Here is a 72,089-nt window from a genome sequence, read left to right as displayed (position 1 = left end):
AGAGAAAACTTCACCTTCCTCCCTGCTCTGCACCCACAGGCCTGCAATAATAATAATAATGATGATGGCATTTGTTAAGCACTTACTATGTGCCAAGCACTAATCTAAGCGCCGGGGGAATACAAGATATTCAGGTTGTCCCACATGGGACTCACAGTCTTAATCCCCATTTTACTGATGAGGTGACTGAGGCACAGAGAAGTTAAAAGACTAACCCAAAGTCACACAGCCGACAAGTGGCAGAGCCGGGATTAACCCATGACCTCTGGCTCCCAAGTCCGTGCTCTTTCCACTGAGCCATGCTGTGCAATCACCTGCCTCAAATAGAGCACTTCAGGGCCTTTGCAGAAGTCTCTTGGTGTTGCTTGCGGGATCACAGACAGTCACTGAAAAGGCAACTTGTTGTGGGCTCACTACGATTGTGCAGTAGGTTGACTCTCTAAAATTAGAATGTCTCTAAGTAATTCTAGTACTAGAGGGTGAAATTTGTCTCTACATTTTAAAAGACATCCACTGTGAAGCAGAAGATACATGTTTTAGAAGCCGGTTGGACCAAATAACCTTTGAGATTTGCTTCCAAGGATGTATGAAGCTCCATGCAACCATACAAGCAGAGAGATACATATTCAGTAATTTTCTCAATTCCTAACGTGGATTAATTCACAGTGAGTTTTTAAAATGATGATGATAACAATGAGTAGGACTAACAGTGACACAAAAAGACATCATGATTAGACGAATATAATTAATGAAAACAGGAAGAAAAAAAGTATTAAGGCAAACTTTTTCATCAATAATCAATAAAATAAGGCTACATAGAAAACAATGGAACAAGTTCTCATGATCCTCCCTAATCATTTGTCCTACTAGGTGCAACCTCTCTTCCCCACTGCATTGCTTTGCACATTCAAAAGCAATGAGGCATAGAGGGATGGAGATTAATTAACTCTCCTTCCATACTACACAAATATATAGTTAACAATGTCAATCAGTCTATTTTATTTGTTGAGCACTTATTTTGTGCAGAGCACTGTACTAAGTCCTTGGGAGAGTTAAATATAACAGTATAAGGACACACACTGTTAAGGCCTTACAGTATAAGGCCCACAACTTATTCATTCATTCAATCGTACTTATTGAGCGCATACTGTGTGAAGAACACTGTATTAAGCACTTGGAAAGTACAGTTTGGCAACAGATTGAGAAAATCCCTACCCAACAATGGGCTCAAAGTCTAGAAGGGGGAAGACAGACATTAATATAAATAAACTACAGATATGTACATAAGTGCTGTGGGGCTGGCAGGGGGATGAATAAAGGGAGTAAGTCAGGAAGTAAATCATTAAAAATTTCCTAATTCATGCCTTGGTTCACCTTGGAGCTTTAATTATCATACTAGAAAGTAACCTCTGCAATTCCCCACCTGGGAGATGCATGAGGATAAGGGAGAAAATACAGTAATACTCTCTATAGGTTTCCATTTTCTTTTGAAGGCCCAAAGGTCAGTATCATTCCATCTGGGCCTCCTAGCACTCTCTAAAAGACAACCCCAGAATAACTATACCTGTAATTAGTACCTGTTACACCCCCAGGAATGCTTAAAAATTACCTTTACCATTAGTGCCATGATCTTCTGAAAAGGAAAAGAGTTGCCTCGGAGAGTTGATTATCTGTGGTCTCTTAGGGTCAGAGAGAAAATAACTTCCAAGACTCCTATCTCTCCCTACAAGTCCACATTTCCCTCTGCTGCCCAGATCATTATTCTACAAAAATGTTCAGGACAGGTCACCCCAGTCCTCAAAAAACTCTGGTGTTACCCATCCACCTCCATATCAACCAAAAGCTCCTTACCACTGGCTTTAAAGCAGTCCATCACCTTGCCCCCTCCTACCTCACCTTGCTACTCTCCTACTAAAACGCAATCCACACGCTTCTTTCGTTGAATGCTAACCTTCTCATTGAGCTCCATCTCACCTATCTCAGTGCCGACCCCTCACCAACATCCTGCCTCTATCCTGGAACATCCTCCCTCCTCAAATCCGACGGATAATTACTCTCCCCCACTTCAAAGCCTTATTGAAGGCACAGCTCCTCCAGGAGGCCTTCCCTGACTAAGCCACCACTTTTGGCTTCTCCCACTCTCTTCTGCATTGCCCTGACTTGCTCCCTTTGTTCTTCTCCAGTCCCAACCCCACAGCACTTATGTACATATCTGTAATTTATTTATTTATATTCATGTCTGTCTCCCCGACTCTAGACTGTAAACCCTTTATGGATAGGGATTATGTCTGTTTATTGTTGTACTCTTCCAAGAATGGTGCTCTGCACTCAGTAAATGCTCAATAAAAATATGATTGAATGAATGAATCAAAGACTCTTCCTGTCCCTTTCCAAACACTTGTGGGGTCTCTTGGATTTTCCATTCTGTCCCAAAATTTAAGGGTGCAGTTTATTGCCCCAACAACTGCATTTTCTTTGCTGACAGCATCTGGCTTTGCTTAATCAGATGTCAGTTCACCTGTGGGAAAGATTATTTCACTGTTACTTAAGACCGGGCAGAAGTAGCGTGGCCGAGTGGAAAGACCATGAACACGAGCCTGAGAGTCACGGGACCTGGGTTCCAATCACAGCTCTGTCACTTACCTAATGTGTGACTCGAGAAAAGTAATTTCATTTTCTCTGTGCCTCACTTCCTCATCTGTAAAATGGAGAGTTCAGTACCTTTTGTCTCTTCCTCTTAGAATGCGAGGCCTGCGTGGGGCAGGGATTGTGTCTGATTAAATTACCATATATCTAACCCAGTACTTAGTATAGTGTTTGGCATATAATAAGCTCTTAGATAATATTACCATTTATTACTATTGCTATTTCTCCTCCTCCTGCTCCTCTTCCACCTCCTCAACCTCTTCCTTCTCCTCATTCTTCATCATCTTCTCTTTATTTTGCAATCTTCCAAAGGCCAAGCTGATTTTTTTAAAAAAAAAACCCTCTTATTTCTCTTTCTTTTGCTAGCCATGCATAGTTAGATATTGTGTTGCCTAGGTAGAGTAACTTGGTGGGTGCCTTATCTTCTGGGTAATTAGTTGGTTGAATGGGGGTTTCCTTGGTGAAACTGGTATATAACTTCTGTTTATTCAGATGTACTGGCATACTGGGCTGAATCTGCGAAGTGATTTATAATGATTTGCAGATTTTGCGTGTATGCTTCTACAGTGCAGTCATTTGCATAAGGCAGTTCCTGAACCACAATCTCAAAGACTTTTGAAGATACTAATGGCCTTTTGAGTTGACAGTGAACCTTGAAGCCAAGCTCTTAGTAGAACTGGGTTAGTTCTGTCACGTCTAAGAAGGTGTAAATCCTGAAACCTGGACCTGTGGGATCCAAAGCCTCCAGGCAACTGGTGTCCTAGATTGCACTGGGAGCCAACCCACAGCTAGGGCAAACTCCTTCAGCCAGCCTGTCCCCCAACAGGAGCATAAGACAGGTAGCCACTATCTTCACAAAGTTAAATTGTTGAGTAGTGGAAACTGGTGTTCTGTTGTTGTTGTTTTTTATGGAATTCAAGTACTTACTATGCTTCAAGAACTATTCTAAGCTTCGGGTTATTTACAAATTAAGCAGGATGTACAGAATCCCTGTCCCATCTGTGGAAGGAAGAAGAACAGGCTTTGAATTTCCGTTTTGCAGTTGAAGACACTGAAGCACAGAGAGGTGAAGTGACTTGCCCAAGGTCACACAGCAGGTTTGTGGCAGAGCCGGGATTAGAACACATGTCCTCTGATTCCCAGACCCACCCCGTGCTCTTTCAGATGTTATGGGTTCTAATTCTGGCTCTGCCACTTGTCAACTTTGGGAAAGTCACTTAACATTTCGGTGCCTCAGCTACATCATCTGGAAAATAGGGATTAAGACTGTGAGCCCCACATGGGACAACCTGATAACCTCGTATCTATCATAGTGCTTAGAACAGTGTTTGGTACATAGTAAGTGCTTAACAAATATCATTATTATTATTATTAGAGAAGCAGCGTGGCTTAGTGGAAAGAGCACAGACTTGGGAGTTTGAGGTTGTGGGTTCTAATTGGACTCTTCCACTTGTCAGATGTATGACTTTGGGCAAGTCACTTAACTTCTCTGTGCCTCAGTTAGCTCATCTGGAAAATGGAAATTAAGACTGTGAAACCCACCTGGGACAACCTGATAAACTTTTATCTCTCAGTGCTTAAAACAGTGCTTGGCACATAGTAAATGCTTAACAAATGCATCATTATTATTCCAGCGCTTAGAACAGTGTTCCAGCATTTAGAACAGTGCTCCAGGGCTTAACCAATGCTCAGAACAGTGCTCGTTATATCCTGGCTAGACTACTGTGTCAGCCTTCTCTCTGACCTCCCTTCCTCCTCTCTCGCCCCGCTCCGGTCTATTCTTCACTCCGCTGCCCGGCTCATCTTCCTGCAGAAACGATCTGGGCATGTCACTCCCCTTCTTAAACAACTCCAGTGGTTGCCTATCGACCTCCGCTCCAAAAAAAAACTCCTCACTCTAGGCTTCAAGGCTCTCCATCACCTTGCCCCTTCCTACCTCTCCTCCCTTCTCTCTTTCTACCGCCCACCCCGCACGCTCCGCTCCTCTGCTGCCCACCTCCTCACCATCCCTCGGTCTCGCCTATCCTGCCGTCGACCCCTGGGTCACGTCCTCCCGCGGTCCTGGAACGCCCTCCCTCCTCACCTCCGCCAAACTGATTCTCTTTCCCTCTTCAAAACCCTACTTAAAAATCACCTCCTCCAAGAGGCGTTCCCAGACTGAGCTCCTCTTCCCCCTCTACTCCCTCTGCCATCCCCCCTTTACCTCTCCGCAGCTAAAGCCTCATTTTCCCCTTTTCCCTCTGCTCCTCCACCTCTCCCTTCCCATCCCCACAACACTGTACTCGTCCGCTCAACTGTATATATTTTCGTTACCCTATTTATTTTGTTAATGAATTGTACATCGCCTTGATTCTATTTAGTTGCCATTATTTTTACGAGATGTTCTTCCCCTTGACGCTGTTTATTGCCATTGTTCTTGTCTGTCCGTCTCCCCCGATTAGACTCTAAGCCCGTCAAACGGCAGGGACTGTCTCTATCTGTTGCCGACTTGTTCATCCCAAGCGCTTAGTACAGTGCTCTGCACATAGTAAGCGCTCAAAAAATACTATTGAATGAATGAATGAATGAATGCTTAACAAATACCATCATTATTATTATTTCCACTAGGACATGCTGCTTCCCTAGGCCATACTGTTTTTCTGTACACTTCTTGTTTTTATTTGTTTTTAATGGTATTAGCACTTTTTATGTGTCAGGCACTGTATTAAGTGCTCGAGTAGATACAATTTAATCAGGTTGTACACAGTCCCTGTCCCACATGGGGCTCACAGTTTTAATCTCCATTTTACACATGAGGTAACAGCCTTAAAGAAGTAAAGTGACTTCCCCAAGGTCACACAGCAGAGAAGTGGGGGAGCTGGGATTAGAACCCAGGACCTTCTATTTCCCAGCCCTTTGCTCTATCCACTAGGCTATACTACCCTGTCTCCCTACAAGGACTGTTCTGGAGTAATGAGATACCAGAGACTTGACCTTTCAGTGAGCATTTAGTTTACTGATCAGAGTTTAACATTCATATTTTATTGGTGCTATTATTATTACTGAATGTTTGCTCCTTTTAATTATTGATTGGATTAGTCTTTATGGCTCTGTGTGACTGTCCGCCCCCTACTTAAAGTGTGAGTTCTTTGCAAGACAGGAATTGATCATCAGTTGATTCTCATGTAATTATCCCAGTGGTTTGTGCATCGTGAGTGCTGAATCAGTCTTAACAATAATACTAAAAACAAGTTTAGCTTTCAAATTTGGTAATGACATCCACTATTCAAAAATTCCCATTTAACCTCATCAGAATATATGAAGCTTAAAATCTTCATTCATCCTAAATGAAACCATTTTATATGTCAATGTCCATTAGAGAAGCAGAGTGGCTCAGTGGAAAGAGCACGGGCTTTGGAATCAGAGGTCATGGGTTCAAATTCTGGATTGGCCATTTGTCAGCTGTGTGACTTTGGGCAAGTCACTTAACTTCTCGGTGCCTCAGTTACCTCATCTGTAAAATGGGGATGAAGACTGTGATCCCCACGTGGGACAACCTGATTCCCCTGTGTCTACCCCAGCGCTTAGAACAGTGCTCGGCACATAGTAAGCGCTTAACAAATACCAACATTATTATTATTATTATCATCTCACATTTGACTTCAACAGGGGTACCTATTTACATAAATTTAACTTTAGATATCCAATTTGTATGATTTTTTGATACTCATGTAAAGGTGTTTTTAACTTTCTTTAATTCTGTAGAAAATGTCTTTTTATTGAAAAATGTGCTTCCATTTTACTTCCTAAATTGCACTGGCCCATTGTTCATTTCCAACTTAGATGAAGTTGGTAAAAGTTCTTTAGACTATTCAAAACACAGTCACAATTACAGACTTAATTTTCTCACAGAACATTTTTTAATAGTGTTAAAGTTTCATTAAATGTTAGATATTCGACAGACTGCACTAAAAGAGGAATATTTTATTTTTAAATTAGTAGTAGGGTAGCTCCCACAATATTTAATCTTTTAAACTCTATGTAATTCAGAAGTGACAAAATTTAAAATATGTGTTTTCAGCTAAGCTAAAAAACCCTAGACTGTTAATTCCTTGCTAACATCTGTGGTGAAGTTTGTGACAAACTCCCCTCTCATCTGAGACAATTTGCTGGATAGGCAGTGTTCAATAAATTGTAATATCATTCCCCTGGTAATAGGAATGTGTTGCTCAGCAACAGACTCTACTGGTATTCTTCACAATCCTGGGCTAATTCATCTACTTGTTCCCCTTAAAGTGAATGATTAAAATATTTCAGTATGAACAATGCTGCGAAACAGGATCTATTTTAGTATCCAAATAAACCTCAACTGAGGATGTTGGAGAACGTCATTTGATGTTTAATTGAAAACCAGGACAAATATCAATCATGTCTGACCATCACCAGAGGAGAAGAAATGGAATTATTGGGAAGGTCATGACAGAGTAGTTGGATGTTTCTCTAATCAACCAATCAATCCATGATGTTTATTGAACCCTTATTGTGGGCAGAGCACTCTACTCAGCATTTGGGAAAGTAAAGTGCTATAGAGATGATAGACATGACCCTACCTAGAATGTATTTACAGTCTACAGCGGGAAGCAGACATTTAAATAAATTACAGACAGGGAAATAGTTCAGAATAAAGAAATACATAAGTGTTGGGGGGCTGGGATTAGTATCAAAGAATTTAAAAGGTACATAGCCAAAGAGCACAAGCAACACAGAGAGAAGGGCAGGAGGGGAAAATGAGAGCTTAGTCAGGGCCTATTAGAGGCAATGTGATTTTAGCAGGGCTTTGAAAATGGAGAGAGGTGGTAGAATGTCAGATATGAAATGGGGAGGGAGTTCCAGGCCTGAGAGAGAATGTGGGCATAGGAATGTTGGCTTCCTCCTCTCTCCCCAATGCTGCTTTTGCACCATTTCACCTCCCCCTTCTCTCTATCAATCAGTCAATCAATCAATGGCATTTATTGAGCAATCACTCTGTACAGAGCACTGTTCTAAGCACTCAGGAGTACAATACAAGATAGTTTTACATAATAATGGACTTATAGTCTAGGGGGGACACAGAAATTATTACCAAAGTAATTTGTAATAAATAATTTAAAGATATGGATACAAGTGCTATGGGGTAAGGGATAGGACAAATATTAAATGTCCAAAGGTCATAGATCCAATTGCTTAGGTAACACAGAAAGGAGAGTGAGCCAGGGAAAAGAGGGCTTAATCAGGGAAGGCTTCAGAGAAGATGTGTCCTGAATTGTGCTTTGAAGGTGGAGAGAGTGGTGACTGGAGTATATTGACAGGTAGGGAGTTCCAGACCATGGGGAGGATGTGGGCAAGGGGTCGAGGGTAAGATAGAGGAGACTGGGACACAGTGAGTAAACTGGCTCCCAAGGAGCGGAGTGTGGGGGCTGGGCTGTAGTAGGAGATTAATGAGGTGAAGTAGGATGGGATGAGCTGGTTGAGTGATTTAAAGTCAATTGTAATAAGTTTCTGTTTGATGTGGAGATGGATGGGTAGCCATTGGAGGTTCTTGACAGAAACTCTCTCCCCTCTTGAGGAGTGGGGAGTCATGGACTGAATGTTTTTATTGATAGATGATCCTTGCAGCAGAGTGAAGTATGAATTGGAATGGGGAAAGACAGGAGGCAGGGAGCTCAGTGAGGAGGCTGATGCAGTAGTCAAATCGGCTTAGGATAAGTGCTTTGATCAGCAGCGTGGCTCAGTGGAAAGAGCACGGGCTTTGGAGTCAGAGGTCATGGGTTTGAATCCCAGCTCAGCCACTTGTCAGCTGTGTGACTTTGGGCAAGTCACTTAACTTCTCGGTGCCTCAGTTACCTCATCTGTAAAATGGGGATTAAGACTGTGAGCCCCATGTGGGACAACCTGAATGCCCTGTGTCTACCCAAGCGCTTAGAACAGTGCTCGGCACATAGTAAGCGCTTAACAAATACCAACATTATTATTATTATTATTATCAGCATGATATCACCCTATCCCAGCACATTTGTACAATAACTTTTATCCATTTAGCTGGGGTTTTGCACTTCTTGTACTTATTTTTTAAACTTGAGTATCAGTTCACAGTATGACCTCTTTGCTTTTTCAAAAAATGCTTCACCTCTTGCAGGGTTTTTGTAAAGCAACCTGCCAGTACAGCTAGAGAAGCGGGACATTCCTGGAATTTTCTCACAGCTCTGTTACCCCTAGACCAGCTATCATAATCTCCAAGCTCCTGGTCCCCTTGTCACTGACTATCTCTTTTGTGTGTTTATCGTATTTAAGTACTTACTATGTTCCAGGCACTGTTCGAAGCTCTGGGGTAGATACAAAGTAATCAGGTTAGACGCAGTCCATATCCCACATTGAATTCACCATCTTCAACCCCATTTTATAAATTAGGTAACTGAGGCACAGAGAAGTGAAGTTCAAGCTGCGTGGCTCAATGGAAAGAGCATGGGCTTTGGAGTCAGAGGTCATGGGTTTGAATCCCAGCTCTGCCACTTGTCAGCTGTGTGACTGTGGGCAAGTCTGTGACTGTGGGCAAGTCACTTAACTTCTCTGGGCCTCAGTTCCCTCATCTGTAAAATGGGGATTAAGACTGTGAGCCCCACGTGGAACAACCTGATTCCCCTGTGTCTACCCCAGCACTTAGAACAGTGCTCTGCACATAGTAAGCGCTTAACGAATACCAACATCATTATCATTATTATTATTAATTATGTTTATTGAGCACTTACTGTGTGCTAAGCACTGTATTAAGCATTTGGGAGACTGTAAGCCTGTCAGTAGGCAGGGATTGTCTCTGTTGCTGAATTGTACATTCCAAGAGCTTAGTACAGTGCTCTGCACATAGTAAGTGCTCAATGAATACTATTGAATGAATGAATGAATTTGGGAGAGTTCACTAAAACAATAAACAGACACATTCCCTGCCCACAATGGGATTACTGTCTAGAGGAGTGGAAGACAGACATTAATGTGAATAAATAAATTATAGTCATGTAGAAAGACATTAATGTAAATGTGGGGCTTGGCTGGGGGGGTGGTGCATGGGGAAAACAAAGAGAAAAAGTCAGTGTAATGCCAAAGGGAGTGGGAGAAAAGGAAAGGGGGGAAGGGAAGGCCTCTCAGAGGAGAAGTGCCTTCAATAAGGCTTTGGATTGGTCGAGAGCAATTGTCTGTGCGATTTAAGGAGGGAGGAGTTCCAGACCAAAGGCAAAATGTGGGTGAGGGGTTAGGAGCAAGATAGATGAGATCAAGGAACAGTGAGGAGGTTAGCACTGACTTTCCTAAGGTCACACAACAGACAAGTGGCAGAGCTGGGACTAGACCCCAGGACCTTCTGATTCCCAGGCCCATACTCTATCCATTAGGCTAAGCAGCTTCTCATTTCTGGATAAACTCCCTAACCCTGGGTTTAGACCAACCACCTTGGTCCCTCACACCCTTCCCCAAGTCAGAGAGGTGAATGCAATCTGTCCCTGATCCTTGACACTGGGGCCCTGTCTGGGCAACTGGCTGTGGTTCTTCCCCCAAGCCCTGATGCTGGAGGGGAGAGAACTATAAGTAAGTCAAGGTCCTGTGTCTGCAAAGCCTTGTAGATGCATTTTAGTGGTTTAGATTTGGCCAGGTGTCTGTCTTTATATTCCTCTCCTACAGTAGGACAATAGTCACACACTACTAGGAGGAGGGATCATTCTGGGCTGCCTTCAGCTCCAGTGACAATTTCCCCTGCTTCTCTGTGGATGCCAAGGGATGGGCCCCAGAGTTTAATCACCCCTGTTGAACTAAGATCTTTCAGTGCCCTTGGATCTCTGCTTCCCTGCCCTTTTTAATTCACAATTGCACTAAATCTGCCCTTTCTTCTCCATTCAAACTGCTGCTATGCGGATGCAAGCATTCATCATTTCCCAAATGCACTTCTCTGAAAGCCTCTGCACCTCATCTCTGTGCCTCTTGTCTCTCCCCTCTCCAGTCCTTCTTCTTTTGCCCAGATCATTTTTCTAAAAAAAAGTTCAGTCCATATCTCCCCAATTCTTAAGGATTTCCAGTGGTAGTACATATACTCCTCATCAAACAGAAACTCTTTGCCATCAGCTTAAAAGCAATCAATTAGCTCACCCCCTTCTCCCTTTCCTCACTGAATTCTCCCTGGCACCCAATCTGCCAAATTACTCAGTGTACCTCAATTTTATCTATCTTGCCACTGACCTTTCACCCACATCTTCTCTCTTGCCTGGAACTCCCTCCCCTTTTATATCCGACACACCATCACTCTTCCTACCTTCAAAGCCTTATTAAAATCATATCATCTCCAAGAGACTTGACTAAGCCCTCTATTCCACTACTTCTCCCTTTTGCATTGCCTAAGTACTTAGATCTGTATCCTTCTAACACTTGATATTCACCTTATCCTTAGCTCACAGCACTTAGGTGTATATCTGTAATTTATTTTAATGTATGTCTTCCCTCTAGACTGCAAGCTCCTTGTGAGCAGTGAACATATCTACCAACTCTGTTGTACTCTCCCAAGCATTTAGTACAGGGCTCTCCACACAGTAAACACTAAATAAATATCACTGTTTCATTGATTGATATTAATTACCTCCTAAACCCTCTGAATCTCCTTGTACGCTAACTGCAGCATCATCAGTTCTACAGTCATCATGGACTAATTAGTGACTGCCTGCCAGATATCGTTAACATCCTGGAGAGCCCCACATCTTCCTTTAAGGCAGAGATTTCTCTGCACATCATCTCCCTTTCTTGCTATAAATCCTATATCCCTCCCAGTTATACCTGCAGTAAAATATTTCATCCTGGTTGGCCTCATGACCTTGCAAGCAAACCTCCTTTACCCAGTAGGTAATTTCCCCTAATCGGGCAACCGGGAGCCCTGCCAGCCCTTTCTCTTTTGAGAGCCCCAAACTTCCTTAATGAAACCCCTCAGGTCCTCAAGTGACATGTCATTCTACCACTGGGGCCTTGAAGAGCCCACCCCATTCTGTAATACATTTGGCAATAAACTCATTACTGAAGATCCAAGTCTGGATAGATTGGAAACAGTCGGCAGTCTGATCCATCTTCACCGGGTTATCAGTCCAAGGTCTGGGCCAAACTCATGTTCAGGATCCTGCTCACTGCACCGAGATATTATCCCGAAGCCCCCAAACAGAGTCTCCCCCAACACAGGAAGAGGAATCCATGGTTCAAGCAAGGAGGACTTTATTGACAAATGAAGGCCATCGTCAGATTGCTGTACCAGGATGCAGCCCGGCCTTACACCCCATCCCTTCTCCCATCTCCCTATCTCCAGGTTACTCCACCAAGCATGTAGCCTTATCTGGATTAGGATAATTGTGTCTCTTCTATCTGTCTCTCAACAAATCTAAGTCCTGGGCCATTTTCTCTTTTGACTGTTATATTGTCAGGCCTTTCTCTTATCTGTTCCTTTCAGGCTGTGGTGGGCTCCTCTCCATAGTGACTTGGTCTAGATGCAGATAAAAGCAGCTTGTTATTAAAAGCACATTAACCCTTTTGCTCCTAACAATTCATTCCCCTCATCTGAATTTAATATTTGTTCCCAGGACCCTCTGCACTTCTCTAAAAGTATCCCAATGCTCATGTTCTTTCTCTTCTTTTCTAGGGGTGTCCTTTAGAAGCAGGTTCTCTTAGCATCCCTTCTTCCCCTCAGAGGCAGGAGCCCACTTCTCCAAGTCCTAACTCTGGACCCCAAACCTCCAGGGTATCCTACCCCTCACTTGGACAATCTCCAAACCCTTCCCGTGTTCTGTCCTTTCAGAGTCTCAGCACTAATAATAATAATAATTATGACATTTGTTAAGCACTTACTATGTGCTAGGAACTTTACTAAGCACTAGGTGGATACAAACAAATCAAGGTGGACATATTCCCTGTCCCATATGGGGCTCACTGTCTCAATCCTCATTTTCCAGATGAGCTAACTGAGGCACAGAGAACTGAAGTGACTTGCCCAGAGTCACACAGCAGACAAGTGGCAGAGACAGTATTAGAACCCATGACCTTCTTACTCACAGGCCTGTGCTCTACCCACTATGCCATCCTGCTTCACTGCCTTCCTTGTGTCCACTTGGTCATATTCTCTCTCCTCCAAAGTGGCTGAAGGTCTTTTTCTCCCAACAAGGATCTTCTTCCCCCAGCCTGGCCTCTCTACTTCTTCCCTAATTCCCCTGCTCTGATTGGCTTTGCTAAACATGTACACTTCTCTCAGGGAAGGACATCACAAAGTGACTCTCCTGACTACCATCTCCCCCTCCTACGTATGGGAGCCAGTGGAATTGACCATCACAGGCAATGTCCATATGTCTACCAACTCTAGTGTCCTCTCCCCAAACACAAAATACAATGGTCAGCACACATTAAGAGCCGATAATTCTTGATTAATTTTTAAAATAGGGGTGACATTCTAAGTGATATTTTACTTAGAATCAATTAATCAATCAGTTAATTGGTAATATTTGGGGAACATACATTCTGTGTAGAGCACTGTCCTAAGTACTTGGGAGAGTTCAATAGAGTTAGTAAGCAGAGGAGCTTACAATCTACCAGTAGATGATGGGAAGCAGCATAGTGTAGGGGATAGAGCACGGGCCTTCCTGAGAGTCAGAAGGTGATAGGTTTTAATTCCATCTCTGCCACTTGTCTGCTGTGTGATCTTAGGCAAGTAACTTCACATAATTATTACTGTGATGATATTTATTAAGCACTTACTCTGTGTCAGGCACTGTACTAAGCACTGGGGTGGATTCAAGCAAATCAGGCTGGACCCAGGGATTAAGACTGAGCCTTTTGAGGGAGAGAGACTGTGTCCAAACCAATTTGTGTGTATACAGTCCAGCACTTCGTACAGTGCCTGGAACATTCATGTCTTCAGTAGTATTTATTGAGCGCTTACTATGTGCAGAGAACTGTACTAAGCGCTTGGAATGTACAATTTGGCAACAGGTAGAGACAATCCCTGCCCAATGACAGGCTCACAGTCTAATCGGGGGAGACAGACGGCAGAGGAAAACAGAATGAAACAAAAATAAGACAACATTATCACTATAAATATTATCAAGAGGATGTACACCTCATTAATGAAATAAGTAGGGTTATTAATATTTACAAATGAGCACAGTGCTGAGGGGAAGGGAAAGGGAAGGGGGAGGAGCAGAGGGTGGCAGAAGAGCAGAGGGAAAAGGGGGAGCTCAGTCTGGGAAGGCCTCTTGGAGAAGATGAGCTCTCAGTAGGGCTTGAAGAGGGGAAGAGAGTTAGTTTGGCAGACGTGAGAAGGGAGGGCATTCCAGGGCAGCGGTAAGACGTGGGCCAGAGGTTGATGGCAGGATAAGGGTGAACAGGGGACAGTGAGGAGTGGAGCAGCAGAGGAGTGGAGTGTATGGGGTGGGCAGTAGAAAGAGAGAAGGGAGGTGAGTTGGGGGCAAGGTGATGGAGAGCTTTGAAGCCAAGGAGATTAGGTGCTTAACAAATACCATAATTATCACTATTATTATTATTATTATCCAGGCAGAAGCACTGAAAATGGACAGAACTGGGGCAACCTAGAGGCAAGAAAACCTGTTTGGGCACACACTTCTTTCACTTTCCTGGTTTCCCTTTCCCTCCATGCACCTGGCTCTTCTGTTCTATTGATTGATTGATTGACTGATCTTAGATTTTCAGGAATGTTTCTAGGGCTGTAGATAGAGTTTCACTAGACTTCAGAGATAATCTCATGGCTGGGGAGTGTTAAAATCAGTACACATGTAGGAAACAGGAAGTATATATTGCAGTGAACACAACAATTTCAATAGACCTCAAGCAAGTAATCCATGATATTTATCTTCTCTAGTTCTTATAACTTCATTTTTTTCTCTACAGAGCTAGTGGAAGAGAATAAAAATACCAAATAGAGATAAAGACTTAAGAAAATCATTGTGTTTTAAATAAAAGCCAAGTGCACTGGGGCTTGAAAGGAAAAAAAATAATAAAATGTAACATCAATTTATTCAACTTGAACTTCGTTATTAAAAGAGCCATTAGAAAGTCAAATGAAGGTAATAACATGATAAAGGACAATGAAAAAAATGCATTTTTCAGGGTATAATACAAAAAACTCAACATTTAATAAAAAAGATCTTGCAATCATACTGGTAGCTATCATTTCCTTGTCCTCAGAGTGACAATTTGGTTATTTCATGTACCTTTATTTTGCAAAAATTGTCATGAAACAAGAAGCAGTTCTGATTTCTTGTGTATCATTTCCTTGCTACAGCATTCATTCAAGGTTTCGTTCAAGTTAATGAAAGCCCCAATTTCACAGAGAGTGATGTTGCAGAATCATTTAATGAATTTTTTTTTCAAATCTCTTGTGAAAATCAGAGTAATATGGGTAACAGAGATGTGGTTTCAATGTGTTGATATTACCAATTCTAGATCCACAAAATAAAGCAATATATCAGTTACACTATGAATATAAAATCAACATTTTCAGGGAGCTATGAAAAATCTATATATATATAATTCTAACCATATAATTGAAGCTCCCATGTTTTCAATTATAAATTATTTGGTGCCCTTTGCACATTTATGCGTTTTTTTCCCTCAAAGTAAATCCAAAGTAATAGTCCTTTGTTTTGTAGTTAAATGAGACAGAGAATAATATTAGGATCTTCTAAAATTTAATGTCTATATACTTATAATTCAGGCATTAGTACTTACTGAGTACTCATTGTAGGTAGGGAATGTGAGTATGGTTATAAAGTAATCTTTAAAGCACTCAGTACAGTAATCTGAACACAGTAAGTGCTCAATAAATATGATTGACTGACTACCTACTGTGTGCATAAAATTGTACTAAGTAAATGGAAGAGCACAATAAAAGTGAAAGATGTGGTGCTTGTAGTCAAGAAGTTTATATGTTATTATAAGATTTTCTTAGTATTCCTTTCAGTGCCACCTTATTTTACTTACTTTGATCATTTCAGTCCTACTTGCTTTCAAGGGAGTGCCCCTATATATAAAGTAAATTTCAAAGAGCTCTCTAAATTTCTAGAAGGGAAAATCTACTTTTTGTGCCTTTGTTCTTCTTCATTTTTTGGGGAATACCTTTAGAAAATTCAAAATGACATCGATAGGTAGAATTTCATTTCCTGCTTTGTTCTGTCTCTTAAACTGATTAGGCTGAAAAAGGATGTATCATTTTACAAATAATCCCAAAATGATGAGGAAGCACTTAATGTCAGTAAAGTTGGCAATTTTTGAATAACATGTTGAAAGCGGATGGAGATCTCTCCTATAACTTGTAATATAATGCTTCAGAATGATGCTTAGGTAGTTCATTACATAGCTAACACCAATTGTTTCCACTGAATGCAGTAAAACATCCACTTTCCTCTATCTTGTGATTGGAAAGAAATTCATGTGTAAAACCCCTATGCTACTTGTGGCCTCCATTTTCTTCTGCCAACAACATACCATGAAAAAGTGAGAACATTTTTTTCACCTGCCTAATTAATAGCTAGTGAAGAAATTTATCTTTTCATTCATTCATTCAGTAGTATTTATTGAGCGCTTACTATGTGCAGAGCACTGTACTAAGCGCTTGAGATGAACAAGTCGGCAACAGATAGAGACAGTCCCTGCCATTTGACGGGCTTACAGTCTAATTGGGGGAGATGGACAGACAAGGACAATGGCAATAAATAGAGTCGAGGGGAAGAACATCTCGTAAAAACAATGGCAACTAAATAGAATCAAGGCGATGCACAATTCATTAACAAAATAAATAGGGTAATGAAAATATATACAGTTGAGTGGACGAGTACAGTGCTGTGGGGATGGGAAGGGAGAGGTGGAGGAGCAGAGGGAAAAGGGGAAAATGAGGCTTTAGCTGCGGAGAGGTAAAGGGGGGGTGGCAGAGGGAATAGAGGGAGAAGAGGAGCTCAGTCTGGGAAGGCCTCTTGGAGGAGGTGAGTTTTAAGTAGGGTTTTGAAGAGGGGAAGAGAATCAGTTTGGCGGAGGTGAGGAGGGAGGGTGTTCCAGGACCACGGGAGGACGTGGCCCAGGGGTCGACGGCGGGATAGGCGAGACCGAGGGACGGTGAGGAGGTGGGCGGCAGAGGAGCGGAGCGTGCGGGGTGGGCGGTAGAAAGAGAGAAGGGAGGAGAGGTAGGAAGGGGCAAGGTGATGGAGAGCCTTGAAGCCTAGAGTGAGGAGTTTTTGTTTGGAGCAGAGGTTGATAGGCAACCACTGGAGTTGTTTAAGAAGGGGAGTGACATGCCAAGATCGTTTCTGCAGGAAGATGAGCCGGGCAGCAGAGTGAAGAATAGACTGGAGCGGGGCGAGAGAGGAGGAAGGGAGGTCAGAGAGAAGGCTGACACAGTAGTCTAGTCGGGATATAACGAGAGCCTGTAACAGTAAGGTAGCCGTTTGGGTGGAGAGGAAAGGGCGGATCTTGACGATATTGTAGAGGTGAAACCGGCAGGTCTCGGTAACGGATAGGATGTGTGGGGTGAACGAGAGAGACGAGTCAAGTATGACACCGAGATTGCGGGCCTGAGAGACGGGAAGGATGGTCGTGCCATCCACGGTGATAGAGAAGTCTGGGGGAGGACCGGGTTTGGGAGGGAAGATGAGGAGCTCAGTCTTGCTCATGTTGAGTTTTAGGTGGTGAGCAGACATCCAGGTGGAGACGTCCTGGAGGCAGGAGGAGATGCGAGACTGAAGGGAGGGGGAGAGGACGGGGCAGAGATGTAGATCTGCGTGTCATCTGCGTAGAGATGGTAGTCAAAGCCGTAAGAGCGAATGAGCTCACTGAGGGAGTAAGTGTAAATGGAGAACAGAAGAGGGCCTCTTGAAAGTATCAATCTCCAGTCCCTAATTTTTAATGCTCCATTGAGTCCAAACAGAAAGAAACACAATGATTGTCATGTAAAATATTTCCTGAATGGCATATGTAGTGAATCTAAGAGGCAGGAATGTGCTGACGTTCACAATGAATGACCGCAGGGCTAAGGAATGCCATCACCTGTCAGTAATGTCTGAATAAAGACACCCAAAGAAAGGAACCAACCTCCTGATGAAGTCACTATTCTGCCTTCCTGATATGTCTTGTTTGGCAGCCATTCTGGGAAACTGTTCAAGTCAGCTAATTAGTTAATTGTATTTATCGACCACTTACAGTGTGCAGAGCACTGTACTAAGTGCTTAAGAGAGTATAATATTTCAGTAAACAGGCACATTCCCTTTCCACAAGGGTCCAGCTATTTGATCTGGCTGAAAATTTAAATAGAGGATCATGGCTTCAAGCTCTTTCCTTGGGTTCATTTTCTCTGACTGTTGACAACTGATGAGGAAATTAAAATGATGGAATTGCTTTCTAATCAATATTCACACCTAATATTATTCATTCCAAGAGTGTGCTTCTTGGGTTGGTGCTCCTCAATCTAGAAACCTGATTTAAAGATTCATATATCATTGTATTGTGATATCTGGACTTTATTTCATTTTTTTTTCCCTAAACACAGCAGCTGTAATCAATGAATGGGCCCCTGCCTCTCAGAAGGAAATCTTCTCTATTTCAGTAATCTGTTATCAGTTAGTATGCCATAAGTACCATATAGAACTGAAACAAAAATAATTTATTCCAGAGGCATGGATAGATTGGAATTCAAATATAGATAAATTAAATATATTATAGATAATTGCATTTCTAAATCCTTTTAATGAGGTGTCAAGCTATGCATGCAAATCTAATATCAAATATTTTTCTTTGAATTCCCATGATAAACAGATGGTCTTCCTCATTGTGAGACCCAGAAAAGGAAAGAGAAAATCAAATATGAAGACTATTTTAAAATAACTTATCTCTACCTAGAAATAGGTCACTGGGGCCCAATAACAGAGCCATACCATGGAAGTTAATTCAGTGCCCTAGCGATTGCTTGCTCAATTTTGCTTTGCCATCTGCTGCACAGACCCCTTTACAGATTTTAAAAAATCTATTAAAATCCACCAAACTCGTACCTTTAGCTACTTTTCTGGGGTGATGCAATATTAGACAAGAGGAAAACGTTGTATTTGAATAATCCTCCAGCTCCTCTCACAAATGTGAAAACTTCAATGATCAATCAATCAATCAACCAATCAGAGATCTCTACAGATCCCTGCAGAGATCTGTACTAAGAATTTGGAAGAGTTCAGTATAACCGAGTTGGTGGATATGTTTGTTGCCCACAGTGAGCTTACCAGTCAGGAGGAAAAATTGATTACTGGATTGTCTAAACTCCTGGATAAAGGCCTCTTGGACATCTTGGTTCCCCTCAGAGTCTTAAAATCTTCCAGATCTTTTCCTGGAATAGGCATTTAAGTCCCTCTAAAATGAACTTCCAGATTTATCTCTCAATCTTCACTGCCACCATCACCTTGACTTTACAGTTTTAGGCCCTAAAGGAAAAGGAAGATCTTTTGGGTAAATAGGAAGCATAACCTTGCCCAAGGTAAACCAGAAGACAAGGTGCCAAGTTGGAATTAGAACCTGTCTTCAGACCTGTCCCATGCTCTTTCTACTAGGCTACAATGCTTCGGCTGAAACACTGTCCCAAAGTCCTTAAAAGATGCCCATAATTTGTGAGGTGAAATACTTTCCCAATAAAAGTCTCCAGCTTGTAGATCTCACATAGCTTTCAAGCAAAACATCATAGAATAGGTAAAACAGGATTGGCCTACCTCATCCCTGCCTCAATCCATCAGGAAAGGGTTGTCAAGCCATGTTCCAGTCTGGTGATGCTAATAACATCATCTTTAAACACTTGTGGCATTTCTGTGTTTCATAGGTCAAGAAAAGACTTTTGCAGATGTCTGAGGACTAATTCACTAGCCTATCTATTAGTGTCTGTAGGCATGCCATTAGAACTGGGTGTGTTCTGTTATTGTTGCTTATTGAGTCTTTGAATGCTGAGTTTACTGTCTTTAAAGATAGCATTAAGTCCATTTACATTTATTAAGACTTTTTTTTTTTTTAATCCAGAAGAGCCCCGATGTTGGAAGGCATGTTCAAAGTTCATAATAGTGTTCCTGCTATTCCTGTAGAATTTCCTCTTTGTCTCCGACGAAAGTGGTTCCCTCTTTACTCTGCACCAATATCATCATTTTGTATAATCAATAATGAAAGTTTAAATTTGGTAGTGGCCAGCATTCCCAGATCTCTTTGGCTTTTAGCTTCTCAATTAGTGGTCATACTTTGTTCCTAGCTTGAGCTGCATAGCTCATCAGAGGTTTTTGTAGTCCTTTTTTTTGGCACAATTCATTCATTCATTCCATAGTATTTATTGAGCGCTTACTATGTGCAGAGCACTGTACTAAGCATTTGGAAGGTATAATTTGGCAACAAATAGAGACAATCGCCTCCCAGTGACGGGCTCACAGTCTAAATGGGGGGAGACAGCAAAGCAAAATTATGAGGAACTGCAGTGATGTATTTCCTTGTTTGCTGTAGATATTCATTTGTTTCAAATCAGACTTGATGTGCCTTTTTGCTAATGGCAGTCTATTTACAGTGTCTCTGACAAGTACTCCTTTGCTGTTGATACTCCTATCAGAGCTGGGTTTATTCATCTATATTTATGATGGAATCCCCCATTGAAAACAATGAACAAGCCTCAATCCTGTCATTTTGCTGATTCTTCTGCTGTACTTTTCCAAGCACTAATGGAACAGAACTTTGCATCCATGCGTGCTTAAAAAATCCTGTGAATATTACTATCATTACTATTACTACTGGTAGTTACTAAATATTACCAATGGATCCTCCACCAGGAGCGGAGAAGCAGCGTGGCTTAGTGGAAAGGGCACGGGCTTGGTAGTCAGAGGACGTGGATTCTAATCCTGACTCTGCCACTTGTCTCCTATGTGACCGTGGACAAGCCACTTAACTTCTCGGTGGCTCAGTTACCTCATCTGAAAATGGGGATTAAGACTGTGAGCCCCATGTGGGACAACCTGATTATGTTTTATCTACCCCAGTGCTTAGAACAGTGTTTGGCACATAATAAGCACTTAACATATACCATAATTATTATTATTATTGTAATCCTCCAAGTGGAGATGTCCTGGAAGCGAGAGTATATTCATGATTTTATATATACATTTGTTTAATATACATTTATTTATATATATATATATATATGTATATACACATTTGTCCTACATACTTGAAGAACACTCTACTGACACTGAAGTTCCTTTATGAGCTCATGTGTGGCTGAAAAGTCAATTCATTCATTCAGTCATATTTGTTGAGCGCTTACTGTATGCAGAGCACTGTACTAAGTGCTTGGAAAGTACAATTCAACAATGAAGAGAGACAATCCCTGCCCACTCCGGGCTCACAGTCTGGAAGGGAAGAGACAGACATCAAAACAAGTAAATAGGCTTCAATATAAATAAATAGAATTACAGCTATATATACATCAAAACAAGAAAACAGGCAGTGATATAAATAAATTGAATTATTGATATGTACATATTTACACAAGTGCTATGGGGCAGGGAGGGGGTAGAGCAAAGAGAGTGAGTCAGGGAGACGCAGAGGAGAGGGAGAGCTGGAGGAGAGCTAACCTCTTGGAGGAGGTGAGCCTTAGTAGGGCTTTTAAGGGGGGAAGTGTGGTTGTTGGGCAGATTTGAGGAGGGAAGGCATTCTAGGCCAGCGGTAGGACATGGGCCAGGGGTTGATGGCAGGACAGGTGAGAACAAGGCACAGTGAGAGATTTAGCACCAGAAGAGCGGAGTGTATGGACTGGGATGTAGAAGGAGAGAAAGGAGGTGAGGTAAGAGGGGACAAAGTGATGAAGAACTTTGAAGCCAAAAGTGAGGAGTTTTTGCTTGACATAGAGGTTGATAGGTCACCAGTGGAGATTTCTGTGGGAGGGATGGTGACATGCCCAGAACGTTTCTGTAGAAAGATAATCTGAGCTGCAGAGTGAAGTATGGTCCTAAGTGGGGAGAGACAGGAGATTGGGAGGTCAGAAAGGAGGCTGATGCAGTAATCCAGTCAGGATAGGATATGTGATTATACTACCATTGTAGCAGTTAGAGTGAAGGGGAAAGGGTAGATCTTGCCAGTGTTGTGAAGGTGAGACCGGCAGGCATTGGTGACAGATTGGATATGTGGAGTGAATGAGAGAGGAGTGAAGGATGAAACCAAGGTTTTAGGTTTGTGAGACAGGAAGGATGATCATGCCTTCCACAGTGAAAGGAAAGTCAGTGAGAGGACATGGTTTGGGAGGGAAGATAAGGAGCTCTGTCTTGGATGTGTTGAGCTTTAGGTGGTGTGAGGACACCCAAGTAGAGATGTCCTGAGGGCAGGAGGATTTGAGAGCCTGGAGGGAGGGAGAGAGAACATGGGAGGAGATATAGATTTGGGTGTCATCTGCGTAGAGATGATAGTTGAAGCCGTGGGAGCAAATGAGTCCACCAAGGGAGTGAGTGTAGATGGAGAATAGAAGGGGACCAAGAAATGACCCTTGAGGAACCCCTACAGTTAGAGGGTGGAAGGGAGAAGAGGAGCCCACGAAGGAGACTGAGAATGATTGGCCAGAGAGATAAGAGGAGAACCAGGAGGGGATGGAGTCAGTGAAGTGAAGCCAAGGTCGGATAATGTGTTGAGGAGAAGGGGATGGTCCACAGTGTCAAAGGCAGTTGAGAGGTCAAGGAGGATTAGGATGGAGTAGGAGCCATTAGATTTGGCAAGAAGGAGGTCAGTGGTGATGATTGTAACCACCAATTGCAGGTGGAGGGGTAGAGGGTCCACAGTCCTGGCCACATAAAATGCTTGTACATTTTTGTGTTTTTGCACTTAAATTTTATTTTCTCATTTGATTTTGTCAATCCATTTGCAGTTTTGTTTTTTTTCAAAGAGAGCTAAGAGCTACTCCCTTCTAGATGGCAGTGTGACACACAGGTCTATTTCCAGCTAGTGACTCCAGGTTTTCAGCTGAGATACACCTTTGTATGAATCTTTGGTTTATTGTGTCCTTAATAAGCTTCCTCTGCCCATCCCTGCTTTCAATTTCACAATTTCACCTCTCTCTTCAGCAGCTGTTTGGGTATTCTGCAGTTGCTTCATTTCTTTACATCTCTCCCAGCTTAACTGCATTAAGGTGTCTTGTCTTGTTTTATGCTGTCAAGTCGTCTCTGACCCATAGCAACACCATGGACACATCTCTCCCAGAACACTTCACCTCCAACTGCAATCGTTCTGGTAGTGTATCCGTAGCATTTTCCTGGTCAAAATACAGAAGTGGTTTACCATTGCCTTCTTTTGCACAGTAAACTTGAGTTTCCACCCTCTACTTGCTGCTGGTGCCCAGCACAGCTGAGTTTGGACTTGTAGCAGATTGCCTTCCACTTGCTAGCCACTGGCCAAGATAGGAATGGAATGGGTATACCTCTGCTTGACTCTCCCTCTCGTAGTCCAGACTGGTAACTGGAAACTCTCCAGGTGCCAACCTGAGAGGGGAGCATTAAGGTAAGTATAGTTTTATTACTAGGAACCTGACGAAGTTCTAGAATTTCATTGCTTGTGATCTTGCATTGCCATTTGATATTGAGTCTGTCCCATAAGGGACCCTGATGGAACCTCTCAAGAAGCAGGATGTGGAACCTGTAGGTTGTCCAGGTTTCACAGGTATAAAGGAGGTTGAACAGTGATTACTACAGCTCTCTAGACCTTTAGTTTGGTCTGGTGCCTGATATTATGCTTCTGTCAAACTCTATTTGACAGTCTCCTGTAGGATGTGCAGTCCTTCCTGATTCTGTCTCCTATCAGCCTATCTATCATTAAAGAAGGGTGTCTAGTGGAAAGAGCATGGGCCTGCGAATCAGAAGGGCTGAGTTCTAATCCTTGCTCTGCCACATACCTGAGGTGTGACCTTGGATAAGACACTTAACTTCTCTGTGCATCTGCTACCTCATTTGTAAAACAGGGATTATGTGAGCTCCATATGGGTCAGGGTCTGTGTCCAAACTGATTAGCTTGTATCTACACCAGTGCTTAATAGTAATAATAATAGTAATGTTGGTATTTGTTAAGCACTTACTATGTGCAGAGCACTGTTCTAAGCACTGGGGTAGATACAAGATTATCAGGTTGTCCCACGTGAGACTCACAGTTAATCCCCATTTTACAGATAAGGTAACTGAGGCACAGAGAAGTTAAGTGACTTGCCCACAGTCATACAGCTGACAAGTGGCAGAGCAGGGATTCGAACCAATGACCTCTAACTCCTAAACCCGGGCTCTTTCCGCTGAGCCACGCTGCTTCATGCCCAGTACATAGTAAACACTTAACATGATGTAGTGGATAGAGCATGGGTCTGGGAGTCAGAAGGTCATGGGCTCTAATCCCCGCTTTACCACTTGTCTGCTGTACGACCTTAGGCAAGTCACTTAACTTCTCTTGCCTCTGTTACCTCACCTGTGAAATGGAGATTGAGACCATGAGACCCTCTTGGATCAAGGGACTGTGTCCAATCCAATTTTCTTGTGTCCATCCCAGTGCTTAGTACATTGCCTGGCACACAGTAAGTGCTTAACAAATGTCATTATTATTATTATTATTATTAAACATGGTTATTATTATTATTACATCATTGGTCACTGTGCATGATGCCTAAGTTGCATAATTCTGTAACAAAAGTTTAGCTCTTTATTGCCAATAAGTATTTTGGGTGGTATGTATGGCTCTCCTGAAACATCGCCCAAGCTTTCTTTGGGCCTCATATTCCTTATCAATAAAGTGGGAATTAAATGCCTGTATTCCCTCCCACTGAGACTTTATGCTCCATTTGCAAAAGGGACTGTGTCAGACTGTAACTCATCCTCTAGCCTACAAGATCACTGTGAGCAGGGAATGTGTCTGCTATACTGTTATACTATACTCTCCCAAGTGTTTAGTACAGTGTCTGCCCACAATAAGCACTCAATAAATACAAATGATTGATTCTTTAGAATTATTGTCAGCCCAGAGCTGTTGGCTGAGTCAGTGAAGCACTTTATAATAGGTTTCATATCTCCCTGGGTGTGGGCTCTAAGATCACAGTCACCCGCATACACTATTTAAATTGCTCTGCACATAGTAAGCGCTCAATAAATACTATTGAATGAATGAATGAAATGACTATTTACAGAACTCTGGACCATGCCCAAAGCCTTCTGAGATGGAAGGGAGGTATGATGATGTAGCCTTACAGCTATGCCTGGGTCTTTTGTTGCATAGAACAAGTTGAAAATGGCCAAGCTCATTACACATCTCTGTTTTGCTCTATGGACAGTGGACTCAGGACACCCTTGGCTCTCACCTGGTCACTCATGCCATCATGAAGCAGTCTCAGAATCCTGATGAACTTTTCAGGGCAGTCAAATTTGCTTAGAAGTTTCTAGAAATCAGATTTGCTGATTATATCAAAAGTTTTGGTAAAATCTATGAAAACTGTGTAGAGGTCCAGGTGATCTTCTCTGTATATCCCCTGTATCTTATATGCAGAAAAGACCATGTCCCCAGTAGCAGGCTGGTGTCTGAAGTCACCGTAGGATCCTTATAGCATCGGGTTGATGATTTTCTCTAATAACTAATTCTGGAAGATACTGGCTAGTATCTTGCCGGCAATGGAAAGCAATGAAAAATCTCAATAATTGCTGTATTCTGATCTTTTTCCTTTTAAAGATGGTGATGATGGAGGTATTTATGAGATTCTGAGGCATTTCCTCAGTGGTCAATATGTTGAGAAAATGTTTGTCGAAGTGTTTAAGTAGGGTGTCCTTCCCATGTTTGAAGATAGCAGGTAAACCATCCAGTACAGATGTAGTATTAGATGCAGATGGTAGGTAGGTCCGGAGAAGTATAATTCATGAGTCATCTACATAAAGATGGCATCTGAGGCCATGTGAGTTAGTGAGTTTCTCAAGAGAGTGAGTGTAGAGTGAGTATGCACCTCCGACCTAACCATAGCAGCCGAGACACCCTCTGTCTGTTCCCAAGATGCTTTGTGCACACCAGGCCAGAGATAAAGGCTGCCTCTGAACTTATCATCCTCTCTTCATCTCCAGAGATGAATGGAACAACTGGCATTTACAGCTTCACCTCCCTGGTTGCTCTTGGCCCCACTCACCATGGCAGAATGAACTGCCTTTCTTGCCCATCAACCAGGGAGGAACCAGCTCCCATCCACACCTTTGAAGAGACCCTGTCCCATTCTGCTTCCCAACACCCTGGATCAAATGAAAACAGCGCTTGCACATGAGGTCTCAAAAACCTCGGGAAATCTAGTGGCTTTGTAGCCATTGCTGTGGACCCTGAATCACAAGGAGAACAATAACAATAATGAAACAATAATAATAATAATGGCATTTGTTAAGCACCTAATGTGTCAACACTGTGCTAAGCTTGGAGGTAGATACAAGCTAATCAGGTTGGACACAGTCCTTGTCCCACATGGGGCTCACAGTCTTACTTCCCATTTTACAGAGGAGGTAACTGAGGAACAGAGTTTTACCCAAGGTCACACAGCAGACAAGTGGCAGAGTTAGAATTAGAACCCAGGTCCTTCTTACTCCCAGGCCCATGTTCTACCCATTAGGCCATGCTGCCAAATAAATATGGTTTGTATTTTGTGTATTGTGTGTTTGTCTTGACCCTTATCCTGTTTTAATATTTTAGTGTTTCATTGTTCTGGATGTTTGTTTCCAGTCCTCTTCCCGGACAATTACACACACACACACACACACACACACACACACACACACACACACTCATTGTGAGTCCCTCTAGGGACAGGGTCACAGGGTCCGTATCTAATTTCACCACTGTATTCTTTTATAGCACTTATTACAGAGTTTTGTACATAGTGTTTCATATATGCTATTACTACTATGACTAGATGGAGAAAAGCAGGGGTTTTGTTCAAGCTATTCTATAAAACCACGATTGAAGATGTAAAAAGGGACTTATAAAATGGTCCTCTGGTAAATTCTTCCAATTTAAGACTTTAAGAACATCATTTAAAATCCTTACATGAATACCCATGATACGTTGATATTGATCTTGTTTATGTGGATCTCTCTTGATCTAGTTCTTTTTTTCATTAAGCATGCATAAATGTGCTGTGCCCATGTGTGCATCATTCCAAGTCATTTTATGCTTTTTTAAGGCTGGGATGTTTACCTAGAATTTTCTGTTGCCTGTGTTAACACATAACTCTTTTTTGATTATCGTTCCTTTTCACTATTCATAGCATTTGAACTTATTTGTCTACGTGTGAATTACTGAGATTATCAGTTCTCCAAATTGTGCCTGACCTTGAGTGATTCTTATGATCAAGGTGAATGAGGCAACACATATATAAAAAGCAAATAACCTAGGTAAATAGGCATAAGTGAAAGAACTCTGCAGCAGCTTAAAGACAGGCTCTTTTAAACCAAACCTGACTTTTTAATTGAATTGCATGCTGAGCACAACAGAATCAAGACACTCTCAGCAACAGACCCTGACTGTCATGCACTTTAAATTAAGGACTGGGAAAATGACTCACTGTGTTTCCAGAGCCTGTTACAGCTTTCCTAGAGCTTTGGAAAGCTTTTTCACAGGGAGTTTCATAATTGTTATTTTTTCTGTCCAAAAGCAGTCTCTCATCAGAATGACTGTATCACTCCTATCAGTCACCTCCCAATCTCCACTACATAAGGCGGCCACAGTGGATAACAGAAGGAGATTCTTAGCAAGATTCAAACTAATTTTATGAAAACTTCGGTAAGGCCTGAGGGCATTGAATGGCCTTTGAAACTTTCCCAGTAATTTTCCTGTTAGGAGCATCTCCTTTCATCCAATAAAGGAAAAGCGAAGAGCTCTGCATGCTTTTGTTCCCAGAAATTCAAAGGCTTGATTCAAATAGCCGATATTTAATAAATAGCAGAACATTTCATGTGATAATTAAGCAGTTTCTCTTGTTTCAACCATTCCATAGTATGATGGTGGAGATGTGCCTTCAATAAAGCTTTGAAATGGGAGAGTAATTGTCTGTCAGATTTTAGGAGAAAGGGCATTCCAGGCCTAAGTCAGGATGTGGGAGAGGGGTTGGCAGTGACAGATGAGATCTAGGAACAGTGAGAAGGTTAGCATTAGAGGAGTGAAGTGTGTGGGCTTGGTTGCAGTAGAAGAGTAGTGAGGTGAAATAGGAGGGGGCAAGATGATTGCTTTAAAGCCAAATGTGAGGAGTTCTTGCTTTAGGCAGAGCTGGATGGGTAACCACTGGAGTTTCTTGAGGAGAGGGAAAACATGGCCTTAACATTTTAGTAGAAAAATTATCTAGGCAGCAGAATTAAGTATGGACTGGAGAGGAGAGAGACAGGAGGGTAAGAGGTCAGGAAGAGGCTATTACAGTACTCAGCATTGGATAGTTTAAATGATATTATCATAGTAACAGTTTGGAGGGAGAGAAAACCTAGAGAGTCAGGCCTTGGTGAAAATTCTCACAACCTTCTGCACTCATCCCCAGGCTTCTATCTGCCTAGCAGCTTTTGGTCAAGGTTTCTCCTTGCCTGGGTGGAGCAGGAAAGGACTGGGGATGGTTGTGGTAGGGTGTTTTCTTCAGAATAGCCAGTGATTTTTTCCTACAACACTAGTGGACTCTTTATTTCGTCATTGTATACAATGCCCATGAGTGAAGGTGTTATCCTTGCCTTCTTCTGTGGCAGGAAAGTGAGCCTCAGGCTGCTTCCACCACGGAGCCAACACTGGTCTCTGCTTCCCACCTCCTTGTCCATCCCTGAACCACCCCACAATTTCTAATGCCTTGAAGTCTTGTGCATAGGCCTTTGCTGTGCTGGGACATTCCCAGGATGCCGCTGGCAGGTTTTCCTTTCTCCTTCTCTGCTCCTCCACTCCAAACAATGATCTAAGATGAGCTCCGCAGTGAAGAGGAGGATTGAGTTGCTTCATCAGCTCTGTGGTTCCGAGAGGGATATCGATCTGTTTTATCTGTGGTTTGGAGTGAGACCCGTAGTGTAGAGAGAGGACTCCAAGCTGTTCCTGCCATGAAGCCAACATGCCCCTTCCCTACCAACCATTCCCCTGTCTTCTCTCACCTACAGCACATCCTGAGGGTCTGAACAATCACTGTCAAGGACTCCCTTTGTGATGCATTGGTGCCTCCAGCACTCTGGTGCCCCTGGGTGCATCTCTCCCCACTGTGCATCAGCTCTGGGGCCCAGTTCCACCATGAAACCATTTCCAGGGCCACCATCCCCTACACATCACAATGCTACAGACTTCAGTGCATTCCCCCTCCCATGGCCCGGAGTATAGCCATCAGCAGCTTCTAGAGCCACTGTTATAGCGGAACACTTCATTTCCTCTTCTTCTCCCTTTTGCATTACTCTTGCACTTGGATTTACTCCCTTTTTTTAACCATATCTCAGCCCCACAACTCTTATGTACATATTCTTAATTAACTCATCTATATTCATGTCTTCCTCCCCCTGTAGACTGCAGTCTTGTGAGTAGGCAATATGTCTCTCAACTCTGTTTTATTCTGTTCTCCCCAGCTCTTAGTTCAGTGCTCTGCACACAATAAGCTCTAAATACATATGATTGATGGAAATATGATTGATTGATAAAAAATAATCGTCAAATCTGTGACCTATACAGAAAGTTATCTGTGTCTATGTATCCTCTATAATCCCAAACTATTTAAGACTGCATATTAATTTTTTAAAGTTTTGTTTTGGATTAAAGACCACCACCTAAACACCTGAGTTGAGCTGAGGAAGCTGAGGAAGTTTCCAAACTGAGGAAGTTGGAATGAGTATATGCAGCCAGGTCCAATGTGGGCTGCACCCTAACAGCCTGATGCCCACCTTAGGGGGTGATGGCTAAAGGAAGGGCATATGTTTGGCTTTTTCTCTGCCCAGAAAACATCCCTGTTGGGTCAGTGCCTCTCAGAGAGACTCCAGTTCCCATACTGTGTCACCTGCTCTGGAACATCAGATCTCCACATTCAAAAAATTCTACCTTTGCTTTAAATCCCTCCTGCTGCAGAGTCAAACCATTATCTCTTAAGAAGTGTGGCATTTGTTAGAGTTGTCTATGTGCCAGGCACTGTACTAAGTGCTGGGGTGGATACAAGCAAATCTGGTTGGACACTATCCCTGTCTCAGTTGGGGCTCACAGTCTCAGTCCCCATTTTACAATGGGTGTTTTGGATCAAACAAAATACCCATTGGAAGCTAAAATATGTGTCACTTTTCATAAGAGTAAACAATCTAGAACAGTGAACAAAAAGTTGAACAGAAAGTAATTTATGATACTATATACACAATTTTTTTTTTACTAGAAACACTGACCAAAGTACTTTTTTCCAGTTTCTTTCATATAAAAAGATCTATAGGTATTGCTAACCCGTGATACATGTGCCATTTGCCTGAGTTGTGCATCTTTAGTCAAAGGTGAAAATCAATTCTAAAACAGATTCTCTCAGTAAAGTCAAAACAAAATTGCTTAATGTTCTCTGAAAAGTGTAAATCTATCTTTAAACTGAATTTCAAACCTCTCAAATCTTATATCATTTCAAAATAGCCACAGTTTAACTTAAAAGAAATCTAACAGTTATGACAGAGTTTGACCTATATCATGGTTCTGTGCCAGAACACTAAAATGTATATGGCTTTCAGGGATTTTAAATTCCAGAAGACTGCATAACAGAATGATCTTTATTTCGAGAGATTTGACTAATATAAAAAGGATATATAACAATCTACTTTTGATGAGGTTTTTTTTTTTCAATAGAATTCTAGTATTTGAGAAACTCAAGCATGATGTGATTCATCACAGAAACCATCTTCTCTCCCCACTATTTATAAGTTCTCAGAGTGGGGATACTACTTCATGCTTTGCACACAGTAAGCACTCAGTAAATATGATTGAATGAGTTTATCATCCCATTAGTCTTTTAATGGAATAAAATCCAAGTGTATACTTCTCCTCCTTGACTAATCAATTATTCCTTCCAATCAATCAATTTATCAATGTGATTTATCCATTCACTCATTCATTCAATCATATTTATTGAGCACTTACTCTGTGCAGAGCACTGTACAAGAACTTGGGGCAGTAAAATATAACAATAAACAGGCCCATTCCCTGCCCCCAGTGAACTTACAGTTTAGAGAGGGATACAAATTTTAGAGAGGGATACAAACTTAAATATAAATAAATAAATTACAGATGTGTACATAGGTTCTGTGGGGCTGGAAGGGGGAAGAATGAAGGGAGCAAGTCAGGGCCATGCAGAAGAGAGTGGAGAAGAAGAAATGGGGGAACTTAGTCAGGGATGGCCTCTTAGAGGAGATGTGACTTCAATAAGGCTTTGAAGGGGGAGACAATAATTGTATGTTGGTTAGAAAGAAGGAGGGCATTCCAGGCCAGACGTAGGATGTAGGCAAAAGGTAAGAAAGGTGAAAAAGTTAATATTAGAGGAGTGAAGTGTGGGGGCTGGGTTGTAATAGTAGAGTAGTGGGGTGAGTAGAATTTGACAAGGTTATTGAGTGCTTTGAAGCCAATCATGAAGACTTCGTGTTTGATATGGATGTGGATGGGCAACCACTGGAGTTTGTTGAAGAGTGGGGAAACATGGACTGAAAGTTTTTGTAGAAAAATGATCCAGACAGCAGATTGAAGTTTGGGCTGGAGAGGGGAGAAACAGGAGGCAGGGAGGTCAGCAAGGAGTGAGCAAGGCGGATAGGGTAAGTGATAGGATAGGATGTGAAGGTGGAACTGATAGGATTCAGTGGCAGATTAAGTGGATTGAATGAAAAAGAAGAGTCAAGGATAATGCCAAGGTTATGGGTTTATGTGGCAGGAAGGATGGTGGTGACATCTACAGTGATGGGAAATTTAGGGGGAGGACAGGGTTTGGTGGAAAGGTAAGAAGTTCATTTTTAGACATTAAGTTTGAGGTGAGAGGGGGACATCCAAGTAGAGATGTCTTGAAGACAGGAGGAAATGTGAAACTGCAACGAGGGAGATAAATCAGGGCTGGAGATGTAGATTTGTGAGCCCATTGTTGGGTAGGAATTGTCTCTATCTGTTGCCAAATTGTACTTTCCAAGCACTTAGTACAATGCTCTGCACACAGTAAGCGCTCAATAAATACCATTGAATGAATGAATGAATCCACATAGAGGCAGTAATTGAAGCCATGTGAGTGAATGAGTTCTCCAAGGGACTGGTTGTAGGTGGAGAACAGAAAGGGACCCAGCACTGAACCTTGAGGGTCCACCCCCTCACAGTTTGGGGGTCCTTTGGACTGTGAGCTCATTGTGGGTAGAGATTATCTCTCTTTATCTCTGAATTGTACTCTCCAAAGCGGTTAGTACAGTGCTCTGCACACAGTAAGTGCTCAATGAACATGATTGAATGAATGAAAGAATGAAAAGGGGGTGGGAGGCAGAGGAGGAGCCCGTGAAAGAGACTGAGATTGAGTGGCCAGAGAAATAGAAGAAGAACCAGGAGAGGACAGTGTCACTGAAGCTGAGGTTGGATAATGTTTCCAAGAGAAGTGTTGCAGGCAGCTGAGAGATCAAGTAGGATCAGATTGGAATAGAGGCTGTTGGATTTGGCAAGAAGGAGATCATTGGTGACCTTTGAGAGGGTGGTTTCTAGGGATTGAAGGGGACAGAAGTCACATTGGATGTGGTCAAGAAGGGAATTGAAGAAGAGGAATTTGAGACAGCTGGTGCAGACAACTCTCTCAAGGAGTTTGGAGAGGAATGGTAGGAGGGAGATGGGGTGATAATTGGAGGGAGCCATGGAAGCTAAATGAGGCAAGATGAATTAAGAAAATTGGATGGGGTCAAAAGATCAGAGGTATCTGTGAGGGAACAGCACAGATTTGTGGGGAGGAGATGTGTGAGTGAGGAGGCAGGAGAGTAGGTTGTGGTCAGAAAGAGGGATTTCAGAGTTGGTGAGGATGGAGATTTGCACTGGCTAGAGAAAAGGTGGGCTGGAGCAGGAGGTCAGTGGAGTTGAGGAGTGATAGAAATCAGGAAGCAGAAGGGTCATCAGGAATAATATAAGAATAGTTGTAGTTGTTCTTGGAGAAGCAGCAAAGCAGAATGGATAGGGCACAAGCCTGGGAGTCAGAAGGTCAAGGGTTCCACCACTTGTCTGCTTTGTGACCATGGGAAAGTCACTTTACTTCTCTGTACCTCAGTTACCTCATCTGCAAAATTGGGATTGAGACTGAATCCCATGTGGGACATAGACTGTATCCAACACAATCTGAGAGTGTCTGGCACAAAGTAAGACTTAACACCATAATTAGTAGGCCTTCCCAGACTGAGCCCCCCTTTTCTGCTGCCCTTCCTTCCCTCCCCATCACCCCGACTCCCTCCCTCTGCTCTCCCCCCTCCCCGCCCCACAACATTTGTGTATATATATGTATATGTATACATACATATATACATATACATATATACATGTATATATGTACATATTTTATTTTATTTATTTTATTAATGATGTGTATATATCTATAATTCTATTTATTTATATTGATGTTATTGATGCCTGTCTACTTGCTTTGTTTTGTTGTCTGTCTCCCCCCTTCTAGACTGTGAACCCATTGTTGGGTAGGAATTGTTTCCATCTGTTGCTGAATTCTACTTTCCAAGTGCTTAGTACAGTGCTCTGTACACAGTAAGTCCTCAATAAATGAGATTGAATGAATGAATTGAATGAATGTGGTACCCAAGGGTCAATGTAGGCATGGAGAAAGAAAAAAGGAATATGAGAAAGGGATCAAAATGTTTTAAAAAAATTGGAGGTGGGACTGGGGGATGGTAGATGACCATTACTAGTTTAATAATGATAATAATAATGATGGTATTTGTTAAGTGCTTACTATGTGCCAACCATTGTTCTAAGCGCTGGGGTAGATACAAGATTATCAGGTTGTCCCACGTGGGGATCACAGTCATAATCCCCATTTTACAAATGAGGTAACTGAGACACGGAGAAGTTAAGTGATTTGCCCAAAGTCACACAACTGACAGGTGGGGGAGCCGGAATCAGAACCCCCAATCTCTGACTCCCAAGCCCGTGCTCTTTCCACTAAACCACACCGCTGGAGTGGTTGGTAGAGTTGGATGATATGGGCTTGAAAGAAAGGGATGAGGAAGGTGGAATGTTGTGAAAATGGCATTAGGGTAGCAAGAAGAAAGGCATCACCCCCTTCTTTCCCATTGAGTCTGGGGCAGTAGGAGAAGATGAGGCCCTCTCTGGAGAGAACAGCAGGAGAGACCGTGTCGTCTGGGGTGAGTCAGGTTTCAGAGATGGCGAGGAGGAGAAGTGATTGGATCTGGAACAGGGAAAAGATGAAGGGAACCGTCTCCATGAGGGAGAGAGATTCCACAGGCCACACTAGGTTGATGTTGTGGGAGTGGTCTGGGAGAGGGGATGGTGAGAGTGGTTGGGAGGGGTTGGATGGGAGTTGATGGGGACCAGCGCAGGGATGGTGCTGGAACAGGATTACAGTGATGGGACATGGAGGAGGAGGAGTGGGAAGGGATTGGATGGTACAGGAGAGGACTGGGATGGGCTGATTGGATTGGGGCAATTGAAGGGCATGGTGGGATAGTGAAGTTTAAGCATTATAGGGGAGGTAAAAGATAGCAATAACTAATTATTTGCTGATAATGATAATAATTACTAATTATTAATAATTAATATTTACTTAATATTATCTGCAGATACCCTGAGAAGATGGTTGAATTGTCCTTGGGTCCTTGAGAGTGAAGATACCAGTATTTAGGAGAAATCATGGGCTGGCTGAGTGTGAAAGCAGGAGAAAATGGTCTGAGTTGGAGGGAAAGCAGGAAGCCTTTGATTGGTAAAGATGCATAAATCTGAGCCTTTGTCTTCTGGGGGTTCTGCCCTATGCATTTGGGAGAATACAATACAATTGAGTTGTTAAAGACAGTTCATGTGTGACTTTGATTAAATCTTGAGTTTGGCCATTATGAATCTAATTTGGCCTAGTGGAAATAAAGGGGCCTGGAAGTCAGCTGACCTGATTTCTAATCCTGGTGCCGCCACTTGCTTTCTCTTTGATCTGGAGCAACTCTCTTAACTTCACTGTGCCTCAGTTTCTTCACCTGTAAAATGGGGTCAAATATCTGTTCTCCTTCCCCCTTAGGCTGTGAGTTCCATGTGGTTCAGAGATTGGGTCCAGATTGTTTAGATTGTGTCAACCCCAGTATTTAGCATAGTGCTTGGCACATTGAGCTTTACAAAAATTACTATTATTATTATAATTGTATTTTAATAATAATACTTTTTAAAGGTCTCCATTGTTATAGCTAAACTCTACTGGATCTTGACATATTCTTCAAGAATCCAAGAACATAAAGTTTAAATTTGCTAAAAATGCATCCTATGTTTGTCACACTTTCATGAGCACTGACCGGAGGAGGAATCTTTCATCATTCATCTGTGATAGGAAACAAGGATTAAGTTGGAATAATGCACACTGGCAAGTAGTTTCATTTCTTGATGTGAGAACACTGGATTCACTTTCAAAAATCTTTTTCAAGTCAAGTGCTTTGAGGGTTTCAGGGAAGGATGCTAGCCAAAGGGCCTTCTGATTGGCTGCCAATATCTCCTGTGTAAATGACAATAAAATCTCCCAGCTGGTTACAGAGGAACCAGATGAGATTCCTAGTGGCCTTGTTCTGTTGTGTAAAATACAGGGAGTTTAAATTGGGTATTAGGTATAACAAAGGGGGACCCCCTATACCAGGTCAGAGCATTGTAACTTCTCTCCACACATGTTAACATTAGAATAGGAGGGAAATATGAACATTTTGACTTAGTGATTTGGTTCACAACCCCCTTAGCTATATATAGTTACTATATAATATCTAGAGTTATTTTAAATATAATATTTTGGGGGAGGTGTCTAGGGTGAATTTGCTTCTTCCTGGAAGTAAACAGATCATGGATGTTACGTGAATGGATTTTTTAGGACAATATTACTTAAATGCAAGAAAATTTAACCAAATGTTATATAGGTAAAGGGGATTGAAAGCCTAGGGTTTGACATCTAGGGAAGGAAGGGGACTCAGGTGCTGTATTTTGGAGTTTGGCATAGCAGAGAGGGTCAAGAGATTAGAAGTCCCAACAGGAGCAGAGGACAAGGTTAGAAGGTGAAGGAATGTGGGGAAAGTGACAGGTTAGAATTCTTAGAGATCGGTAGGGGCAGGAGTTTATGATATTTGAATGTCTTGAACAATCCTCAGCATTCCAAAGACAGTCAGGAAAAATTAATGAATTAATCTTTGGTATTCATTGAGCTCTCACTGTGTGTAGACCACTATACTAAGTGCTTGGGAGATTACAGTACAAGCGATTTGGTAGACACAGTCCCTGCCACACAGAATTTATAATCTGCAGGGATAGACAGTCAATAGGAATAAAGGAAATAGCAGAATATAAGACACACAAATACTGAGGGGTTGAGCATGGGGTGAATATCAAATGCGTAAGGATACTGATCAACATCAATAGGTGATGCGGGGAAAGAGTGATTTGGGGAAATGATGGCTAGGTTAGGGAAAGCCTCTTGGAATAAATGTGATTTTAGGAGGGTTTTGAAAGTGGAGAGAGGTATGTTAGGTATAAAGAGAGGTCCAGGCCAGAGGGAAGGCATGGGCAAGAAGTCAGTGGCAAAATTGATGAGAATGAGGTACAGTGAGTATAGCAATAATAATAATTATGGTGTTTGTTAAGCGCTTATGTTGGCATTAGCAGAGCAAAAGGTGAGGGTTGGGTTGTAATAAAATCAAGAAGGTAGGGTTAGAGGGGGAATGCTGATTGAATACATTAAGGCTGATGGTAAGTAGTTTCTGTTTGAGGCGGAGGTGAATGGACAACCACTGGAGGTCTTTGAGGAGTGGAAAAACATGGTATGAACTTTAGGAAAATAATTCGGGTAGCAGACTAATATATGGACTCGATTTGGGAGTGAAAAAGATATGAGCTGCCCATAGCCTTCTCCTTCAAACAATCGGCTTCAAGCTCTGCCCCGGTTTTCTCCACCTTTCAGAGTGGCTCTGCTCCTTCACTCTCATCCAGTTCACACTCCTAAACTCATCTAACTGTTCTGCTTTTGATGCTCCCACCTAAGTTCTCTTATACATTCTATTCCCCTGTATGAAAATTCCCTCCCTCTCCAAATACACCCTAAACCCTCCCATTTGATAAATCTTTCTGTAATTTTCCCCCTCCAGAAATCCTTACCTGATTAATTCCCAAGACCCCAAGTTGTATCAATCAATCAATTAATAGTATTTATCAAGTGCCTTCTGTGTACTTAGAGTAGTAAAATGCAATAGATATGTTCCAGCCTACAAGGAGCGTAAAGTCAAGAGGAGACAGACAGACATTAAAACAAATTACAGATATGTGCTGTGGGGATGAGTGTGGTGGAAATCAAATGGTTAAAATGTACATATCCAAGTGCATAAGTGACATATGGGGGGGAGGGAGTGGGGAAAACGAGGGATTTAGTCAGGCAAGACCATTTGGTGAAGTGATTTTAGTAAGCCTTTGATGGTGGGGAGAGTAATGTTTGTCGGTTATCAAGGAGAGGGAGTTCCAAGCCAGAGGGAGGGCATGAGCAAAATGTCAGTGATGGGACATGTATGATCGATATATAATTAGTGGGTTGCCACTAGAGAAGTGAAGTGTGTGGGCTGGGTTGTAGTAGGAAATTAGTGAGGTATGGTAGGAAAGGGAGAGCTGATTGAGTATCTTAAAACCAAGGAGTTTTTGTTTGACATCAGCCACCGTCAGGGTTTACATATTTGAAACTATTCTCAGCACATATGAATAATGCATATTGGATCACTTATTCTGATTTATTTTGATATTTAACACATAGCACATTTGCTCAACTACCTGTTTTATCCTTGATCATCCCCCTGCTCCAAGTGAGTCCTGACAGGAAAATGTATCTATGGGATATAAGGAAACTTCATTCTTCTGCTTTCCTTCATTCACTCAATAGTATTTATTGCAGAGCACTATACTAGGCATTTGGGCTCATACAATAAAAGTAGAAAACAACACAGTCTCTTATATTCAAGGAGCTGACAAAAGGGGGGAAATAATGAATCCCATGTGACAATAGAGAAACCATACAATCTTGGGGATTCAGACAAAGAAATAAATCTTCAATAGGTTTAGATCACTTCAAAAATTAATTGTAAGGCTTTGCATTCTTCCCAAAATAAATAGTATTCCTCCAAAGCAAAAAAGCCATTAGTGCTTCAATGTTTTTAAACATTAGAATATTATTTGCCTTTTATTATGTCTGAAGGATATTGAAGACAATTCTAATTATTTCCAAAACAATCTATTAGTCTCCACCTAGAATCTTGAAAACAAAAGCAGCTATGCCTATTTTTAATTCCTAGGTGTTGAATGAACTACAAAAAGATGACTACTCAAAAAATCTGATTCAAAGCCAACAGAGCAGCAAAATCTAAAGATTTCTCAGCTGGAGGTACCACCTGTTCATGTCAAATTCCAGCCAAAACAATCTCTTACTTTATTTCCCTAGTTGGGGAAAGGGTAGAGATTAATATGTGTTGAAGGAGAAGTTAACAGTGTCTATGAATACTGTTCCATAGAAGCTGCTATTTAATCCCGAAGTGGTACTTATGAAGAAGATGTCCTTTGAGAAGAGAGATAATTTTGGACAGCTGGATAGTTTTCTCAGTTAACCCAGGTTTATAAATGTTTGGATCACTCTTTATATGATTAGTCTACACTCTTTACACCATCCTATCAATCAAATTTATAACTCTCATGCAATCAATCCCCTTGACCTGATCACCAAAATTTCTCTTCCTCTGCTTTAGCATATGTGCACCTGAGCATTACTGGCAAAAGTTCAGGCACCAGGCTGACTTCTACTACTTTAAGTTCAATCAGATCTATTATAGTTCATATCTCTCTTCTGCTAGGCAACATTTCCATTCTCCGCTTACTGACTTCCAAGTCTACAGGCCCTGACAGTCATTCCAGATATTTAGCTCTCTCCTTAAGCCCCCAGCAACCTGTATCACCTCTTTACCAAACCATGGCATCACCAACTACTTTGTAGTTAAAATATAAATCATTACACAGACACTTTCAAAATTCCTTCCATCTTCTTCTCTCTCTCCTTTTATATTCTCCTCCTTTCACATCTTTCCTAACTGTTTCTCAAGAAGTTTGCCACCTGCTCTGTAAATACAACTGTAAATACAAAATAAATCTGTCAATCTCTTCTGACACCATTGCCTTTCATATTCAAAGAACACTTGCTTCTGCTCTCATCCCTAATTTGCTGCTAGCTTTAATCTCTCACTAGCTGTCTTCAAACATATTCAAGTCTCCTCTGTGTTAACAAAGGCCTTCTCTGGGTGTCACAGCTCTCCCAACTATCTCTGCAATATTCCTACTCCCAATTAATTAATTAATTTATGATGGCATTTATTAAGAGCTTACTATGTGCCAAGCACTGTTCAAAGCACTGGGGTAGATACAAGGTAATCAGGTTGTCCCACATGGGGCTCACAGTCTTAATTCCCATTTTACAGATGGGGTAACTGAAGCACAGAGAAGTTAAGTGGTTTGCCCAAAGTCACACAGTTGATGTGGCAGAGCTGGGATTAAAACGCAAGACAACAGATTCCCAAACCCATGCTCTTTCCACTAAGCCACGCTGTACTGAATGCTTACTGTGTGCACAGTACTGTACTAAGTATTTGGGAAAGTACAATTCAACGGAGTTGTAGTAGATGTGATCCCTGCCTAAAGTCTATGGGGGAGACAGATTCATTCATTCAATCGTATTTATTGAGCACTTACCTTGTGCAGAGCACTGTAATAAGCATTTGGAAAGTACAATTCAGTCATAGAGAGACAATCTCTCCCCACACCAGGATTACTATTAAAGTAGATTAGAGGTAAGGGAAATAGAGTAGAAGAGTATTTATATAAATATTGTGGGGCTGGGTTAAGAAGCAGCATAGCCTAGTAAGTAGAGCACAGGCCTGGAAGTCAGAAGGACTTGGGTTCTAATATTGGCTCTGGCTCTTGTCTTCTGTATGACCTTGGGAAAGTCACATAACTTCTCTGTGTCTCAGTTACCTTATCTGTAAAATAAAGATTAAGATTGTGAGCCCCAAGTGGGACATTGACTGCATCCAAACTGATTATCTACTATATACCCCAACTCTTAGTACAGTGCCTGGCACGGGATAAGCACATAAATACCATTAAAATAAAAAAATCAAAGTGCTTAAGGGGTATATAGCCAAATTCATAGTTGATTCAGAGAGAAGGGTGGATAGGGAAAATAAAAGGCTTAGTCTGGGTAGGCTTCTTGGAGGAGGTGTTATTTTTAATAGAGTTTTGAAAATGGTGGAGTGTTTAAACTCCATATCAAGATCAAAACAACCCTCTTGACCAACTCTATTCTTGTCCCACTCCAGGCAGGCTTGCAGTCTCTCCAAAGCCATCAGTGAATTCTTCAAAGCCAAAACTAATGTGCCACCTTCTTACGTACCAACTATCCCCAGTTTTCCATCATCTCATTTTGGGTTTTAATTCATAGGAGCAAATGTATTTAAAGGGGCCAATAGACTCTGCTGGTGTTAAGGCTGAGGATCTCTCCTATCACCATAAATTTAGAGAGGTACTTGGAGTGAAATTTTATTTTGAAAATGGTTTTGCCCATGTATAAATACAGTGTTTAGATTTGACTCCTAATGTTTTGAGCTGTTTTGAAAAATTACAGTCCAAAATGATACTAATTTGGGCTACTTTGTGGATATGACCAAAAAAATTTCCCTTTCCTAAAATTTCCAGTTTTCCTTCTGAAACATGTCACTGAGGAAGTTAGAAGTGGTCATGGATTAGGATTAGAGGGTTTGTTGAAATACAACAGTCTAAACAGGATTCTATATTACTGGTGAGTTTTCCTTTCTAATGTAAATCCTCAACAGGTTGGTGGGGTTTTTTTGCATGTGATTTCCAGCATTCATAACTTGAAGTGCTTTGAAGAAATAATCTCTCAGACAGGGTTTATCACTGTACCCAATTGTTGTTTCCATGCTCGTCCATGCAGTTTTCGACACTGCAAAAAATTCTCTCTGGAGGTAGTTTACTTCTTTTGAATTGGAGATTCTTTGCAAAATACGGCCCTCATCAGTTGATCCCATTCAGAAATCCAGTTGATTCTTCTCACTTAGCTCATGTCCTGGTCCATGGGATTCAGAGCAGCCAGGAATGTATCAACTAACTGTTGTATTGTACTCTCCCAAGCCAAGCACTGCCAAGCACTGTATTGTACTCTCCCAAGTGCTTGGTACAGTGCTCTGCACACAGTAAGTGCTCCTTAAATACCACTGAATGGTTGATTGGGAGAAGAGGCTGATGGCAACAGATGCAGCATACAATTAGGTCAGCAGCATGGCATAGTGGGTAGAGCACTGGCCTGGGAGTCGGAGGGGCATTGGTTCTAATCCCAGCTCTGCCACTTGTCTACTGTGTGACCTTGGGCAAGTCACTTCAATTCTCTGTGCCTGAGTTACCTCATCTGTAAAATGGGGATTGAGACTGTGAGCCCCATGTGGGACAGGGACTGTGTCCAACCCAATTTGCTTGTATCCATCCCAGTGCTTAGTACAGTGCCTGGCACATAGTTAAGAGCTTAACAAATACCACAATTATTATTATTATTATTATTATTCATCTTCTACTTTGCAGCACACACTTCACCCTGGCTCACTTTCTAATTATACCTTGCGCTTGATCTTCCCACCTCAGAGAATTTGTTCACTCCTGACCTGGATCTCCCTCATATATGACAGTTCTCAGCACTTCCCCTCTTCACAGCCCTTCTAAAATTCTACCTCCTCCAGGAAGCTTTCCCACATTCGATCCCATCTCCCCAAGTTAAATCAAATCATCAATAACCCTTGGCACATGTATTATTTAAAATAATTCACAGCATGTGCACATATAAGTATAATCAATTGTAGATTAAATAATTTATTCTGATTTACTCTAAAAATCCAGTTTGGAATATGTACTCTACTAACTAATGATCCTTAATCTTCTCCCAAAGTTTATAAATCACTTTTATATATTCATCTTCCCCATTAGATTGTATACTCCCATAGTCAGAGAACATGCATTTTGTTTCTGTTGTATTTTTTCAAGCACTAATATAGTGCTTTGCACTCAGTAGGTACTAAATGTAATAAATACTATCATCATCATCATTGATTGACTTATTGATACATAAATACTAGAAGAAATAATAAATAGATAGATCTTGAGTACTGTGTGTGACAGGGACTGTGTCTCATATAACATTCTACCTCAGCATTTAGCATCTATTAAGTTAATAAATGTCATCAAAAAAGAGGTAAATAAATGAAATCCAGTGGTGGTACTTTTTTTGGAAAATGTCTTTAGATCTCATTTGTAGACTGTAGAAATATTTAGTTTTATCTGAAAATGGTCTAGGAATATTAGGAATCTTAGAAAAAGTTTAGGAGTATTACAGAAAATGTATTGTTTTTCATGCAACACTGTGTTGTTATTTGATTCATTTTCACACTTTTATGATCTTCAACTTTGTATAGATTTAAACTACCTTTATAAAATATTAAAAGCCCATATTGAAACAAGCTCAATGGGTGCAGTGTGTGTGCAGTGTATCAGAAACAGTATCTCAGTCCCCTGACTCTTGGACAATCCACCCTTCAGACAAACTGGATGCCCAAACCTGGACATTAAACGATGATTGGGAATAAAATTTGGGACTTTAGCTCAGACAAGAGCTGCTCTAGTGTTCATTACACATTTGAGTTTTCAGTCATGTCAATCTACCAACCATATTGAGCATAAATCAGTGTAATGAAATTAGTTTCATCCAATTTTGCTAGATTGATGAGCCTGGCAATCTGCCCTACCTAACATACTTTACTCCATTTCCTCAGCTTATAGGTATTTTATTCTTTTAAACATATTAATTGTTAGTGCTAAGTAAAATCCCTATCAACTAGTTAATATTTGATGTTGTTTGCTTGATTTGTAATGTATTTACACATCGAAAATAAAACCTAATTTTCTGAAAGGATCCTTACCAAGTTTATTTTATAACGTTAGTGCAGTCAAATTAATTATCTCTTGCAAAATTTCCCCTGAGTCTTTCTTTCATACCTCTCTGTGGAAAGTTAACCTGTTGTTGTTTTTTTCTTTCCCATGTGTACTACAATAATGACTAACCATTTTATTAATCAATTGATCAATCAGTCATGTTTATTGAGTGCTTACTGTGTGCAGAGCACTGTACTAAATGCTTGGGAGAGCAACAAAACAGAGTTGGTAGACACATTCCCTGTCCATGACAAACTCAGAGTCTAGAGAGAATTTATATGTATTTATTCTAATTACCTGGTATCTAGGAGTTCAATAGTGAGTTGAATATTTATACATTTAAAAATAAAATGCATTTTAAGGCACTTGAATTTGAGTAACTTCAAAAAGAAAAAAAATCAGTCTTTTCAAATTGTTGAGGTATTGAAGTCCAGTTGTTAATCACACTTACTTGGAATCTTGGGAATCCTCCATCACACATCTTTTCCTAGAGGGTTACAATGAAGATAAAGTTCACCTAATGAGAGGTCATTTCAGTTGTAGTTATTACAATTAGATGCCCATGACCAGTGAAATTACCTAAATCTGTAGAAATACACAACAGTCTCAGAATCAAATTTTTCTTCCAGTATGAGACCCTAGGATTTTAAAGGAGTTTCTAATTGGTATTTGGGATTCATTCCAAATAGAAGGTTTCATTGCATTTTATCTGTAATTTCCAATTGGATTTCAAGCACCAGTTTATTATTATTGAAATCTATTCCTGGAAAGTGACTTAATACTATACCTTCCATTTTGTGAATAATATAATAAGAAAGGCTAAACCAACCAGGTAAGAAATCACATATATTCCAAATTAGAGCCTCCAGCCTAATAGGTCTCTGTGGTGAATTGCACAGTGCACTTCACTGAATTTTTTGGTAGCTAGAGTGAACATCTATCTATATGCTGAAAACAACATAATCCTAATGCAGTGATACTTCATGGTAAGTGGTCCATCAGCTGTTCCCACCAGCCATCTCTAGCCCTTTTGTTCTAATTTATACCTATCCTTGGCACTTTATGCATCTATCATTATTCAACTGTACACTTATTTATCACACTTACCATACTTGTAAATATTTTTATCTCTGTCTTGGCTCCTGCCTTTAGAACATGAGCTCTTCCTGAACAAGTAGCATAGCACTTTGGTATTTCCCAATGTTACAATGTTACAATGGAGCATTTGTTACATTGTACTCTCCCAACCACTTAGTACAGTGCTTTACCCACAGTAAGCACTCAATAAATATGATTGAATGAATGCATTGCAACCATTACCAATATATCGTGCTAACAAATTCTCCTCCCTACCACATACAAGAAACTCTGGTCAGACTATCAGTCAGTGCAGTATACTTTAAGCTGCAGTTTCCTGTGTCTCCATTGGAGAAGCTTAGTTGTGTAAGTATCCAATTCCCTTTTGGAAAGGGAACTGTGTCCAAGGAAACCGAAAGAAGAATAGGAAGCCAACTCCTGAAACTCTCCCTTTTGAGAAATTTATTCCCCAGTAGCCTCCAGGATACTGAACGTTTCTGAACAGAAGTAGAACAGGCCAATAGGCAGAGAGGAGTTTAGCCAATTAGCAAGTCCACCAGGGTTTTTTAAATCCGAGAGAGAGAGGGCTTCTGGTACTCTCTTTTCCTCCTGCTTTTCCTTTGCTTGCAACATGGCTGAAGTGTAAGTGTATATAAATGCAGCTGCCTTGAATTTTTAGAGATTACTCTCTGGATAGTAGAAAATACCTCTGTGTAACCTTCAATTTATTTTATATTTGGAGTTTGTAAATACAGCTCCTTGGTGCACTAATGAATTTGCTACATGCAGTGCTTACTGATGTTTTGGAAACTACCTCAGAACTCTCCAGAGTTTATAGTCACCTGACTACTGCCAGTCCTCTAGATCTGCTGTCCACCTGTAGCTATTTTTCCACCTCTTCCTCATCAGTAACATTTGCTAAATAGCTGCTCTCGTAGATTGTTTGAAACCATGCCATTTTATGCTTTCACTTCCTGGGTGTTTACTCTGTCCTCCTTGCCTCCATGTACCTGCCCTGATTCAGTCCAATATTCAGTAACTCCATGAGAATCCTGCCTTGTCCCTGTTTCTCACTTGATCCACCCAAAGGAGTTATGCAGCTATGAACATTGCTTGCTATTGAAATGACCTATGACATAGAGGAAAGAACATGGGCCTGGGAGTCAGGAGGTCATGGGTTCTAATCCTAACTCCACCACTTGTCTTCTGGGTAACCTGGAGTATGTACTCTACTAACTATTGATCCTTAATCTTCTCCCTTCTCCCATGGTTTATAAATCATTTTTGTATATTCATCTCCCCAATTAGATTGTATACTCCCATAATCAGAGAACATGCATTTTGTATCTATTGTATCAGGGGGAGTGGCTTCACTTTCATTCAATTGTTTTTATTGAGGAGTGCTTGCTATGTGCAGAACACTGTATACTAAGTGCTTGGGAAATACAACACAAGCATAAAAGGTGACATTCCCTGCCCATAACTAGTTTATAGTCTCTGGGCCTCAATTACCTAATCTGTAAAATGGGGATTGAAACCATGATCCCAAACTGGGGCGGAGTGTCCAGCCTAGTGCTTAGAACAGTGCCTGGCACATAGTAGGTACTTAACAAATATCATGATTATTATTAACCACTGTTATCATTCTAATACCTCACTCTTGATAACTTTGACCTGTATTAGATTTTGTATATGGCCAAATAGTTACACTGATGAAGTCGTTAAAGAAACCAAATGTGTCTTCTGTCCCGGGCTCCCTGCCATAGTTTAAATAGATCTTTAAGTTTGGTAGAATACTTGATGCCTCACTGCCTTCAAAGTCTAATAATCTCCCAAGTGCAAATCTGGTCTTGATTTGTTTTTCTACTTCTGGTTATTTGTGAATCATAAGATGCTCTTCTGTCTGTATAGAAAAATGAGTGTTATCTTTAAATCCTGAATTGGTGATAAAAAAAATACTGGATTGTTTGTATGGCTTCCTAGTTTGTTTTTTCCCTTCAGTATTTAGTTAAGTTTATAACTTCAGTTTGTTCCTGTATAGGTACTCAGGCAATGAAAACTTGGAACGTAAGAATATATTAACTTCTTTCATTTTGATCTTTCTCATGATTAAATCTCAATTCCTAAATCTGTGACTTCAGTAATTGATTTGAAAATGTCCAGAATAACTATTATTCAGTCCAGGTTTCCTTCAGCATTACCCATAACTGAGCTGCTTACACAAAGTACTTGGATCATAACTATGAGCATTTCATATATAAGCCATGGACTAAGTATCATGATGAATTTCATTCATGTAACCTTTGGAAACAGCCAATGAGAACAAAAACAAGATTCAAGCACTTCCTCTGTCTAAGCCAAAGGCTCTCAAAACCATAGGAATTACTTCCATTTAATGTCTTTACTTTGCTCTTCTGCAAATTACACTGCAACTGCTGAGATTATCCCACCCATAAAAGTGGAAACACATAATTTGGGTTAGATGCAGCAAACAGTCATATCCTAACCCTGGTAATAGTTTCTATAAAACTACAACAGTAATAAAGTGTAATATTTTCTCTAATTTTAAAAAACTTAAACCTCTGAGATTTGGGGCTCCAACTAATAGTTTAATTAAGGCTATCTAAGCACAGTTCCATAAACAATGGTTCTACAAAAACTTCATATTTAGCCAATCAAATACTATATTCCTATTTCCCAGTGTTAGTCACAGATAAATACTACATTAAATAATTATATGTTTGGGGCAAAAGGAATTTAATGCAATCACTAGTGAATATATTAATATTCTAATTTAGGCTATATATACTTTTACATTTGCAAATTAAATATAATCATATGGTGTCTCATCATTTGCATGCTAACCAAATTTTCAAGTAATCAGGAGAGAAAATAATTTTAAAAAATCTGAAAAATGTGTTTCTGCCTCAGTATTCTTTGATCAGACTAATATGTAGGGCATATTCATTAACTCTTCATTATATTTTCATGATTATATTCTATGTGTAGCTGAAAACAAACCTAACTTCCTTCAGGCAAACATTTGCAATCCAGGAAAGTCAATTTCTATAAACATAATCAATCTTATGCATGAAATGTTAATAGTCAAAAAATTAAAAACCAGGAGCTATATAAACTTCAGTCTATTCAGTAGAAAGAAGGAATACTACAATGTTTCACTGGTAACATAATTACAATCAAGTTATGGACAAACACCTTGACTTATATTTTTCACATTAGACTACTCACTGTTGAAAAGTTTATTCATACCTGTCATTACAAAAAAAAGTTCATGTTCCAATTTTTTTCACTCTGATCTATTATAGAAATTAAAAGAAATCTAGGGGGAAAGTGAAATATTTCTTAAACTAGAATAAAATCATACAAAATATTTGTCCATATACTCCATGACTTTCCAACAACAAGTGACTTTTTAATCAAGCCAATGATTTCTTAGTTCTTAGATTATTTTACTTCAAGTGTTTGGATTTGGATGATTTGTTGTCAGCTGATATTGTTGAATAACTTTGGATGTAGGACTGTAAAACCTCATCACTGGCACACCTCAAACGTTTAAGCAACCAATATATACACTCTAAGTGCAATAAATATATGTCCCAGTTATCTGCAGTTTTCAAAATTCAGCAAGACATTTCTGTCCCTAGTTGATAGTTTCCTGATTACTTGACTCAGCATCCCTTCATTCCCTCTTCTCTTCCATGTACTTGTATAGAGAGTCAGTAATTATAAATAGGAAGATGCTTTCTGCTTCAGTAAATGAAAGGTTATTATTAAATGCTTACTATGTGCAAATCACTGTATTAAAATCTTGGGGAAGTCCAATGCAATTGAATTGGTAAAAACTATCCTTGCCCAGAAGAAACTTACATTATACAAGGAGAGACATAAATAAGCTACATTACAGATAGAGTAGAGTATTTGGAAATGTCCACAAGTGCTGTGGGACTGGGGTATCAAAGTGCTTGAGGGTAGATGGTGAAGTGTCTAGGCAACGCCCATATATGCCTGTCTTTTTTTTTATCGTTTTCTTCAAAGTGACTATTCAATTTTTTACTCATTCATTGAATCATTTTATAATAATAATGATGGTATTTGTTAAGTGCTTACTATGTGCCAAGCCCTTTTCTAAATGCTGACATAGGTACAAGGTAATCAGGTTGTCCCACCTGGGGCTCACAAGCTTAATCCCCATTTTACAGATGAAGTAACTGAGGCACAGAGAAGTTAAGTGACTTGTGCAAGGTCACACAGCTGATAAGTGGTAGAGCTGGGATTAAAACCCACGACCTCTGACTCCCAAGCCTGTGTTCTTTCCACTAAACCACACTGCTTCTACAGAGAGTAGAATTTTCTAGAATTTATAGAATTTTTTATCTATATTTTATAAAGAGTAGTATTTTGGAGTTCACCCATGTTTGACCAAGTACACACTTCCATGTTACAAATATATTAGAATATAGACTTTGCTATGCAATTTAACTTCATTTCACCTCTAAGAAATCTGATGCTTGAAAATATTTGATTATTTGTATTTATCAAAAGCTTATTGTGTGCAGCAGCAGCATGGCCTAGTAGATAAGGCACAAATCTGGAAGTCAGAAGACCTGGGTTCTAAACCCAGCTTTATTTTTCATTGTTTTATGGTATGCATTAAGTGCTTCTGTGTGTCAGACAGTCTTCTAAGCATTGGGGAGATACAAATCAATTGGGTTGGGCACAATCCCTGTTCTGCATGGGCCTCACAATCTAAGTAGAAAGGAGAACAGGAAAACTGAGGCACAGAGAACTTAAGTGACTTGCCCAATTTCACACAGCAAGCAGTTGGAAGATCCAGGATGAGTTCCCATGTCTTCTGCCTCCTTTTCACTAGGCCACGCTGCTTATGCACACAGTAAATGTTAGATTAAATACCACTTATTGAATAGTTTCAAGTATTTGCCACTTGTCTGCTGTGTGTGACTATAGTCAAGTCGCTTAGGGAAGGCCTCTTGGAAGGAGATGTGCTTTTAATAAGGTTTGAAGGTAGAGAGTGTGGTTGTCTGTCAGATATGAAAATGGGAAAAAGTTTCGGGCCAGAGACAAGATGTAGGAGAGAGGTCAACAGTGAAATATATGAGATTGAGGTACAGTGGCTAGGTTGGAATTAGAGGAGTGAAGTGTATATATGAGTGGAATGAAAGAGATATATTGATAATAATGCCAAGATTATGGGCTTGAGACATTGAGAATAGAAGCATTGTTTCAATAATTGGAAAGGCCGGAGGAAGACAGGCTTTGGTTGGGAAGATGAGTTATGTTTTGGACATGTTTATTTTGAGGTGTCAGGACATTTAGGTATCAATCAGTTGTATTTATTGAGCATTTACTGTGTGCAGAGCACTGTACTAAGAACTTAAGAGGGTATGATATAAACGATTTGATAGACACATTCCCTGACCATAATGAAGTTAGAATCTAGAGGAGGTGACATACATTAAAGATAAATAAATTATGGATACATAAGTGCTGTAGGGCTGAGGGAGGGATGAAAAAAGGGAAAAAATCCGGGTTATGCAGAAGGGAGTAGGAGAAGAGGAAATGAGGGCTTACTCAGGGAAGGCCTCTTAGAGGAGATGTGTTTTAATAAGGCTTTAAGTAAGGGGCGAGTGAACTTTGTTGGATATGAAGAGGGAGGGCCTTCCAGGACAGAGGCAAGATGTAAGTGAAAAGTTGGCAGTGAGAATGATGAGATCGAGGTATAGGGAGTAAGTTGACAGTAAAGGAGTGAAGTGTGCTAGTTGGGTTTTAGTAGGAGAGCAACGAGTTGAGATAGGACGGGGCTAGGTGATTGAGTACCTCAAAGCCAAAGGTAAGGAGTTTATGACTGATGTAGAGGTGGATGGCAACCACAGGAGATGCTTGAGGAATGGGGAAATACAGACTGAACATTTTTTGTAAAAAAAAATTAATAAATAAAATAATCTTGTCTGCAGAGTGAAGTATAGATTGGAGTTGGGAGATACAGATGGCAAGGAGGTCAGCAAGGAAGATGATACAGTCATCAAGGCAGGATATAATAAGTGCATGGATTAATGAGGTAGCAGTCTGGATGGACAGAAAAGGGTGGATTTTAGTGATATATGGGTTGAATGGGAGAAATGAATCAAAGATAAAGTCAAGCTTTCATTGTGAGGCAAAAAAGAGGTTGTACTGTTTACAGTGATGGGAGTATCAGGAGCAGTACAGGGTTTGGGTGTAAAGATAGAGAGCACTTTTTTGGACACATTAAGCTTAAGGTGACAGGAGAACATACAAGTAGAGATATCTTGAAGGCAGAAGGAAATGTGAAAATGCAGATGGGAGAGCCATCTAGGTTGGAAAGATAAATTTTGAAGTTATCCGCATGGAAATGGTAATTCAAGACATGGGAGCTAAAGATTTCTACAAGGGAGCTGATGTAGATGCAGATTAGAAGGGGATTCAGAAGTGGGTCTTGCAGCAATGCCACAGCTAGAGAATGGATGCTTAGTACAGTGCTCTGCACACAGAAAGTGCTCAATAAATATGATTGAATGAATGGGAAGCATAGTAGGATTTGCAAAAGAGACTGAGAATGAACAGTCAGAGAGAAAGGAGAACCAAGAGAGGATAATGTTAGTGAAGCCAAGATTGGATAATGCTTCTGAAAGAAAGGGGTGCTACACAGTATTGATGATAGTTGAGAGGAGAGGATAGTTGTTCACACTGAGAAGGCAGTTTCCCTGGCCTCTGTGGGGAAAGAGGATAGTTTTGCAGTGAGTGTGTGGGCGAGAAGAAAGGTAAGGAAACTGTGGACAGATTTCAGATATGCTGAAGGTGGAAAATGTATAATGCTGATAGATATTTGAATCAAAGATAAAGTCAAGGTTTGACTTGATGAAATTAAGCATTTTGTCCAAGTTGGTGAATGGATGAAGAAAGGTGGACTGGTAGGGCCTGGAGTTAAGGAGTGAGAGTATGTAAAGAAAGGAAGAGTTGTCTGGGGTATCCACGTAAACACTGAAGTCCCTGAGGATGAATATAATGAGGGATCATTTTTCTACAAAAACACTGAGTTCATTTCTCCCCACTCCTTAAGAATCTCCTGTAGTTGCTCATTCACCTCTGCATCAGACAGAAACTCATTTCTATTGGCTTTAAAGCATTCATTCACCTTCTCCCCTTTTAATAATACTAATTATGTTATTTTTTAAGCATGTTACTATGTGCCAAGCACTGTTCTAAGCTCTGGCATAGATACAAAGTAACTATAGTGATTGTAAACTCACTGTAGGCAGGGAACATGCGTACTAACTGTTGTATCCTCCCAAGAGCTCAGTACAGTGTTCTGTTGTATTCTCCCAAGAGCTCAGTACAGTGTTATGCCTGCAGTAACTACTTAAATAAGATTGATTGATTGAGTCTTGGGGATTAGGAGATGATGAGCCCTCCCTCTTCCCATGGAGAGATCAGCAGCAGCATCTGGGGTGAGCCTGATTTCATTGATGAGGAGGAGAAGCAGCACTCAGTGATAAAGAGAAGATCTCCCATGAAGTGGTGAGGTTCCACAGGTTGATTTTGGCTCAGGGGGTGGGGATTGGGTAGAGCACAAAGGTTAGGAAGGGGCTGGGCTGCTAGGGGCTGCAGCTAAGGGAAGGGGGATGAGGAGCAGCTATGAAAAAATATAGAAAAGGAGGAGAGGGATGACATTAGGAGTGGGAGGATGAGCTGAGGGCAGGGATTAGGGTGTGGGAAGAGGGATGAGGAGTGTTGGTGGTGGGCAAGAGTGGCAGTGTCAGGGACTAAGACGACATGGGAGGTCTAGGGCATTCAGGAAAGAAAGTCTTCAAGTACAGCAGCCAATCTGGGGCAGCCAGTGACCAACACAGTTTCCTCTAGTAGCTCCAGTTGAGGGGAATCTCTAGAGTGAGTGGGAGAATATTAAGTCATTAGCTGCTGTTCAGAATGAGTGAATGAATCAATCAATTTTATTTGAGTGCAAGTGAAAGGGTGATCCTCATAAATCATAAATTGTTAATAGACAATTGGTATCAGTGGTATAAGTTGAATATTTACTATGTGCAGACTACTGTACTGATCTCGATAATAGTAATAATAATGATGATGGTATTTGTTAAGTGTTTACTATGTGCCAAGCACTGTTCTAAACTCTGGGCTAGATACAAGGTAATCAGTTTGTCCCATGTGGGGCTCACAGTCTTATTCCCCATTTTACAGATGAGGTAACTGAGTAACAGAGAAGTCAAGTGGCTTGCCCAAGGTCACACAGCAGACAAGTGGCAGAGCCAAGATTAGAATCCACATCTCCCAAGCCCTTGCACTTTCCACTAAGCCACACTGCTTCTCTACAACTACCACTAAAATTACTATTCTACTACTGTACAATACAAAGCGTTGGTAAAGACATTCCCTGCACTCATCATGTTCACAATCGAGGGGAAAATGTTAACATTAAGTTAAATATTAATGATCAAAATATTAATACATTGTTAACAGGTGGGTTGATGTACAGAGTTCTATTTGTCCTTTCTCCCCAGTTCAGCTTGGTATCCTGACTCTTGATGTGATCTTGGAATTCCCGCGTGCAGGCCGGGGTTGGAGGCCTGGAAATGGCATTGTTCCAGGCCTCTGGCTTCTGCGGTTGTGGGGAGAGTATGGAGTCAGCATCTCTTCCCTAGGACTGGCCCCTGGAGTGTAGGTAAGCCTAGGGGGCTCAGTATCCTTTCACACTGGTGACGGTGGGGGGATTCTCCCTTTGACTCACTTCCAAGCCCCTGGCTTAGGCTAGGTTACTGCAGTTTCACCTATGCCATGCTTGATTATGGGGAAAAATACAAATAAAAGTGAGAAACTAGATGAATGTAGCCAACACCGGGGAGCTTTTGTGAAAATGGTCAAAATTCAAGACCTAGATAATTAGAATCCACATATTATATGAAGACCTTCACTATGGTCATTAAATGCTATCAAGAAAACTTACAATAACTGTTGAAATGTGGAAAAATCGTTTGAATTTAAGCAGTCTCTCCTTTTCTTTTCCCTTCCAATCATTTCATACAAGTTCAGAGTTGGCTATAAACCAGGTAGAAGGAGGGAAAATAAGAAAGAAAGAAAAATCAAAGGTGTAGGTAATCCACAAAATGCTAGTCAGTCCCTGTCTAATTGAAATTGATTGTAGACCAAGGCAGAAAAGCTGTGTGGGAAAGTGGCAAAATAGGTGTTTTATCTGAAAAAAATAGACTCCATATGTTCCTTAATGCTCCTCATGACTGATGGGCTTATAATGTGTGTGTGTGTGTGCGTGTGTGTATGTGTTGGGGGGTTGGGGTGTGAGACCTTTACTTCAACCATATTATTCAGATGTCCCGAAAACTATACAAGAAAAAGTATCTCTCCATTGTTCTCTATTGTAGCTCTATGCTTTCTATAAGACATGTGGGTGCAGTTGTCGAATCTACTTGTCCTTTATCATCAATTACTAGTTAGGTTACAGGGCAGAGTAAATATTCACCTCTTGTTTTCAACACCATGAATGAGAAATCTGTAAATTTCAATTTATAAACACCTTCCTGGAGAAGTTGCTCAGAAATGCATTTGTTGTGAAATTGAGTTTTCCTACATGATTCTTGATTGATTTGGGACTGTGCAAATGATAACTGCTGCTGTCCTTAGAGTATGATTTGAGGTGAACTCAAAAGGATCCTGACTTTAAAACAGTACTACCAGCACATCACCCAGTTCAGGAAAGAAGCATCCAGATCCCCTTAAATCAGGCATTCACAGACCCGAAAACCCTTGAGGCAGGGATTGTCTCATTTCTATTATGCATTTCCAAAATAATAATTGGAGTATTGGTAAAAGTACATACTGTATGACAAGCACTGTACTAAATGCTAGGATAGATAGAAAACAACCATGTCGATCATCATCAGAGGTGTTAAGGTGGTGTTCTGGACACATCAAGCACTAAATAAATGTTAATGAGTTGTGATACTAAGCACTTACTGTGCAAATTGCTGTGGTTAGTGTTGTGTTAATCATATGGTAATCATAATGAGAAGCAATGGGTGGCCCAAGGGAAAGAGCACAGGCCTGGGAGTCATAGGACCTGGTTTCCAATCCCAGCTCTCCCACTTGGCTGCTGAGTGACCTTGTGCAAGTCACTTAACTTTTCTGTGCTCACTTACCTCATCTGTAAAATGGGGATTAAGACTGTGAGCCATAAAGTGGGGCAAGTACTGTGTCATTCATTCATTCAATCCTATTTACTGAGTGCTTTCTGTTTGCAGAGTGCTGTACTAAGTGCTTAGGAGAGTGCAGTATAATAGTAAAGAGACACAGACACCTTCCCTGTCCACAATGAGCCTACAGTCTAGACGGGGAGACAGACATTAATATAAATAGATAAATTACAGATATGTACATGAGTGCAGTGGGGTTGGTGGGAGGGATGAATAAAGGGAGCAAGTCAGCATGACACAGAAAGGAGTGGGAGAAGAGGAAAGGAGGGCTTAGACAGGGAAGGCCTCTTGGAGGAGAGGTGCCTTCAATAAGAAGTTTAAGTAGGGCAGAGTAATTGTCTGTTGGATTTGGAGGAAGGGAGTTCCAGGCCAAAGGCAGGATGTGGGCAAGGGATCGATGGCGAGACAGATGGGATTGAAGTACAGTGAGCAGGTTAGCAAATAGATGAGCAAAGTGTTCAGTCTGGGTTGTAGTAGGAGAGTAGCATCGTAGGGTAGGAGGTGGTAAAGTGATTGAGTGCTTTGAAGTCAATTGTGAGGAGTTGACATTTAATATGGAAGTGGATGGGTAACCACAGGAGTTTCTTGAGGAGGAGGGAAACACATCCTGAACATTTTTGTAGAAAAATGATCCGAGCAGCACTGTGAGGTGTGGATTGGAGTGGGGAAAGACAGAAGGCTGGGAGGTTAGCAAGGAGGCTGATACAGTAATCCAGACTGATCATTTTGGATCTACTTCAGGGTTTGGTACAGTGGCTGGCACATAGTAAGCACTTAACTAATACCATAAAAAGGGCTCCTTGTCCATTTCCAATGATGAAGACTGTAGCTATAAACTTAGCATTTGCAAGATATACTTTGGAGTGTTCAATGGATTGAAAGGGCTTGAAAGTTTTAGAAGCACGATCATGTAAAGAGATATTCATAGGTCAAAGGACTCTATAAGATGTATTTACCGAGTACTGCTTTGTACTCTCCCTAATATTTAGTTCAGGGCTCTGAACACAGCAAAGGATCAATGAATACCACTGACTGATTCCTTTTTAAAATGGTTCCAGGGAGCTGAGACCACAAAACTTTCAAATATGATGATGGTATTTGTTAAGCGCTTACTATGTGCCAAGCACTGTTCTAAGTCTGCGGGGATACAAGGTAATCAGGTTGTCCGACAAGCTCACAGTCTTAATCCCCATTTTACAGATGAGATAACTGCAGCACAGAGAAGTTACGTGACTTGGCCAAAGTCACATAGCTGACAAGTGGCGGAACCGGGATTGGAACCCACGACCTCTGACTCGCAAGCCCCTGCTCTTTCCACTAAGCCACGTTGCTTCTCATATGCACATATTACCGAATATTTAAGCATAGTAATTCATACACTATGAATCATTTTTTCTGGTTCATAACTATCTTGCAAGCATGCAGTTAAATCTGTCCACATAGTTTCCAATTTGAGAGATAACTCATAATATTAGAAGACCATATAGCCACAGGGGGTAAATTCTAATGTGAGATAATATGTGCATCTCAGTGAAATTAAGCAGACAGCCGGTGATGATGTAAGCAGGTCCACTGTAGCTGAAAATTAACAAGGAACTGCAGAAACTTAGTCTAAGCCATTGACATTGAGAATGAATACATATGGACCAAATTCTCACTATTGCCACCCATAACCTATGAATATCTTCTCTGGTCTGCTTTCTAATTCATTCCTAAATCACTGTCCTAAATGAAAAGAAAACATAAAATGAAGTACAAATTAATTGGTTCCACCTTATTTTCTTAGACACTTGGAAGATTCTAAAACTATGTTGCTAACAGACATCAATAATGATGTTGGTTTATCAACTCATATTTAAATGCAGAGGTAAATTCCATATGGAGAAACTAGAAAAAACAGAAATGGTTTCCAATCTTTGTCCTAGTGGGCAATATTTCCTGTAAAATAATAAGTCCATTAAAGAGAAAAGTAGGCATGGGGCAATATAATCTTAGAATATCCTGCCAATTAAAAACAATACACTTGCCAAAAAACTATTTCTTTACATTTATTCCTCCTCCTAGGTAGATACCTGAAAATAAAATAAAAGAAATAAGCATTCTTCTTAGAATAAGGTTCTGCATTCAATAGATGTTCAGTAGGTTCCATGTCCTATGACTCTGTGTAAAGAGTTTGGATAGGTAGCTAAGCATACTGGGGATCTAGTATGACTATGTATAAAGCAGCACTGAATGTAACCTCTCTTGATTGACAGTACTCAATACTCTCAGTACTCTCAACAATGATCTACTGGCTATGTGGTGGGAGGAGGAATTGACTTTGCTGGTGGCAATGATAGTGACATTTCTTTATTGGGAAAAATGGTGTATCTCTGCTCCATTTATGGCTTGTCCAAGTAATAACTAGCTAGAGCCTCAGCAGTTCCATGAGGAACTATTGTAATTCAAGCTATACAGAGCAGGATTCCTGATTTGGTTTGTGGGAAGTGAATAGCAGCTGGAAAAGAGCCAAAATCTCTAGGGAAAGATATTTCTAAATGGCAATTCCACCTCTAAGCATCAAAGTCCTATTAATGCACTTCTTCTCAAGTTTGTAAGCTGAATATGTTTGCAATTGGTCATTTGAATGAAAATTAAATTACCACTTAATTTGGAAGAAGATCACAGAAAAATTCCAGGAGACCAGTAAAGAACAGGGCCAGATCTTTCTGTAGTAATGCCAGTAAGCTAAATTTCTCCCAGGAGACTACTGGAAGTGCTACAAAGCATCCCTCAGTGCCAGTTTAAAGTGGAAAAACCTCCTCTATTCCTTCACTGACTACTGGGTAAGGATCATGATTCAGAAGGCTAATTGCTGGGTGGCTGGATACTCTCTACACGCCCAGGAATCCCAGCAAAGCAGTTGGCTTGGAGACTTGCTAAGACATGCCATGACTGGAATTCCTGCATCCATGCCTGGGGTATCCAAGAAATTGGAAGGATTTGAAGTGGACCTCATTCATTCATTCATTCATTCAATAGTATTTATTGAGTGCTTACTATGTGCAGAGCACTGTACTAAGTGATTGGAATGTACAAATCGCAACAGATACAGTCCCTGCCCTTTGACGGGCTTACAGTCTAATCGGGGAGACAGGCAGACAAGAACAATGGCAATAAATAGAGTCAAGGGGAAGAACATCTCATAAAAACAATGGCAAATAAATAGAAATCAGAGTGATGTTAACATCTTCATTAAACAAAATAAATAGGGTGATGAAGATATATACAGTTGAATGGACGAGTAACAGTGCTGAGGGGTGGGACGGGAGAGGGGGAGAAGGAGGAGGAGGACAGGGAGGGGGGGGAGAAGAGGGTTTAGCTGTGGAGAGGTGAAGGGGGGGTGGTAGAGGGAGTAGAGGGAGAAGGGGAGCTCAGTCTGGGAAGGCCTCTTGGAGGAGGTGAGCTTTAAGTAGGGATTTGAAGAGAGGAAGAGAATTAGATTGAGGTGAGGAGGGAGGGCATTCCAGGACCGTGGGAGGACATGGCCCAGGGGTCGACAGCGGGACAGACGAGACTGAGGGACGGTGAGGAGGTGGGCGGCAGAGGAGCGGAGCGTACGGAGTGGGCAGTAGAAAGAGAGAAGGGAGGAGAGGTAGGAAGGGGCAAGGTGATGAAGAGCCTTGAAGCCTAGAGTGAGGAGTTTTTGTTTTGAGCGGAGGTTGATAGGTAACCATTGGAAGTGTTTAAGAAGGGGGGTGACATGCCCAGAACGTTTTTGCAGGAAGATGAGCCGGTCAGCGGAGTGAAGAATAGACTGGAGTGGGGCGAGAGAGGAGGAAGGGAGATCAGAGAGAAGGCTGACACAGTAATCTAGCCGGGATATAATGAGAGCCTGTAGCAGTAAGGTAGCCATTTGGGTGGAGAGGAAAGGGCGGACCTTGGTGATATTGTAAAGGTAAGACCGGCAGGTCTTGGTAACGGATAGGATGTGTGGGGTGAACGAGAGAGACAAGTCAAAGATGACACCGAGGTTGCGGGCCTGAGAGACGGGAAGGATGGTCATACCATCCACGGTGATAGAGAAGTCTGGAGAGGACCGGGCTTGGGGGGAAGATGAGGAGCTCAGTCTTGCTCATGTTGATTTTTAGGTGGCGGGCAGACATCCAGGTGGAAACGTCCTGGAAGCAGGAGGAGATGCGACCCTGAAGGAGGGGGAGAGGACGGGGCAGAGATGTATATCTGCGTGGTCATCTGCGTAGAGATGGTAGTCAAAGCCGTGAGAGCAAATGAGTTCACCAAGGGAGTGAATGTAAATGGAGAACAGAAGAGGGCCAAGAACTGACCCCTGAGGAACTCCGACAGTTAAAGGATGGGAGGGGGAGGAGGCGCCTGTGAAGGAGACCGAGAATGACCGGCCAGGGAGATAAGAGGAGAACCAGGAGAGGACGGAGTCCGTGAAGCCAAGGTGAGATAAGGTGTGGAGGAGGAGGGGATGGTCGACAGCGTCAAAGGCAGCTGAGAGGTCAAGGAGGATTAGAACTTGGAGGGGTGTTCCTATCTCTCTAGGAGAATCTGGATCAGGCTGCTGTGGCTCCCCATTTCTGAAATTCCTTCCAAGATTGTTGAGGGTTTTTTTCTTACTAAACCCAACTCCCTGGAACCATTTTAAAAAGTAATCAGACAATGGTATGCATTTATCATTTGTTGTGTGCAGAGCACTGAACTAAGTACTAGGGGAAGTACAATGCAGTTCTCAGTAATTATAATAATAATAATGATGTTGGCATTTGTTAAGTGCTTACTATGTGCAAAGCACTGTTCTAAGTGTGGGGAGGATACAAGGTGATCAGGTTGCCCCATGTGGGGCTCACAGTCTTAATCCATTTTACAGATGAGGTAACTGAGGCACAGAGAAGTTAAGTAACTTGCTCAAAGTCATACAGCTGACAAGAGGCTGAGCCAGGATTTGAACCCATGATCTCTGACTCCCCAGCCCATGCTCCTTCCACTGAGCCACACTGCTTCTCATATCAGTAGACATGATCTGTGACCGCAAGAAGCCTACAAACTAGAATTACAGACATTAATACAAATTTTGGATTGGGAACATGGCAGAGAATAAGTATATGCACATAAGTGCTATAGGGCTGTAGATGGGGTGTATATAAAGTGCTTAAGGGGTACAGATCCAAGTGCATAGGTGACAAAGCTGGAAGAGTGAATAAGGTAAGGGGATAGTCAGGGATGGTCTCTTGGAGGAGATATGATTTTAGTACGTCTTTGAAAATGTGGAGAGAAGTGGTGTTTAGGATGGAAAGGGAGTTTTGGGCCAGAGGGAAGATGTAGATAAGGGGTTGGTGGTGAAATAGATGAAATTGAAGTTCAGTGTAAAGGTTGGTATTAGAGTGAAATATGCAGGTTGGGTTGTAGTAAGAGATCAGATAAGGTAGAATGGGGAGAGCTGATGCAGAACATAAAACTAGTTTCTGTAGGATGCAGAGGTGGATGGGCAACCACTGGAGCAGAAGGAACAAGGTGTAGTATATAGAGAATAGGCCTGGGAGTCAGAAAATCATGTGTTCTAATCCTGGCTCCACCACTTGTCTGCTATGTAACCTTTGGCAAGTCACTTCACTTCTCTGTGCCCCAGTTACCTCACCTGTAAAATGGGGACTGAGATTGTGAGCCCCATGGGGGACAGGGACTGTGTCTAACCTTAATTGCTTTTATCCACACCAGAGCTTAGTGAAGTGCCCGGAAGAGAAGCAGCATGGCCTAGTGGATAGAGCACGGGCCTGGGAGTCAGAAGGTCATAGGATCTAATCCCTGCTCTGCCACATTTCTGTGTGACTTTGAGCAAGTCATTTCACTTCTCTGAGCCTCAGTTACCCCATCTGTAAAATGTGGATTAAGACTGTGAACCTCATTGCCTGTTTACTTGTTTTTCCCCCATTTAGACTATGAGCCCATTTGTTGGGCAGGAATTGTCTCTGTTGCCGATTGTACATTCCAAGCATTTAGTACAGTGTTCTGCAAACAGTATGCGCTCAGTAAATACCACTGAATGAATGAAGGAATGAATAGAACATAATAAGCTTAACAAATACTGCAATTATTTTAGAGTAGCAGCATGGTGTAGTGGATGGACCACTGGCCTCATACTCCCACCCAAATCCTGTCCTCCCTGTGACTTTCCAATTTCTGTAGACACCACCACCATCCTCCCTGTCTCACAAGCTCGTAAACCTGGCAGTTTCCTTGACTCATTTTATTCAACCCACCTATTTACTGTTACCAAATCCTGTCAATTCAATCTTTAACATCACTAAAATCCACCCTTTTCTCTCCATCCAAACTGTTAGGTTAATCCAAGCAATTATCCTAATCTCACTTGCCCAAGGTCAAGTCACTTAACTTCTCTGAGCCCCAGTTTTCTCAGCTTTAGAATGGTGGTAAAATACCGGTTCTCCTTCTTATTTTGACTATAAACCATGTGTGAGACAGGGATTATAACTGATCTGCAAATACTATACACACCCCAGTGCTTGGCATATACTGAGGGCTTTACAAATATTGTTATTACTATTATTGCTATTATCATGCCTTAAATTCAATATGCAGCCATGAAATTCTGCCATCACTGCTTCACTCCTCTGTGATGACTCCACCAGGGAGGGCCAAACAAAGTAGGGAGGACCCAGGGCAATTGAGCTACTGGAGTTTGTCTCCTGAGAAATCATTTGTATTTATTTAGTGATTACTGTGTGCAGAACACCTTTCTGAGCATTTAGGAGAGTAGAATATCAGAGTTGGTAGATATGTTCCCTGTCCACAAGGAGTTTACAAGCTAGAGGGGGAGACTGACATAAAAATGAATTACAGATATGACTTGTGCTCCAAGGGCAAAGCAGAAGGGAGAAGGAGTAGAAGAAATGAGGGCTCATTAAGGAAAGGCAACATGGAGGATTGTGAAGAAATCACATACCCACGTTAACTTTCCTTACACTAAGGAGATGTTCTCTGGGCTACCACAAGGTAATCTGCTAGCCTTCCAGGTGGCCCCAGGAAATTGGCTGGTGAGTGGTGAAGGTGCCCAAATCTGCCTCTCTGGCCATTATTCTTTATGACATGGGTCTTTTTCTTTTATGGTATTAGTTAAGTGCTGGCATAGATCCAAAGTGATCAGGTTGAACACAGTCTCTGTCCCATATTGTCGTACATGGAGCTCAGACTCTTAATCTCCATATTACAGATGAGGTAACTGAGGCACAGAGGTGAAGTGACTTTTCCAAGATCACACAACAGACAAGTGGCGGTGCTGGCCCGTGCTGACTCCCAGACCGGTGCTCTATTCACTAGAACACAGTGGTTCTCACTGCCTCAGTCCCCTATCATAGAGGACCAGGGCATTAGTCAAAATTCCTCTCCCTGCCTGGGTGCTCCTCCCATGGTCTCACACTAGGCCTTAGCCCTAAATGCACTTCCCAGTGGATTGGGAAGGGCTGGGATCTATCTGGAATACTTGGGTTCGCAGTGGAGGCAGAGGTAGTAGGGGGTAAAACAGCTCAGGTAGGTAGGCATCTACTTCTCTTTCTGTCTCCACATTCCTGCTGTAGCTACAGCCCTTCTATTTGCAACCAGGAACTTCCTCCTGTCTCTGCCCCAAAACTCCCTATGTTTTCCCCCATCACAACTGTATTCTGTGGTGCCACTCACCCTCTCATCGCAGTCATGTTCCCTCCCAGGAAGTACTACAAGCAAGGAGGTGGGTAGGGCTGCACATTACACCCATCCACCCACTACCTCAACTGATTAAGCATTTGCCATTTGCAGAGCAATGAACTAATTTCTTGGGAAGGTATAATGTAGTAGAGTTGTTAGATATTCCCTGCCCACATTGAGCTGACAGTGTAGAAGGAACAAATCAAACAGCCTCTATCCGTATCATTTCTCCTTGACTTCTCAGCATCCTTAGACACTGCTGACCACCTCTTCTCCTGGAAACATTACCCAGTCTCACCTTTACTGACATCCTTTTCTGGTTCTTCTTCTATTTCCCTGGCCACTCATACTCCGTCTCTTTAGCTGGCTTCTCCCCCTCCCTATCTGTGGGAGTCCCTCAGGGTTCATTTCTAAATTCCTTTCTATTCTCTAACTACACCCACTTCCATGGATAATTTACTTGCTTCCATGACTTCAACTACCAACTCTATGTGAATGATTCCCAAATCTACATCATGAGGTCTGCTATCTCTCCTTCTCTGGAGTGTTGTATTTCCTCCTGCCTTCAGGACATCTCTATTTCGCTTTCCCCCTGACACCTCAAACTTAACATGTCCAAAAGAGAACTCCTCATATTCCCACCTAAATCTTGTCCTCCCTATGACTTTCCAATCTCTGTAGACACCACCACCATCCTCCCTGTCTCACAAGCCCCAAAACTTGGCAGTTTCCTTGACTCATTTGATTCAACCCACATATTTACTGCCACCAAATCCTGTCAGTTCATTCTTTATAACATCACTAAAATCCACCTTTTTCTCTCCATCCAAACTGTTACCAGGTTAATCCAAGCATTTATCCTAATCTCACTTTGATTACTGCATCAGATTCCTTGCTGACTATCCCCACTTCAATCCATAATTTACCCTGCTGCCCACTTTATTTTTCTACAAAACTGTTCATTCCATGTCCCGTTGTTGGGTAGGGATTGTCTCCGTTTGTTGCTGAATTGTACTTTCCAAACACTTAATACAGTGCCCTGCACACAGTAAGTGCTCAATAAATATGATTGCATGAATGAATGAATGTTCCCCACTCCTCAAGAATCTCCAGTGGTTGCTTATCCACCTTTGCACCAAACAGAAACTCCTTTCCATAGATTTAAAAGCATTTAATCACCTTGAACCCTCTTACCTTACGTCCCTAATTTCCTGTGATAACCCAGCTCACACACTTTGCTCCTCTAATGCCACACTAATCACTGTGCCTCAGTCTCATCTATCTCATTGCCTATCCTTCTCCCACATCCTCCCTCTGGCCTGGAAAGTCCTCAAACCTCACTCTCCTTATCTTCAAAACCTTATTAAAAAGACATCTCTTCCAAGAGCCCTTCCCCAACTAAGTTCTCATTTCCTCTTCTCCCACTCCCTTCTGTGTAGCCTCTGCACTAGGAATTGCACCCTTTATTCACCCCTCCTTCAGCCCCATAACACTTATGTATACACTGATAACTATTAAAATCTGTCTCCTCCTCTAGACTGTAAGCTCAGCATTGATTTTGAAGACCCCATGGCCATTCCCTTATTTCTGGTTGTTTCACCCTCACTCGCCATGGTCAAGTATGGGAAGATAGGTCAGTTTTAGGGGGCTGGAATCATATATGTGGAAAATACCTTGGGACAGATACTTGGGGAAAGTTGTTAGACCCCAAGAGAGAACAATAGTGTCAGGCAGTAGGGCTTCCAAATTCAATAGTAGATCATAGGTACTTTTTAAGGAAATTAGGATTTTCACAGCTAATATGAAGTTAATCCAACTACCTGGGCAGAGATGTAGGTTTGGTAAATTCCCCAAGGTTGGTAGTATTAGAGATGCCTTTACAAAGTATGTATTCCCTTTCAACCATCTCATGAGGCTCGATCCACCAAAGAAAGGTGGGGCCAAGGAGTAGACAGGATGGGAGGGGCTTGTTCCCTCTGCCACCTTCCTGGAAACACCCATTTTCCCTCAATTTTCATGGGAACGGAAGCTGCACGTCCCAGCTGTTCACCTCTCTGTGCCTCCCCAAGCCCTGCTCCAAGCAAGGAGGAGCAGGTGAGGTTTTTTTATTGGTAATCCTGGGCAGGACTAATGCAAATTTTATAGGCCAGATAGAATTTTTGCAGAATGATAATTTTAACAAATTCCCTTCCAAGCTTCCCTAAACAATGGAGTCAGTCAAATAGGAAAACTGTTTTTTGTTGTGTTATTTTGAGAACAAAGAGATGCAAGGCTTGGCACAGTCATCAAAAGTAGATAATAGCGTGCTGCATCTTTTTCATTCAGTGTTTGCAAACATTTTGCTGCTGTATTAGAGCCTTGATGTCCAAAGCTTAGTTTTCTAAAACACATCCCCTACAAATCCACTACATTCAGGCAAACATGAACTTTTCCAATTTGTTGAAAAGGATTCTGTCAAGAAAACAGCACCCGCCCAGAACATCAGTCTGACCTAATTATCTCATATATTCCCAGCTGTATTAGGCACAGCATTTGGCATACTGTAAGCATATTATTATTATTTATCATTATTATTATGACTCCCATGCCTCAATTCACTGTTCCACCAAAAGAAGGAAGTGAAGCAATTGAGAAAGGGCATGTTGGGGTGGTACATTTTTTTTTCCCCCTCATTTCAAAAGGGTACAGGACATCTGTGGTCACTGCTTATCTGAGGCAAAGGAAACCATGGGTGAGAGAGAACCCGAATAAAGGGAGCAGGCTTGATTCTATTAAAGTGAGTGGATTTTTGTGAGAGAAAAGGTCTCCTGGAAGTAGGACTGTAAAGGCAGGAATGACAGAGAGATAAAGAGGTAAAAGAGACAAAGAGGGTTATATACACAGAGTGACAGGAGAGTCGAGGAAACAACAGGACAGTGGAGAGGAAGGGAGAGGCAAAAAGAGGGCTCAGAAAGGACAGAAGGAAACCAGAAAAGGGCCCTAGAAAGAAGGATCAAGGAACACACAGAGATAAATACTGAATTAGACATATTAAAGCCAAATATATAATGACACTGGTGTTTGAAAATGATGTTCTTACTGATTTTAAAATATTAGATTTTCCTTAGCCAGTGCCTGAACTGTTTTCCCATTGACCTCCTGATATCACAATCTTCTTAACTTCTTTCTGAAAACCATCTTTCCCTGATTACTATATCCTGGGCTGGTTGGGCTACCACTGTTGCATCTCAACATTTCTTTTCTCCGGCACAGTGTCTGGGTTATGTTCTGTTCTGTTTATCTATGGCAACTTCCACATAGCAGAAGCTTGGGAATCCCACTGTCATCCATTCTTCTTGTTCGTTTCACCCAGTGAATCTGAGCTACGATGGTATTACCTCACTTTTGATAGATTTCCTGTGTTTGTGACCCCATTACTGCTGATCCTGTCTTGCTATAAGAGAATAAAAATATAATAAATCTCATACCAGGTCATGTGTGGAAGATGGATGAGAGTAGGGTACCCAAACAGCTGCTATAAGGTGTGCTGAAAATGGGCAAAAAGAAACAAGTGGGACAGAGGAAAGATTTTTAAAGATCCAGTAAAGCAAAATCTCAGGCAATATTTTATCGGAGGAAAAAAAATTGAAAGACATCTGCAGCAGACAGACCACCTGTGGAACTTTGCACTCAAAAACAGTGTGTTGGGTTTTTTTCCAAATTGAAATTTATAAATATTCATGAGACAAAGTTAAAAGTGAAAACTGTCTGGTGATGCAAATGACAGCATGATGGCAAAGTAAGGGACAGTTTTGGAGTGTACTTTCTGACTGGTAATATGCATACCACACTGGTCATTTCCAAGTGCACACCTATATATGCCCATAGGAGAATATTACTGTTAGCAGTTGATTTTTTCCAGGATGAATGACAACTTTGTATCAAGTAATGTATATCTACCTACCCATTGGGCAATGATATTCTCGGTCTGGTATTTTCTCCCTCATAGTGACAGCAAAGGATGCTAGGAGAAACAATGTGTTGCTCTTTGTCATCCATTCTCTTGTGCACTGATGTATAAACTTAGATAACTAACTTTTCTCAGTACTTCTGTATCTATCTAAATAGTATAGAGCCTTCTTAAAGGCCTTAATGTTTCCTATAACACTGTTACATTTCCCTACATTAGTACATAAAAAAAACTTTCCTGCATGAATTTACCCAAAACAATCTAAAATTTATTGCTATGGTTTGCTGAATGTCATCCTGAAATAACAAACTTCACATGTTTACCACCTGTGTGTGCAAACATTTTGATTTTTGTTTACATTGATTCTACTACTTTTAAATACTTCCTTGGAAGCACCCCACTCTAGCACCTCCCCCCCATTCCCCTTTCTAAATGGTATTTAAGTGCTTATAATGTGCCAAGCACCGTCTTAAGTGCTGTGGTAGATACAAGATAATCAGGTTAGACACAGTTCCTGTCCCACATGGAGCTCACAGTCTTAATCGACAGTTTACGTATTAGGTAACAGGTATAGAGGTAACAGGTATAGAGAAGTTAATTCACTCAGCAGACAAGAAACCAGAGTCAGGATTAGAACCCAGGTCCTCTGACTTCCAGGCCAGAGCTTGGTCTAGCTCTTATACCCAACATCTTGGGGTCTGGAAAGTAAGAATTTGCATTCCTCAGAGTCCACTGGGCTAAAGGGAGGGTACAAGATATCTTGAGGCACAGCTCTCATTACACAGCAAATTTGAAGGGCTTGAATCCCATCAATAAATCAGTAATATTTATTGTGTGCTTTCTGTGTACAGATCACTGAACTAAGCCCTTTTTTTAATGGTATTCGTTAAAAACGTACTCTGTTCCAGACATTATAGTAAACACTAGGCTAAGATACAAGATAATCAGATGTAACACTGTTCCTGTCTCACATGGGGCTCAGTCTGAATCTTTTTACAAGATGAGGGAACTGAGAGAGAGAGAAGCTAAATGATTAGCCCAAGAATACATGGAAGTCATGCGGTAGAGCCAGGATCAGAACCCAGATTCTTTCACTCCCAGACCTATGCTCTTTCCACAGAGAAACAGCATGGGTTAGTGGAAAAAGCATGGTCTTAGGAGTCAAAGGTCATGGGTTCTAATCCAGATCCTCCACTTATCGGGTGTTTGACTTTGGGCAAGTCATTTCATTTCTCTGTGCCTCAGTTATCTCATCTGTAAAATGGGGATTAAGAGAGTGAGGCCCATGTTGGACAATGTGATTGCCTTATTCAGAGCTTAGAACAGTGTTTGGCACATAGTAAGCACTTAACAAATACTATTATTATTATTACTTCCACTAAGCCAAGCCACTACTCTGAAACCCTTAGGAGTTGCAAGGGTTTGAATTACAGCTATGCCTGCAGCAATAGCTATTTCTATGGTTAAAGTTTAAGCAAAGAAACTTTACTGGAGCATAGTGAGGAGCCCTGGGAAAGCCACAGGGAGAGAGAAGTTAGTTGGGTGAGAAGGTAAGATAACAGAAGATTGGGATTTATACGGTGAAATTTTTACTTTCCCAAAGGACTTGGTCTTCAAATCTGAGTTGGTTGTGGAACCAGTATAAATTAAATGTATTTAAATCAGTGGGAAAATATACCCCATAAAATATGATTTGCATGGCTTAGTGGAAAGAGCATGGGCTTGGGAGTCAGAGATAGTGGCTCTAATCCCAGCTCTTCCCCTTTCAGCTGTGTGACTTTGGGCAAGTCACTTAACTTCTCTGTGCCTCGGTTACCTCATCTGTAAAGTAGGGATTAAGACTGTGAGCTACACGTGGGACAACCTTATTAACCTGTGTCTACCCAGTGCTTAGAACAGTGTTTGGCACGTGTCGGATTGGAAGAGGGAGTGCATTCCAGGCCAGAGGCAGGAGGTGGATCGAGTTAGAGTGAGAAGGTTAGCATTAGAGAAGCAAACTGTGCAGGCTGGGATGTAATAATAATGATAAAAATGATGGCATTTGTTAAGAGCCTATTATGTGCAAAGCACTGTTGTAAGCACTGGAGAGGATACAAGGTGATCAGGTTGTCCCATGAGGGGCTCACAATCTTAATGCCCATTTTAAAGTTGAGGTAATTGAGGCACAGAGAAGTTATGTGACTTGTTCATTCATTCTATAGTATTTATTGAGCGCTTACTATGTGCAGAGCACTGTACTAAGCGCTTGGAATGAACAAGTCGGCAACAGATAGAGACAGTCCCTGCCGTTTGACGGGCTTACAGTCTAATCGGGGGAGACGGACAGACAAGAACAATGGCAATAAATAGAGTCAAGGGGAAGAACATCTCGTAAAAACAATGGCAACTAAATAGAATCGAGGCGATGTACATTTCATTAACAAAATAAATAGGGTAATGAAAATATATACAGTTGAGCGGATGAGTACAGTGCTGAGGGGATGGGAAGGGAGAGGGGGAGGAGCAGAGGGAAATGGGAAAAGAGGGTTAAGCTGCGGAGAGGTGAAGGGGGGTGGGAGAAGGAGTAGAGGGAGAAGAGGAGCTCAGTCTGGGAAGGCCTCTTGGAGGAGGTGAGTCCAAAGTCATACAGCTGACAAGCGGTGGAGTGGGAATTTGAACCCATAACCTCTGACTTCCCAGCCCGGTCTCTTTCCACTGAGCCACGCAGGAGAGTAGCAAGGTGAGGTCACAGGTACCAAGGTGATTGAATGCTTTAAAGCCAATGGTGAGGAGTTATTGTTTGATGTGGAGAAGGATGGGCAAAAGCAGGAGCTTCTTGAGAAGTGCGGAAACAGTCCTGAATGGTTTTGTAGAAAAATGATCTATGCAGTAGCATGAAGTATGGACTGGAGGAGTGGGGAGAGTCAGGAGGCTGGTAGGTCAGCAAGGAGACTGATGAATAATCAAGGTTGGATAGGAAACGTGATTGAATTAACGCAGTAGCAGTTTGGATGCAGAGGAAAGAGTCAATTTTAGCGATGTTGTGAAGGTGAAAGTGCTTAGTACGGTGGTTTGGACACAGTGAGTGCTCAGAAAACATGATTAACATGATTAACAAAGAAGCAGCGTAGCTTATTGAAAAGAGCATGGGCTTGGGAGTCAGAGGTCATGTGTTCTAATCCCATCCCCGTCACGTCAGCTGTGTGACCTGGGGCAAGTCATTTAACTTATCTGTGCCTCAGTTATATTATCTGTAAAATGGAGATTACAACTGTGAGCCCCAACTAGGACAACCTGGTGGCTCAGTGAGAAGCAGCGTGGCTCAGTGAGAAGCAGCGTGGCTCAGTGGAAAGAGCACGGGCTTTGGAGTCAGAGGTCATGAGTTCGAATCCCAGCTCTGCCACTTGTCGGCCGTGTGACTGTGGGCAAGTCACTTAACTTCTCTGTGCCTCAGTTCCCTCATCTGTAAAATGGGGATTAAGACTGTGAGCCCCACGTGGGACAACCTGATTCCCCTATGTCTACCCCAGCGCTTAGAACAGTGCTCGGCACATAGTAAGAGCTTAACAAATACCAACATTATTATTATTATTATTACTTGTATCTACCCCAGCTTTCAGAACAGTGCATGGCACATAGTAAGGGTTTAACAAATACCATCATCATCATGACTGAATGAATGGAATCGACTTTAAGAAGGATCTTTATCCCACCCCTCTCACTTTCTTCTAAAATTGTACATTGCTTGGGGCCAGAGACTAATTTTCAAACTTGTAATATTTCAGAGCTCAATACGGTCCTTTGCACACAGTAAGCCTCTAATAAATACAACTGAAAGAATGAATAGCACAATGTAAGAAGGCTGATTTTGTAAATCCCCATCAAATCAAGATGGCCCTCACCCAAACATAGCTAAATGTGAGGCAATCTGCAACATCCTAGTCCTTCAAATCATCAATCAGTCATAATTATTGAGACCTTCTTCTATGCAGAGCCCTCTATTAAGTAGTTGGGGGAGTACAATAATGCTGACACAAGGCCTACCTGCTAGGAGCTTAGTCTAGAACGGGAGACAGACAGTAAAATAAACTATAGGTAAAGGGAAAAAACAGTGTTCAAAGATAGGCATATACCTATTGCTGGGGGAAAGGTCCAGGCTTTTGAAGCAGGGCAAAGTAGGTAGTTATAAACTGTTGGTTTGGGAGGCAAGTGTAAATACATGGTTTAAGCTTTCATGATCTATGTTTCAAAAAAGATACCACTCAAGACATTCTAGAGCAATGCATTGACTTGAAGAAAGAGTCAGGTGTTGGGGGAAGAGAAAATGGAAACATTTCCATGAGCATGAAAAGGCACTTGTCTGTTGCAAGAAAGGCTAATCAGATGATAACGCTATAAACTTGACTCAGTGAATGGAGTATACATTTGAATAGATTCATACTTAAATGAGTAAATTACACACTTATAAAACTTTTTAAAGAGCCCATACGTGCCTGCATATTACTGCTAATGCTATTTTTATCTAATCTTTTAATTATTGAAATAAGCATTTTTCTCTAATCTAGTCCCTGCAGTATCATTCAGTTAAGAATGTGTTTTGAATATGATTGATAAATAAAGTAAATGATCAACAGAGTTTTTTATTATTATTTTCTGAACACTGTTGGATTTTCATGTTAATTGGACAAAATGAAGAATCTTTAATCCATAATTTTCACCTAATAAGCATTTAATCTTTTCTCAATCCTCTGATTTAATTATAAACATTTGGTTCAGTGAAAGTAATATCTTTTTTTGTCATTGTTATTCAGTTAAAATCAACAAGACTCTGTGAAAGATATAGATTACCAATAAGGGTTTATCCTTTTGTAATTACTCTAAAGATTAGTACAGCAAGTAAGAGCCATTATGTGGAGACCAAATACAAAGAGAAAGGATTAAAAAAACAGAATATTATTATGAAGCACCTCAAATAAGTGGTTATTCTTTGGATTACAGAGAACGTCTTTGGAGAATAATATTTTTCTGATGATAAAAATGCTACTAAGATTCTTCAAATGTAATTAGCAGGTTGAGGACCCTTAAATTAAACTCTACCTTATCACATTTATTTTCTCAAAATAAAATTAAAGTTAGAAGCTTAATTTCAAAATGTGTATTACTCTATTAAATGCAAGTCCTCAAGAAACCTAAAATATGCAATTTACAATATTTCCCCTTGTCACTAAACTTTGCTTAACCAAACAAGTAAAAATATGGAACTAACCAAACTGGTCAACTAATCCATTAAAAAAAAAAGTCAAGGATCATGTGAACTACAGAAAGAAAAGATGTGTTATAGTTATGATACAAATCACCTGACCCTAATATTTTTTTTCTAAATGTTCTAAGTGGACAACTCTGTTTCTAGCCATACATTAAGCAGTCATATTATTGAGTACCTGCTGACTGCAGAACACTATACTAAGTGCTTAGGAGAGGGCAATCAGACAATATATGAGTTACCTCACCTCACAGAGTTTAAAAGTTCAAAAGACTGAAACTCTAATGAAGAGCTTGAAATATAATTTTTCAATAACAGTAAATAGAAATACAAAGCAAAAATGAAAGGTGTTTTCATGATGGATATTGGGCCTATTCTTGTGACCTATGAAATCAAGGAACAAAGATACACTGCAAAAATAGTCATAAGAAATGGACTCTACTAGGGTTGTGGAAAACAAAGGATGATATGGTAATTTTTACATCCTTTTGAAAATTTAAGTTGCTCCTTAGGATTCTCCATGAATATTTTCCTCAACATGAATTTTCATAACTCTGATGTTTTGACCTTCACAATATCGCTAAAATCTGCCCTTTACTCTCCATCCAAAATGCTGCCACATTAATCCAATCATTAATCCTATCCAGCCTTAATTACTGCATCAGCCTCCTCAAGGACCTTACAGCCTCATGCCTCTCTCTATTCCAGTCCATACTTTACTTTGCTGCCCAGATAAAATTTCTACAAAAACATTCAGGCCATATTTTCCCCACTCCAGTGGTTGTCCATCCACCTCTGCATCACATAGAAATTCCTCACCATTGGCTTTACAGGACTCAATCACCTTGCACCCTCCTACCTCTCCTCGAGCATG

The sequence above is a fragment of the Ornithorhynchus anatinus genome, chromosome 4 (assembly GCF_004115215.2).
Source record: "Ornithorhynchus anatinus isolate Pmale09 chromosome 4, mOrnAna1.pri.v4, whole genome shotgun sequence".
In the NCBI taxonomy this organism is placed as follows: Eukaryota; Metazoa; Chordata; class Mammalia; order Monotremata; family Ornithorhynchidae; genus Ornithorhynchus; species Ornithorhynchus anatinus.
This window is presented reverse-complemented; position numbering follows the sequence as displayed.